Here is a 72,089-nt window from a genome sequence, read left to right as displayed (position 1 = left end):
GTCAGCGCTGATTTGCATATCGCCATTGTCTAACCCAGGGTGGTGTGGAGTGGAAAAACGATGGATTTGGGCCCAGATCTTTGGACTCGGGTGAATGTGTGACATTGATCCACATTCTGTCCATCATTGTTGTGTTTGCAGTTACCGCTCTAAGTGTACTGGGGATGCTCAGACGTGAGTCCCAGGCACTCCACACCACTGGAATCAAGCTAGCCGGGCTGAAGAGAGGTGTTACCTCGAAACCGGGCCGGTCCTCGGATGCTTGTTTCCGTTCTGGGAAGGACATGGCTTTTGTAGTTCGGACTGGACTGTTCCCATGGGGCACAGGGTCAGCGCTGATTTGCATATCGCCATTGTCTAACCCAGGGTGGTGTGGAGTGGAAAAACGATGGATTTGGGCCCAGATCTTTGGACTGGGGTGAATGTGTGACATTGATCCACATTCTGTCCATCATTGTTGTGTTTGCAGTTACCGCTCTAAGTGTACTGGGGATGCTCAGACGTGAGTCCCAGGCACTCCACACCACTGGAATCAAGCTAGCCGGGCTGAAGAGAGGTGTTACCTCGAAACCGGGCCGGTCCTCGGATGCTTGTTTCCGTTCTGGGAAGGACATGGCTTTTGTAGTTCGGACTGGACTGTTCCCATGGGGCACAGGGTCAGCGCTGATTTGCATATCGCCATTGTCTAACCCAGGGTGGTGTGGAGTGGAAAAACGATGGATTTGGGCCCAGATCTTTGGACTGGGGTGAATGTGTGACATTGATCCACATTCTGTCCATCATTGTTGTGTTTGCAGTTACCACTCTAAGTGTACTGGGGATGCTCAGACGTGAGTCCCAGGCACTCCACACCACTGGAATCAAGCTAGCCGGGCTGAAGAGAGGTGTTACCTCGAAACCGGGCCGGTCCTCGGATGCTTGTTTCCGTTCTGGGAAGGACATGGCTTTTGTAGTTCGGACTGGACTGTTCCCATGGGGCACAGGGTCAGCGCTGAGTTGCATATCGCCATTGCCTAACCCAGGGTGGTGTGGAGTGGAAAAACGATGGAGTTGGGCCCAGATCTTTGGACTGGGGTGAATGTGTGACATTGATCCACATTCTGTCCATCATTGTTGTGTTTGCAGTTACCGTCATTATTAAGGGCAGCCATACTTTACAGACCGTCTTTAAAAGTAAAATATATGCAAATACGACTTTGGAAATAAAAGTTCAAAGTGGTAATCTACCTTATTTTTACATATACGTCACCCCCAAGGTCGTCCCTAGGTGAACCAGGGTTTGAGCTCCATGTAGCTATAAGTAGGAACATTTTAAAAGATGTTTTAGATGCCCTGGTGAGGGAAAATTGCCAATTTTATTTTCCCCATTGTAGATAATTTGCTCCATAGGCTAACAGTGGAATATTTTATTTAAGTGTAAATATTGCTAGGAAGGGGCAAGAAAATGTCATTCACGCACTTAAAAGATTGTTAATGATACATCCAACAACTTGCCACTGTTGAGTTTATCATAACTAGTACAGAAAATAAGTTATATAACTTTCTTTTCAGTGAGCCAAAATCCAGCCTTCTTGCAGCCTCTCCTGGTTAGTTAGCCTTAACAGCCTTAGCCAAGCTGCTTTGCTGAGGTGATAAGTGGACTGCATGGACCAGAGGGTGATCAGATAGGGGTGCTCTGCAGCTGCAGAGAAGAGACCAGGTGGGGGTTGAGTAAATCAAACTGGGCTTCAAAGAGAGAAGAGCAGTAAGGAATGCTAGCCATGCCTGTCCCCTCTTCCTTTATCCCCAGCCAGATAGCAGGCCCAGGAGATTAATTTGCAGAAGGTCTGGAGGGGGATTATTAATGGAAATGAGCTACACCAGTAGGTTGGTTTGGCCAACTCTTACTCCAGAGGAGAAAAAATCTTCATCTTGAATTAAAAGTGCAGTGCTTTGTGGGGCAATAATATGCCGCACTTTGGAGGAAGCTGTCACACTTTTTGGGTGGCTCCCTGCACCTCATAGGACAGGGTTGTCCTCTTGCTTGTCATCCCAGAGTTTTCCTGCACCATCCCCCTCAAGAAGTCCCCAGACTGGAGTGCGTCCAGTAGACTTTTAAGGATTTGACCATGCGCATTGTGGGAAATGTAGTTCCAAACTTCCAAGGACCATCTCATAGATACTAGTCCCTTGGAATTGTGTTTTGAGATCTTTGAAACCTCAAGAGGAACTTCAGGAAGAAAGTGCCAGAAGTTTGGAGAAGTTTGGAACAACTTTTGGAAAAAGCTCCATAACTGGAATGACCCAACGTCAAGAGTCAAGCCGACTACCTTCAACCCCGACCCGGCCAGGCTACCATACCCAAGATACGCCAGATTAGATCTTTTATGTTTCTGGGAGCCCAAACCTGGAACCATCTTCCGGTGGCCCTCAGAGCCACGACCAAACTGGCTGTTTTCAGGAAACAACTCAAGACATGACTTTTTGCGCAACTAAGTGGCGTGGGGGAACGTGGGGTGCCTGTCAGGGTGCTCTGCTGAGTAGCCATGCGCTTTATTAATGCCTGTTCATTCATTTATTCATAATGATGAAGATTCTTAACATATCAAGTCCATCCACTGCATGGTGATATCTACCTCTGGCTTTAAGCAATCCCTGACATCGCTGTGTTAATTATTGGCGTAGAGTGGGTATCGGCTAATTCTGGCCTAGCCAAGATGGTTCCAATTCTTGACATACTTGTTGCATGGAAATAAAGGAGTGGGTGGTGAGTTATAAAAATATTTGACAAGTTGAGGAACAAAGACCTATTGCATAATAATGTGTAATTGGCAAACCTCTCTCCTATTTATCCATGAATCAATATACTTCAGTAATCACTCCATGCACTGACCTTTTCATCCATCCATGCACTTATTAATCGCAACATTTACGCACACATTGACTTATACATTCATGTTGCTAATCATCCATCTATTAATACAACTATTGGCTCCTTTCAGCATTCATTCATCCTCACAACCATTCACACAAACTCACCAATCAAAGAAGAAAACCTTCATTTAGAACCAGTATTGTCTTTGCCAGTGCTCATTATGCAAGTGTGAACACTTCCACGACGCATTTTTAAAGTTACAGCCATTGGCCAATGGGACACACGCATTGAATAAATCAGCCATACCAGACATCACCCAAAGGCTCTTAGTTCATGTAGATCTGATAATCCTCTCAGAGAATTACCTATGCACATTATGAATCCTCAGATTAAGTAATCAAAAAAGTTATGAGCACAGCATTTGTATTAATAAAACATGCTCTTAAAAATCCCCAAACTCTCATGTATTGCGCAATGATCTGTAAACTAATCTGGCTTCTAGGCAAATGGCTGACTAAGCATCGTACTAGAATTCTAGAGAAAGGTCAGTTCATCCCCGTGTGGGGCTAATAACCAATGTACACTCCTTTCCTGCTATTGGAAAGACGTTTTACAGTGTCCGTTTCCCTGTAATTTGTGTTTATGGGACAAGCACGTTTCTCTCTGGATCTTTCCGGACACTTCCTAGTTCTGAGACCCTTTTCTGTTCATGGAAGGTTAGAAAAACGTTTTCACGAGGTGACGTGGGAGGAGCAGACGGTGGTTTCTTGTGAATTGGTTTGGCCGCACAGAGTTGTTCACAGACAAGATCCAGACCCTTGCAAACAGGCGTGGAAGTGTTCTTGGTGCTGATACAGTTGGATAAGTGTTACTGCTGAAAGTATGATATTTAGATGCCGTAAAGCCCAGATACTAATAAAGAATCCGGTAGAAACCATTGCTGCCAGCGGTCCCTCTACAAGGACTGAACTAAAATCAGTTTCCACCTCTGGACTTTAGAAGATTTTTTTTTTTTTTATTCAAACCACATTTTCCATCTCCTTTTCTGGTTCTTATCTTCTCCCAAACAGGACTTCTTAGATTCACCCAGAATATCTAGTTACAATATATTTAGCCTGTGTGGTTCTCTTTTCTGGAACTCTCGACCACCTGGCATTTGGACCGACCATCACTTTAGGAATTCAAACCTGCACCTATTGAAAAATGGAAGCGATATTGCCTCACTCATTATACTGATAGAAATAATTATGTTTCACACCTGAATGATTATTTTAGATGTGTGCAAGTCTTCACCAAAACGAATTCTATAAATCCACTCCAAACATCTGACTAGGAGAAATGGCATTATTAAATACATGCCTCCAAAATAAAAAATGTCCAGTAGTTTAAAGCATTTGAAATTGCAGCTCTCTGGTGTCTGGCTCTCTGCGACTGCTATATTGATTTTAGCTCGCGTATTTCTAGTCCTTTGAAAGGTTTGTTCTGTGAAAGCGTGCTTGTCTGAAAGGATTTCAATATACGTTTGGGCACAGCAGAGATTAACACACATAAATGCAGTCATCGGAAATATATATTCATTGAAAGTGGTTTTCACTGTGAACAGGAAAAACAAGAGCTCAACCTTTACCAAAACACACATTTGAGAGCAAGCCCCTGCGCGGTTTCTCTTTCTTCTTCGCAGTCAGCGAGAGCTAGGTGAGAAGTGTATTTATAATGTCTGTAAATAAAATCTGCATGCGACTGAAATGATACGAGCTGCTGACGATGGCGAGGCAGGCTGACTGGCGCGTGGGAAACGGGAGCTCTGCAGAGAACCGCCACCCCTGTAGATGCCGCGCGCGCTCCGACGAGCGCGTGGACATGGTCCACAGCGTATCGTTAATTAGCAAATGCGTAGATCAGGGGGGCCTGGCATAGGTCCAGGAGAGCCGGACCTGTGCCATATATTCAGAATATCGACATATGATTTGCACACAGTGAATCTCAGTGGAACTCATTAACACTTTGGGGTTCTGTAAATCTTATTAAAAATGACCACTCACACACTTTAATGAGGAAAATAAGATAGTGTTTTAGGAATATTCATCTGCAATATGAAAATACCTGTACACAGCTGATATGCTCTGCTGAAAGAATTAATTGTACAGGGGCACGACTGCACCACGTCCTTCAAGGAAGTTTGTTCATAACACCCCTTTCTCCTTATGGACTCCTGAACAAATTCCTCATGCTTGTACCCACCAGTATTTGATGCCTGACAAGCCCTTTCCTTAACAGTAAGTAACCCACTTGTTCTTCAGGCCACTTTGTAGGCTCACCTCCCATAACACCTGCCATTAACCATTGCCTAAGTAATGGCGCCCATATTGGAAGGCCATTTTAAACTGCGGACACTTGAGGACTTTGGTTTCCATTCCAATTCTACCTCAGTCTAAAATACTCTTATTCCTGTCCGAGAACCTCAACTTTGCCATGCGGAAGACCAGAGAAAACAGTTTCCAACGGTCAAAATGCTATCTGTAGGCCATAAAAAATAGGATGACCACAAGACCGTATTATACTACTGGACAGTACCTAAATAATTCATCCAAAGACTGAAAATTCTTGGACATTACTCCCAGTGGCCCCCTGCAAGAACTGAACCAAAACCAGTTTCCACTTCTGGACCTTGAAAGATGTTTTTTTTTTATTCAAACCACATTTCCCTTTCCTGTTTTGATTCCTGTCTGCCCCCAAACAGGACTTCATATATTCACCCAGAATACCAAGTTACAGCCTTGACCTCCATTGGAACTCTCTACCACCAGGCATCCCCTCATGCTAGGAATTCAAAACTGCACTCAAGAGTCATCTATTGCAAACTGAAAGATGGAAGCGATATTTCCCCACTCCTCATACTGATGCAAATAATTATGTTACTCAATCATAATTAGAAATGCGATTATTTTAGATGTGTGTAAGACTTCACCAAAACAATAGATGCCAAACTTACTACGAACGACCACCACCTTAACTCAAACTTCTCGAATTTTATGTTAGCCATTTCACCCTCGCCATTCTCTGTAGTGCTCTCAATAGTTTTGAAAAATATGTATGATTTAAATATTATTGTTGCTAAATAAATACATCCTCGTGTGCTAAGGCACCTCTGATAGCACCTCTGATAGAAGCAACAACAGTTTTGCTTCTTAATAACGTTGCTTTTTTTTACCAATTTCCAACAATGGTCAAGCAGTGAGCGAGACAGGTTTGGTGAAGATCGCGCAAAGATAAAAGTGGCCCCAAACGTGTCACTTTCTAAATTACTCAGGTCTTGACTGTTTATATTTTCCCCACAAATTTTTCCCAAACCACTGAACTCCAAGTGCACCAACGTGTAATGGCATGGTGGCAATTTAATTAAAAGGTGCCTTTCCTGAGTTTGAGGAATTTTGATCCTGCCATTTTAAAGCTATAAGCAATAATGTGATTGTCCTGTGCACACGTCAGTGGTCTCTATATCCACAAGGTATCCCAGTGTCGCAAAAAAAAAACAGACAGTGCAACGTGAGCAATAACAAATTCAATTGCATGTACACCAATTAGGTGCATCCTCACTAGACACTGGCTGCTGGTCATAAACATTCAGAGGAAACAAAACAACAGCACAGTGGGGGAGCATAGAGAACAGGGAGAGATGTAAACGTGGAAAAAGTGGTCTACACCTGATCTAGGCTGGGATGGTGGATGGAGATGTAAACACTTTATCGCTCTCTTTTCTTTCTCCCTCCTCCAGCCCCCCGCTTTTCCCAGCAACAGAGAATGGTCCCTTCTTTACCAGTCAGTACTTTGGTCAAAAGTGGTGACAAAGGGTCAGATTTAGCAAGGGGACACAAATTGAGATTCCTATGTATTGAGCTTTCAACTGTAACTACAGCAGTAAGAGATACCTCTGTGGGTAAATTATTCTCAGGTCACCTGAACACAAGTAATTCAGAATCTTGCTTTCTAACATTCAAAAAGGACAAAATGAATACCTCTGAATTGGTTGTAGTAACATTTGGTTGTTACACAGGGTTATTTTGGAGCCGGAGCCCGCCGCAGGGGACGGACCAGGCATACTTGACGGGCTATCAAACCCGCAGCCCTTTGGTTGGGCCATGTCCCTTTGAGGTTTGCCCTTTCTGGGCGTGAAGGAGCAATCCATTGGGAACCAATAAATATTTTCTTCCTACATGAATCATTTTGAGATTATCGGGACAATCCAGTGAAATAATCCTGAAAAGCCCTGATGAAGTTCAAGTTTTAACTGAATGAAACCTGTTGGCTGGATGTTGTGTATGGATATAAAGAAACAGAACTGAAAATCGTTAACAGACAGCTAACCCGATACCTCAAAAAGAACAGAATCCTGAACCCTTCCCAGTCAGGGTTCTGCAGCAACCACAGCACCGAGACCGCCCTCATCGCCGCCACCGACGACATCAGGACCCTGCTAGACAACAGGAAGACTGCAGCACTCATCCTCCTAGACCTCTCCGCCGCCTTCGACACCGTCTGCCACCGCACACTACGCGCACGCCTCCATGCCTCAGGGATCCGAGACAAGGCTCTGGAATGGACCACCTCCTTCCTCTCCGGTAGAACCCAGAGCGTCCGCCTCCCCCCGTTCCGTTCCGAAGCCTCCGAGATCATCTGCGGCTTACCCCAAGGATCCTCCCTCAGCCCGAAACTGTTCAACATTTACATGGCCCCGCTTGCACACGTCGCCTGACAGCACAACTCGGCTCCAACCCGTCAGCCTGGGACGACTCCTGTTGGCCAACGGCACTGGGGGCAGCCCGACCCCCACTGACCATGCACGCAACCTGGGAATCAACCTCTCTCAATGACCAAGCAAGTCAACGCCGTCTCCTCCTTCTGCTTCAACACCCTCCGCATGCTCCGCAAGATCTACAGATGGATCCCGACAGATACAAGAAAGACAGTCACCCAGGCCCTCGTCAGCAGCAGACTCGACTAAGGAAACGCCCTCTGCGCGGGAGCCCCGACCAAGCTCATCAATCAACTACAATGCATCCAAAACGCCTCGGCACGACTGATCCTCGATGTACCATGACACGGCCACATCACCCCCCACCTGAGAAACCTGCACTGGCTCCCCGTCAACACGAGGATATCCTTCAAGCTCCTCATCCACGCACACAAGGCACTCCACAAGACCGACCCAGCCTACCTCAACAGACGGCTCTCCTGCTACACCCCCAACCGCCAGCTATGCTCCGCCGACCTCTCACTTGCCACCGTCCCGCGCATCCGAAGAACAACCACCGGTGGGAGATCCTTCTCCCACCTCGCCGCCAAGACATGGAACACCCTCCCACTGAGTCTGCGATGGACCCAAGACCTGCTGACCTTCAGGAGGACACCAAAGACCTGGCTGTTCGATCAGTAGCGGCCCCCACCCAGCGCCTTGAGACCCTCGCGGGTATGTAGTGCGCTTAACAAATGACTGATTGATTGCTTGAATAAAGAAAGAATAAAAAGGAATTCTTGTTCTCACGTCTACTCTTGATTGTTGTGGATAAGAAGCTTATTGATGCACCATTCCAAAACTCAAATTTGGTGCAGCAATGTTTAGCTGTCCTGCTAAATAAATCCTAGAAAATCAAAAAATAATACAGTGTTCACAAAATGGAAAAGCACTGGAAAAGCCAATAAGTCTTATGTTGGATATCAGCCTTTTTAGCTTAGTCAATATTTGTTTGATTTTGTCACATTTTTTGTAAAATGATAGTGCTGAGGATGTTACTGGGCTCTGGCTAAAATATATTTTTGGCTCCAAAAAGCACACACCTAACAACAGAGGGAACAACGTTTTGTGTGTGGATGTGCTTCCTGTGAAAGAGCAGCAGGCTATGACCCACAGTGAAGTTAACCAGTGGTTGGCGTTAATAAGCCATGCTGCTTCCGTGCTACAGAAGACTTTTCCAGGTGGGCAGCTGTAGACCAATGACAGCAGTCGAGGCCTTGAGCCGGCTGTCCACCAAGGCCCATTAGAGACTGTCCTGCACCTGCCATGCTCCCTTGATGTCACCATATGTATAGCCTCGCTGACGGCTGACTATGTTAGCATTGACCCCATGTAAATTGGCTTTACTCCAGTGTCTGCCACACTGCTATCCTCTGAAAAATTACAGAGGCAGTGGAAGGTGGACGGACAACTCCAGAACTAAGCCCAGCATTAGGCTGGTCTTAATTATGGTGCTGTTTAGTGGGTCAGTCTTCCATCCTCTTGCGGCTCGTTAAGGTGCACAAGAGTGCTGCTGTGCTCCACCCCCTCATGCCTCAGTAGCGAACATAGCAGCTGCCAAGAAGTAGCTGCCTGCAATCTAGGTGTGTGAGTACCACATGCACGCGCTATGGTATGATAGGAAAGTGGGCTTTATTGGCTGGTTCCAACACTGGCTTTGGCACAGAGAGCTTACTTCATATAATATTCCTCTATTTGGCTGTGTGCCCTGCTCAGGTATATACTACTGACGATAGCAGAAACATTGGCAGGCGAACACTCTAAATCACTCTATAAACGTGAATTGAAGCAGAATAACATTATATTATGTCAGAGGGCCGACATTCAGGTACAAACCTGGTGGCACACGGCAGTTACTGAAGTTTTCTTATTCATCTGAGACTGCAATCACACTGCTGTCACATCAGAGTAAGATAAGCATGTATCTTCTTGGGGTCCGATGTACCAAGCCATTGTGTGGTTCCAAACCTTGCGATTTGCAAACTCACAAGATTTGCGGCTGCAAAATAGCTTTTTGGGACTCCTTTCCCTTTGTGAATGATTTCAACTGACTCTTGGAAGTAGACAGACCACTCATTTTCTGCGTGGAGTGTATTCCGCTTGTACCCAACACGCACCCATTATTGCGCCTTCACAGATACTAAAATTTACAAATGCAAAATTCCAACATCGGACATTCGCCATATTTATCATACTTCTTGTAATTAATATGTGGTGCTGTTGGGTTATCCTGCCCAATAGAGCTGACAAAATCCAGTCCTTCAAAGAAAGCACTTACCCTCTGTTTTCATGTTTAGGATCCTGGGAAATGCTTGGATGAACATGGTGTGTTTTTCTGCAGGGTACCTTGTCGCCGAGGTCACTAATGAGCATTTCCAGAAAGCATCCTGCCCACTCAGCTGGTATCAGGTGGATCTGCCCAGCTATGGCAAGGTCATTCCAAGATGTGTCTTCAAAACCTTCCTACATTTCATGTGATAGAATATGCATAGGTGGTACCCAGCAAGAGGCCTGGGAAGGAATGCATCATATGATCAGCTACCCATAAACATGTCGGATTTTATAGGGGTGCTGTCTAATTGTTGTGATTCCATATGTTTAGAGCACCCATCGACAAGAAGGGGGTGACTTGGCATTTATTGGCATATAATAGATGGTCGTTGTTACCCGACCCATTTAGTACTTTGTTTACAACGCGGTGTTTCCAACACGGTGTTTACACCGTGCGTACTTTACTACGCAGCCAATACAACGCAAGTCGTTACTATGACTTGCGCTGGAGGGCGCTCTTGTTAAAGGAATAGTTTGACTTTCTATTCCAACACCTTCCCTACTGTTACGTGGGCTGGAGTTGGAATAGAAAATTAAACTAATCCACAATCCAAAGCAAGTCGTTGTAACGACTTGCGTTGTAATGGCTGCGTCGTAAAGTACCGCGATCGTTTTGATCGCGTTGTACTGACGTACATCCCTTTTTAAATACAATTGAGAAGAATGAAAAAAAGAGTGAGATTCAACCTTGTGACCAGATAGTCAAATGCAGACCCCTCAGCATAGTATATACATTTCATGAGTACAATAACATTGTACTCAAACACATACATATTTCAATACAAAGGTTTAATCAGGACCATTACAAGTATACGATTTTGTGATTTTATGGCAAGTATGTTTTCTGCACGATCACACCACAACCACACCAGTCACATACAGGGGTGTGGCTTGTACAGTGGCACTGGGGCCCAGATGTCTGAAGGGCCCACTGAACCCTGATTATTACTGTATTTTACACATTCAAACAGCAGCCAGGGGATCATTCCCTTCCTTGCCCATGACACAGTGGCTATCCCACTGAGCACATAATCCACCATTTGATGAACAATTTGAAGGTTCCAACAAAAATGTTTCCAGTCAAACGTTTCGACTGTTGCTATAATAAAGTGCCATGTGTAATGACATATATTTACAGAGCTTTTGAAAATGTTAACTGGTCATTGTTCAGCCACTGTCGCTGCTGAATTCCAATGTAACCATTTTATTAGGGGTGAAACATTTTCCCCAACAATATTAATGTGTGTTAAAATGAAAAATAAATGAATGCAGTCATAGCATGTGCCTTATTATGCAGGATAGTTTCCCATATTTGCTGCGTATTTTACCGAACTTTACCACGTAATTTGGCCCTCTATTGATGTATAAATCCAGTGGCTTTGACTTTAAACCACAGTCCATCAGCAAATGTTTACATAGTACATTATCAGTGTAAGAGCGTCTCTAATAGAAAAGTTCGGGTATCTCCCTGAACACCAAATAAATAAATAAAGCGCTGAAGTCAGGAAATGCAAGAAGAAATTCATAGGGCTGTTGTAATGGTTTTGGATCAGGGAAGGATCCTCTGTTTGAGCAGAGAAGCGTCGCCCCACAAGCCTCAGAGCTGAAAAAGACAACAGCAATCAAGTTCATTTATTACCATTTTATTTTTCAGCAACCCATCCTGAACTAAGGGGGTCATTAGGATGACGGGTGGACTTTGTCCGCCCGCCATCCTGTTGGAACACAGGACCGCCCGCCATAAGGGCGGGTGTCCCGTGGGGGTATTAGGATGTGCCCGCCACTGTGGCGGGCACATCCTGCATTTTTAGCATTGTGGCGGGCGGTGCTCTCTGCACCGCTCGCCACAATGCTAAAAATGCATTTCAGCATTTGCATTAACAAAGCGGCAGGCACCTAACAAAGCGGCAGGCACCGCGCGGTGCCTGTCGCTTTGTTAATGCAAATGAAGGGGGGTACCACAGGTACCCCCTGTGTGCACCCCCCACCTATACTTCACGGCATCGCCGCTGCGGAAAGGCACCTAAATACAACCATCATAATATGGCTGGCGGTGTCTGATAGACAACGCCACCATATTATTCCTTTTCCGCCCCGGCCGCAAGGCGACTGGGGCAGAAAAGCGGCGGACGGTCTTTCCGTCCGCCGAGGTCCCCCCCGCCATACTAATATGGCGGGGGGGAAAACGAGTGTGGATGTCGGGCGGACTGCTCCCGCCAGGCTGGCGGTGGCTACCGCCAGCCTGGCGGGGGCAATCCGCCCGACATCATAATGGGCCCCTAAGTGTCAGGACATGGCGGGGCCAGCACTGCTGAGTGGCAGCAGCAGAGAGCTATGCATAGTCCTGATTACAGAATGTGTATTGTATGTGTAGGCCTGATTACAGAAACATGTGCCATATCACAGAATTATGCCAAGTGGAAAAAAATCAGGAATCCATTTGCCCCATATTATATGGAAATGTTGCAAAATAATGATTCTCAGTCCGTGTCATAAACAGGCTTTTTCAAAAATTGTGAAAATGTATTGAGAAGCCATATACAACGTGTGTACTGTGGCTTTAAGTTAATAGTAGAGATTTGAACCACTCAATCATACTTTATAAATAACCCTTTTCAAGTGAGAAGTAAACAGATTCTGCATTATTTCTGATTGCTGTGTAAACCAAATGGAGGATGCTGATCTTACATCAAACACGGAGCAGCATTTCATACTTGAAAGTGAAGCAAATGTGATTGATTTTCCTCGAAATTTATTAACAACAAAAAAAGAAAAACGTGTTTGTTTCAGACTTTACCCTGATACAGATACCATGTCCTGCAATGCTCGTTATAATAGAGCATAAAAATAATTCAGTTATGTTTTCGCTGTTATTTTATTTTATTTCCGCTCTTGCATGCTCGCAGACTATACAGAGGCACGTAGACATTGATCAGAATAATAAAACAAGAATATCCAGCTGAGCCAAAAGAACATGTTCTACTCTGCTTTCTGCCATACTGGCAGATGCACTGAAGGCACAGAGATCCCCACCTGGCAGGCAAGAGTCTCTGTATTCACCCAACGATCTGTAAATGACCACGAACGAACACCTTACAAATACCATAACCGACCACTTAACTTCTAACAACTGCGCCTGCCTATGGCCCTGCACTGGAGACAGGAGACTGAGTCCAAAGGGAGAAGCAAGGCGTCAAGAAAACCCCACAGCTACTGTATCTCAGACTAAACCCTGAAGGGACCATGGCATGCTCCCGCTGAGCATAAAAGAGAGACACGCTTAGGGAAGCACAAGTTAATGCAACTGAAGAGCAGAATCTGCAGCTTTGGTTCTGCTTCAAGTGTGGTTGAGAGGGCATTACCTGAAGGCCCCACTGTAGCTACCCTCTGCTTGTGGCAGGAAATTTAAACCTACTACTAAGTGGAGTTGCAGAGTTAACAACAAAGGGCCATATTTAGGGTATGCTGCTGGGATACTCCAAAAGTGACGAATATCCTGTTCAGAGTCTTACAAGTGCCATAGGCAATAATGCACTTGTATTTGTATTTGACACATTTGTGATGGAGCATCCTGCAGCTAAACTCTAAATAAGGCCCTGCGACAGAAACAAATCAATGCCAATGATTCTTTTGAGCGTTGAAATCAAGTGGAGAGAACACCAAGACAAAAAATGTAGTAGTAGAAAGTGTCATGCTTTGTTTTTAAATTATTTAAGAGGAACACCTCCAGCAAAGCTTGCAAAACTCAACAGTCTAAGCAAAGAGGCTCAAAAAAGACTCCCTGCTTCCTTGCAGATGTTTGAAGAACATAGATCGTTTCCAGCTCCTCCTCGTTCTGAAAAAAGACCTCGAACGCCATAAATAGCGCAAAACTCTGATGCTGTTATTTAACATAGATGGTATTTCAGAGAGAAGTTTGCAAATGCATGATTTTACAAAATTCAGAGGGGTAGCAGAAGTGATACCACATTTCCTCTGACACCAACGACCTTACAAGAAGTGACCCCACATGGACTTTGGTCAGAAGGTAGAGCTTGCTTGGCCCATGTTGCTACGCTAGCGCTTTGCCAACTGTTTTAAAATTTGCACTAAATTGTTTTTAAAGCCACATTGAAATTGACTCTCACCTTTTCATGTCGCTCTATGCTTCCCGACTCCCAGGTCCACCACAGCTATCCCTGTGCTGGTTGAGTGGAGGGAGGAACCCAGCTCATCACTTCCTGGTTCGGACATTATTGGGCAGCCATCTTGGCAGGGTGACGCTCCAGTTTTTCTTTGATCCTGACTATTTAGGGCAGGAGGGCGCGGACGAGCAGCTGATAGAAGGTAGAGCTTGCTTGGCCCATGTTGCTACGCTAGCGCTTTGCCAACTGTTTTTGAAATTTGCACTAAATTGTTTTTAAAGCCACATTGAAATTGACTCTAACCTTTTCATGTCGCTCTATGCTCACCGACTACCCGGTCCACCACAGCTATCCCTATGCTGGTTGAGTGGAGGGAGGTACCAAGCTCATCACTTCCTGGTTGGGACATTATCGGGCAGCCATCTTGGCAGGGTGACGCTCCAGTTTTTCTTTGATCCTGACTATTTAGGGTGGGAGGGCGCTGACGAGCAGCTGATAGAAGGTAGAGCATGCTCGGCCCGTGTTGCTACGCTAGCGCTTTGCCAACTGTTCTTAAAATTTGCACTAAATTGTTTTTAAAGCCACATTGAAATTGACTCTCACCTTTTCGTGTCACTCTATGCTAGTTGACTCCACGGTCTACCACAGCTATCCCTATGCTGGTTGAGTGGAGGGAGTTACCAAACACATCACTTCCTGGTTGGGACATTATTGGGCGGCCATCTTGGCAGGGTGGCGCTCCAGTTTTTCTTTGATCCTGACTATTTAGGGTGGGAGGGCGCTGACGAGCAGCTGATAGAAGGTAGAGCTTGCTCGGCCCGTGTTGCGATGCTAGCTCTTTGCCAACTGTTTTTAAAATTTGCACTAAATTGTTTTTAAAGCCACATTGAAATTGACTCTCACCTTTTCGTGTCGCCCCATGCTCGCCGACTCCCCGGTCCACCACAGCTATCCCTATGCTGGTTGAGTGGAGGGAGGTACCGAGCTCATCACTTCCTGGTTGGGACATTATTGGGCAGCCATCTTGGCAGGATGAAGCTCCAGTTTTTCTTTGATCCTGACTATTTAGGGCGGGAGGGCGCTGACGAGCAGCTGATAAAAGGTAGAGCTTGCTCGGCCTGTGTTGCTACACTATCGCTTGGCCAACTGTTTTTAAAATGTGCACTAAATTGTTTTTAAAGCCACATTGAAATTGACTCTCACCTTTTCGTGTCGCTCTATGCTCACCGACTCCCCGGTCCACCACAGCTATCCCTATGCTGGTTGAGTGGAGGGAGGTACTGAGCTCATCACTACCTGGTTGGGACATTATTGGGCAGTCATCTTGGCAGGGTAACGCTCCAGTTTTTCTTTGATCCTGACTATTTAGGGCAGGAGGGCGCTGACGAGCAGCTGATAGAAGGTAGAGCTTGCTCGGCCCGTGTTGTTACACTAGCGCTTTGCCAACTGTTTTTAAAATTTGCACTAAATTGTTTTTAAAGCCACATTGAAATTGACTCTCACCTTTTCATGTCGCTCTATGCTCACTGACTCCCCGGTCCACCACAGCTATCCCTATGCTGGTTGAGTGGAGGGAGGTACCGAGCTCATCACTTCCTGTTTGGGACATTATTGGGCGGCCATCTTGGCAGGGTGACGCTCTAGTTTTTCTTTGATCCTGACTCTTTAGGGCGGGAGGGCGCTGACGAGCAGCTGATAGAAGGTAGAGCTTGCTCGGCCCGTGTTGCGACGCTTGCGCTTTACCAACTGTTTTTACATTTTGCTCTAATTTGTTTTTAAAGCCACATTGAAATTGACTCTCACCTTTTCGTGTCACACTATGCTCGCCGACTCCCTGGTCCACCACAGCTTTACCTATGCTGGGTGGAGGGAGGTACCGAGCTCATCACTTCCTGGGCGGCCATCTTGGCAGGGTGACGCTCCAGTTTTTTTTTAATCCATCCAATCTATTTTAGGGCGGAATGGCGCTAACGCGCAGGGGACACACGCAGCAGGCGCGCCGCTGTCGCGCCACTGGCACACCAAAGGCAAGCCCGTCTGCGCCCGTCCACGGCCAACCGGGCCCAGGGGCCACAACCCCTGGCAATTTCCCCAAAAATTGTATAACCTACAGTTCTTACTCCCTGCTCGAGCTGAGAGGGGTTACTAATTCCAACTGTTTACACTCTATGAATATTGCTAATATACCCTCCCACTGCTCACACTGTAACTTTGTGTTAAGGCCCCACAAACACTATAGGCTTCATACTAGCACACCCATAAGGATGTTTCCTTTAATTTGCAGATTGCTTCCTAAGCATTCTGTGGAATTAGCGTTGCTAATAGATTAGCTTGATCCAGATGCTCTTTTTCTAACAGAAACCTGGCTCCAGATTGAAATGGACCCTGCTATTACTCAAACCCTCCCCCAAGGTTACTCAATACTTAGAGTCGATCGCATGTCTGGCAGAGGTGGAGGCCTTGCTATTATATTCAAAGACACTCTTAATTGTCGTACCACACTGACCTCCCTATCAGACTGCGAGAGCATGGCCTTCTCCCTAGAGTTCTCGCCTACGAGCACCTTCTCCGGTCTGCTGATCTACCGCCCCCGGGAGCCTTCGGGCAATTTCTCCCTAATCTCTCCACCTTAGTTGCCAACATAGCACTGGTTCCAGCCAATTTTACGGTACTCAGTGACTTTAATATTCATCTAGATGACCCCTCCAACCATATAGCCAGTAAACTATTATCTAGCCTCCTGGCGATCCAACTCAAACAAAAAGGATTTGGTCCACACATGTTAAGGGTCACCTTCTTGACCATGTATTTAGCAATTTGTACAACCTTGTTGTAGGCACTCCTACCCCACTCCCCTGGATGGATAATTTTTTGATCCCCCTAAGTTGAAAGTGGTCGAGGCACTCCCCCAATTGTTGGACCATAGCTCTTGATAACTCACGACCGCTGAGAGATCCTAATCCTAATCTGGCCAGTAGTAACTTCAATGCTTGGATCCAAAGCTCCCTTGACCTAGTCCTCCCTAAGGAGCCCATTTACAAGAAAACAGCCCCATGGTTTTCCCCCAAATTCAGGGACTTAAAGCAATCATGTCGGAGACTGGAAAGAAGTTGGAGACAGAATTTCTCAGAGACTAGAAAAGTGGAATACAGGAAAGCAATCAGGCTATATAAATCAGAAATCAAAATCGCCCAAACCACATTTTATGAAGAAAAAATAAGTACAGCTGCAAACTCACCCAAGGTGATTTTTTGCATTGCTAAATCACTTATCACCCTACCCCAAAAACAATTAGTAACGGAAGGAGCACTTACACGGTGTAATAATTTGGCAATCTTTTTTCACCAAAAGATCCAAAATATCTATATGTCCTTTCCTAACACAACACCTGAGACCATAGTGACTGCTACAAGTAGCTCTAACGTCATTTCCAAATGCTCGTTAAAGCAATTTCCCCGTCCTGATGGGGGTTTACTGGATTTGATCATCACAAGAATAACCTCAGGCTCTCCATTGTACCCTTCTCCCCCACAACACCTCACTTCAGTCATTAATGCCATTCGCCCAGTTATCCTTGATACTCTGAATTCCTCCATCACCCCCGGTATGGTACCCACAGCTTGGAAATGCGCGATGGTTAGGGCCCTTCTGAAGAAACCCAGTTTGGACCAATCCAATCTGGCCAACTATCGCCCAATTTCCCTCCTCTTTTGGCTGAGTAAGCTGGTTGAGAAGCACAGCAACACCATATTCGTTGACTATTTGGAATCCAATGGGCTGTTGCATAACTCTCAAACAGGCTTTTGTCCTCAGCATGGGACAGAAACAGCCTTATTAGTAGCAACAGAGGAGGCAAGAAGGTTACTGGACCAAGGATGAACAGCTGCAATCATCCTCCTGGATCTCAGTGCCGCGTTTGACACTGTTAACCATAACATCTTAGCCCATTGACTTAAAAGCATGGGAGTGTCAGGCACGGCACTGACTTGGTTCCAGTCCTTCCTCAGCAACCACTTCTTCCAAGTCTTTGAAGGAGATGTGGTGTCCTCCCGGTTGCCCCTCAGCTGTGGGGTTCCACAGGGCTCTGCCCTGAGCCCCACGCTTTTTAACATCTACATGAGTCCCCTAGCGGAGATTGTCCATTCATTTGGTGTTAAGAACATCATCTATGCAGACGACACTCAATTAGTGGTAGCATTGAATCACTCTGAGGGGTCGTCTAGCACCCTAGGTCCTTGCCTAGAGGTGGTGGCCGAGTGGATGGAACTCTCCTGCCTCAAGCTCAATGGGAACAAAACAGAGATTATGTTCCTGGGCAACCCTCCGTCCTCCATCCCATGGCCGGTATGCCTGGGCCCTGCTCCACCTCCAAAGGCACAAATGAAAAGCCTTGGCATGTGGTGTTATGGACTGATGAGAATGTTGCGGAAAATCATTCCCCTTCTCCCCTTCCAGGCGAGAAGAATTACAGGCCCTTATTCTCTCTCGCCTTGATTATGGGAACGCCCTATATCTCGGTGCGCCTAAATTCACCATTCACAAAGTGCAAGTAACTCAGCATTGAGGAGTCTCCACTGGCTCCCTATTGCGGCTAGGATACAGTTTAAAGCTATGTGCCTAGTTCATAGAGCCATCCGGAAGACTGGTCCTGCTATTATCTACTCCTTGGTCACCCCCTATTTTCCTCACAGAACCCTGCGATCCAGCTCCTTATGCCTTGCCCGCCCCCAAGAAAATTCGAAGATCCAGATGGGGTGGACACTCCTTTTCTTTTAATGCTGCAAAGATCTGGAACACTCTTCCTCTCACTTCATGAAAGGACAACAACCTATTGGCCTTCCGGAAGCTCTTAAAAACCCACCTCTTTAAGACATTCCCTTAACATCGCAGCTTCTGCTTTCCTGTACTCTTGTATCAAACAGCGCTGGGAGGCCTCTGGGTAGCCATGCGCTATATAAGTACAATTTCATTCATTGATTCATTCTTTTGCTAGTCACTCGTCATTCAACACTCAGGGCTGCTGCATATTAAACAATTATTGATTTGAGGGACAAAATCAGTCGACCACCATGGAGGCGACCAGTGCAACCCAAGGCCGGACTGCCTACCGGGCGTTTTGGTGTGTGGCCAAGCTGGGGGCTGATTTCGTTGATGAAGACCTGCTTGTTCTTAAAACCATTTGTTTTGCTTTATTTATTAAGAAGCACACGCAAGTCCCCATCAACGAAATCAGCCCCCACCGCAGGTAATCAGCCCCCTGCTTGTCAGCACACCAAAACGCCCAGTAGCCCATTAGCCAGTCCGGCCCTAGTGCCACCCTTGACTAACCTTAGCCCCCCCGCCCCCCACCCACCCCCCAAGAACACATGCTAGAGACTCATTTAATATTATGGAATGACTTCTTAGGCTCACACGTGGCAACTGCAAGAGTCAAATGAGTATCGGCACCCCTGATTCTTCCACATTGACTGTACATCTGAACTTGCCATCATTGAGATTCAAAAACCATGCGGTGCATGTTTCAAAAACATCCCACAGATTAGCACAGCACTCCATAATAGCATAACTGTCAGTCACTGCATGAGCATGAAATGAGAAGAAAAAAGGATGCTAGAAGATTAGATTCCACCAGAGGAAGCATCCAAATGTCAACGACCCCTGCTGCTTCTTATTTGACAGGAAAGCCAGTGATTGGCTACATGATATAAGGTCATGTATTGTGAGTGTTCTGTATGTTGCTTGCTTATAACCTTTGTCCCATTCATAAAGAAAACACATATTGTTTAATATTTAAAAAAGGATCACAATAAACGATGTCAGGACTGATATCCTGACTTCAAACCCATTCTTCAGCAGCATCCATATTTCAAGTCTGTGGTACAAACAGTCTACTATGTGTACTGCATGGTGTGATTTTTCTGTGGCACTCACAATCTTTTCCTGGACAACATCCCCTGTCTTGCTTTCCAGAGCCCCGTCTGTTTGTAAAAATCAAATAATTATGCATGAGATGAAAGGTTTTGGGCAATCTAGTAAATCACAAAAACCAGTACTTTTTAAAATAAATAATAAATAATGTGTGTTTGTGTGTAGCCGACCCCTTCAATAACTGACACCACACTTCAGAAGGAAGGTATGTTTGCTTTGCTGCCTTTTTTAACCTCTGGTGATTTCAAGTGCCTTGGGTGGTGTGCATGCATTGCAGCACCTTGTGGCTTACCATTCAACTCAGAGTGATTCAATGATTTTTGGGGCACAGAGATGGACAGTCAATTCAGCAGTTCCCAAAAACGATGGTCAAACTTCTTGTTAACAAGAATGTGATGTGGGGAGCTCCCTTTAGAATTGTGGCAGATTTTCGGTTCCTTTGGCTGTATCAGGGGTAACCGAAAAACAGAAGTCTTGTAGCGCGCAACTCTGCAAATTTTCTTTACTAAGAAAAGCTACGCAAAACTCATAGCTATGAGAAATTTGAAAATAAACAGTGGCAATATTAATAGCTCTTTACAGTAGAGAGGTGTTGTTCCCAAACCCCCAAGAGCCGCTCAAGGCAGTAGGGGGCGGGGGGATCTTATGCCCAGCAGCCATCCATCCATTGGTTTTTTGCCCTCCGATTAGTAGTTATCCATATTTATTGTATATTTTGTGAAAAATATGTTGTAACTAGTGTATTTACATATTCGTGTAACTGATGAATGTGCACTCTTGCTTTAACCCTTCAGGTTTAGCACTATAAGCATCCTAATATATTATAACAAAACATTCATATAAAAATATATCACTACAGTATCAACCCTAGTACATATCTGCAGTACATTTAGGAAATCTCCCTTCTTTTTCACTCCCTGTGCTATTGATCTGCACAGATATTGTCCTGAAAGTCTTAAATGAGAGCAAGGAAGGTCAGTCAAAACAAGCTCAGTGTCCTGTTTTTTCAGCTTTTAAAATAAATAGAGAGAAGAAACTCATAGTTGTCTGTGTGTATTATACAAAGACTTGTTATGGCATGGACAAAGTGGGAAACTGCCCAGGGCCTCCACATTCTAAAGCGCCCCCTGACATAGTGACATTTCTTTCTTTGGCCTCTGTCAATTCTATTTATCTTTCTAAACATCTCTCCCTCTCTGCCTACCTCTATCTCTGACTCTGTCTTTCAACCTCGTTACACCGTAAGGATTTTACGGGGTCCCAGATAATATATATTTCAACTCTTTTGTGTGGCCCTCTTAAATGATCACATATAATTTAGTATTAATTGACATCATGCTGGCATGAGTTAGCAGTTAGCAGGAAATGGGTAATGACATTGGAATTTGTTTCATACTGTTTTACTCAGGGCCCCCCAAACATTTACGATAGCACTGTATTTATATGTAGAAATCTGTAGAAACGAAAAACTGGGAGCCTACGATGATTTTTTGGAGGATGTGTGTAGCAATACTTGAGGCTATAGGGCCACTTTTGAAGCTGTGCATAAGGTGCAATTTCTGGCTGTATGCCAGACTGGGTGAGATTCTGTTCTGGAGCCTTTGTGTTTTTGCTTCTTAGTCCCTGTCTATAGGAAAAAGAACAGAAATTAAACTTTTAGGGTCCTTCTCGTTTTGGACACCCTTCAGTCATTTTCACTGAAATTTCCATAAATAGTTTTAGCTTACTTAACATACTTTTCGGTAAATTTGGCAGAGAAAGGTAACGAGGGCCCTCTATTAGGGTGTGCCAAAGGATGCCTTTAGAAAGCATGTGACCAGTGCTATTTCTATTGGTTTTTCATTCATATTTATATATATGCATAAGGATGATAATGTCACTGGGCTACTTGCCAGACAGAAGTCGGGTGACGTGGTAAAGGTATTAGGTATTATACCCTAGCAGCCTCAAGGCTCAAGATGTGCTGCTGGGGCATACAGCAAACTAAATGCATAGCTTTAATAAGAAATGCATTGACCAATGTGCATTTAAAAAACAGCTGGATGATAATCAGAGAAAACCACCAAAACTTGTGCATGAAGAAAATGATCCAGGAAGGAACTTAGTCAGCCAATTGGAATTTAGGAGTTGCATCCTAGAAGGCAGGCCTATTTTATCTAGGGGTGAGTAAAATATTCAGTTCCATGCAACAATTGGTGGCGTTTGCGGCGTTCGATCGGATTCCACCAATTGCTGCATGACAATCTTTTTCATGTGTGCAGCTTCAGAAACAGTAAGTTGGCATGTACAAGCGAGATTTGGCACCCCCTAGTGTGAATTTTGGACACTAGGAGGACATCTGGTAAGATTTTTCTAACACGGGTGGTCGCAGGCCCTTTATACTGTTTGAGGACAGCAGGCTGCCACTCAAGTAGAAAATGTACATGAATGGTAGAAAAATTAACTCGAGTAGGTGCACCCTCTGGCATGCCTTGTGGTGCAGTTTGAATAAAACATCAAAAAAGGTTCCCCCTAAAAGTGCTTTAAGGTCCAAGAGTAAGGGGGGAAAAACAATAATACTCTTGTCAGACCTATATCCTTTTGCTGGTGGCCAGCAATAGGCTGTTCCACAACAATAAGGCTTTCTATTCAAAGTGATCAAAAAATAATACAATTTTATTTAAAATTATGTTTCATTTTGTGTATATTCAACATTTTCTCATATTTTAGTACAATTTTATAATTTTTGTTCAAGATATCAATCAGTGCAAACATGTACAATTGTTTTCAAGTATCAATGTGTGGAAATACATTCAAATTAATAGACAACATTTCATAATTCACATAAACAAAGACATATAATTTACAGGTGAAATACACAGAAAGACATAGAAAATCATTCTATAATGAAATCCCAAAACAAACCATCAAACAATCAGTCTCACCAAACAAAACGCTCTCTCACAGGAAACCCATTCACACTCAGACAACAATCCTGGGTCTACTTCTGTCGATTTATGTGACATACACTCAATCTGAACATTTTCCACTATTTTGTTGTCTTTAGGAGGTTTCCCAAAAATGGTCAACGTACGTTTCGGTGGCTGTACATTACTACCACCTTCATCAGGGCCACTCTTAGTAGTTAACGTGCAGGTGAGTGGACGGGGGTTCTCTGTGAATAAATGAAAACAATTCTATTGTTCCCAAACAAATAATGGGAACTAACCGAGATAAACTAAATTAAAAAGGTTGTGATTTAGAGATGTAATTACATCCTTTAGTGCAAAAACATTGCATGCAATCTCGACTGTAGTCCAGAGAGTAGTTATCACCATACTGTGAATTTATATCTGTGTTGATCATGAAAACCCTTCAGAGGTGCTAAACACTGTTATTCCATGCCACCAGCCTGAGAAGAAGAGAAGAAAAGGAAGGAAAAGGAAAAATAAGGTGGGCAGAGAGGAAGAAATGTGGAAAAAAGAAGATGGAAAAGAAGAAGAAAAAATGTTGGAAAAAGAAAAAAGAGAAAAGAAAGAGGAGATATCTCCCATGTGGCACCTTATTATTCAGAGATGGGAGTCTTAGATCCTCACTCTTATGGGTACATGGCTATGGCTCGTAGATCGCAGGCTGATGTGGTAACACTTTTTTTGAGTGTCGTACGTTACGGGTCAAGTAGCTCCTTATTAGTCTGAAGTGGAGTTTAATTTGTGATACAACAGTATCCAACTCTGTAGGATAACATGAGTAAAATAAAGATGTGTAAGTTTTGTTCTGGTTTTCAAGGAGATATCTAGTTTTTATGTATTGTCTCCTAAACTCTTACCTAAATGATATGCAGGAGTACTACTCCATCTGGTCAGTGTGGTTATATTTGTCCAGTCTAACTGACTTAGTTGCTTCACATTACGATAATTTATTTGTTCTGAAAAAGAGGACAGTCGGAAATCTGGCATTAGAATTGCCCTAAGCTACCATGTTCTGGACTTGCTTTTCTCGTCTTCTGTAATTACGCTGTGGTGCGGTACCTAAATGAGTTCTGCTATATAAGCTATATCTCAAGTTATCTATGTCTACATCTGCGTCTTCCGTTCACCTCTTATACTCGACTATGTGTCGCAATGTGATCTTAAAATGGAGGTCGTTGAAACACCTCTCTCATAATTCTCTTTATATAGACAGAGAAATGGGGGTGCAGCCAATATCACAAAACATGTACAGATGCTCTGTCAATCTAACATTACCTTTCAAACCCCGTACCTGCAAAGATTGTCTCTAGTCAATGCCCATTAGGTGGACCTATAATTGGATCTTGCTTATTAGCTAGGTATATAATAGTGGTATGCAGCCTTTACAACGAAACTTTTACAACGAACTACCATTACAACGCAACTTTTACAACGCAAACCATTACAACGCATAGCCCTTGAGGGCGCTCTAGGATAGGGAATAGGTTTAATCTACTATCGAACACCTTCCCTACTATCCACGGGGACTGGAGTTGGAATAGTAAAATAAACTATTCACTATCCAGCGCCCAAAAGCATTATGCGTTGTAATGGTATGCGTTGTAAAACTTGCGATGTAAAGGTAGGCGTTGTAAAAGTATGCGTTGTAACGTCATACATCCTATAATAGTGCATCATCTATGTGACAGTTGCGGCCACGGGGACCTCTAATGGTCCTGATTGTCTGGCTCTGCACTTAATTCTATCTAACCCGACTGGATGGGTCAGTAAAACGGCTCTTGAATAATGCAGCGCAAAAGGCCAGGAGGTGATCCTCCTAAAAAAGTTAACGATGATACCACCTGCGGTACCACCGAAGATTCAGCGATGTTGGAGCCAAAATAAAAGTAAGAAAGGTATCTGCTGGTGCATGTTGCGCTGATTTTTCAACACAGAATGCACTCCAGGTACTAAATCACAGCGCGAGCAGTGCGAGGTGCCTATTTCCTCCCACTGGCGGAGCTCTGTGAAATCTCATGGAGTTTTTATGTAGATCCATGGAATTCCACAGTCAAATTCCATGAGTTTCTCCCACTCTTGATTGTATCATTGCAGCCCATTACTCTGCCAGGGGACCTAAGCTGCAACTCAATGAAAAGGTCCAACAGTGGCAAACTAGCCTGAGTTTGTTTGTGTAGCATATGTTCAGACGGGACATGACCAAGATGTTTAAGCTAGATTATTTCTTTAGGGATAAGACCAAAACTGATTTGTATATGGTTTGTCCTTGTGATAGTGGCTTAAAGAAGATGAAACCGGCTTGAATGGAAAATGTTAGTGGCTGAGATTTACACCTAGATTCATGATCGGCATGTTTTGCGAGTCTGTAATAGCGATTATTAAGGAATCGCTATTACAGACTCGCAAAACGGGATTCAAGTAGAAATCGCAATATTTATTGCGATTCCTACAGCTTCCTTATTTGCGATTAGCTAATTGCTAATCGCAAATAAGGAATAACTCCCCATTCATTCCTATGGGCCTAAAGGCACATAGGAATGAATGGGAAGACATATCAATGTGCGATTGGCTATTAGCGAATCGCATGTTGATTTTGCGATTTCAAGGGTGCAGGGGTGTCCAAAGGACACCCGGTTACACCCCTGAAATGATATTGGATGCTGGTGTTACGCACACACATGTCCCAAGGACATGTGTGTGTGTAACATACAACTTAGAAAAATGCACTTAAGAGCATTTTTCTAAGTGTCCGCTATTTACCACGAGGTTTGACTTTGCGGTAAATAGCGGCCCTAAATAGCGAATTCGCTATTTTCAAATGTTTCATGAATTGCATTTAAGGAATCTCAAATAGAGATTCCTTAAATGCTATTCCGCGCAAATTTGCGAATTCTATCATTGCGATTTTTGCATTTGGGATGATGAATCCCAAATGCAAAAATTGCGCTCGCAAAGGGCCAGATTCTGAGAATCTGGCCCTTTGCGAGCCGATTTCGGTTTCATGAATCTACCTGTAAGTCAATCATTCTTGCCGTCTACTTTTGTGCTGCCATTACTGGCATCGAAAGTGGAAAAGGGTGAAGAAAAAAAAATCTTGTATATTTATGAGTATTTTTTGCAAAGAAACGCTTACACTGCTGTCAAGTTGTGAAGTTTGTTGATAAAGTATTGCCTTTTTTTACCATTACAACAATTGCGAAATTCAAATATCTGTTCAGTAAACTTACTTAGAAGATGCAGATGAAATTGCAACTTTCTTTTGCCGAATTCCATGAGAATATGGCCATATGGTTTATGGTTTATGAACTCCAACATGTCCAACACAAAATCAGTAAGCATTTTTGTGCCTCATTATGGGATAATGTTTAGATATGGGTCTTGCCAGCGTGGCTGTTAAACAGATCCTTTACTTCCAAAACATATTGAGTGGGTTTATTGTCGTTCTCTTTCAACCTTTGGCTTCCTTTGAGCAGCCACTGTCTTGACACTTTGTCAATCATATCAGGGTTCAACCGAGTGGAATATTCTCTCGCCTGATGCAAAAGGCCTTGAGGATGTATCCTCTGCCTCCACTTGAGTGCTTTCTTTGAACTGCACAAATGAATACTTTGAGAAATAAGCTGTCTTTATTTCAAATACAAACAAAAAGAGAGTATAGAAGGCAAGGAAGCCCTCAGTAGAGCCCCCTTGTATGTCTTGTATGGCTTTAATTTGAGTACACTGCATGCGTTAGCACTTCAAATCTAGACGTATTGGCTTTTACGATGCTTGTTTTAGAACTTTTTAACTTAATATTCTCCCTATACTTGCATATGTAAAGTGCAAGACACTTAAAAAACGGGTGTTTACAGGTAGAGAATCGTGTAGTAATATGCCTAGAGCGCTGCAAACAATTCTGCATTTGGCAAGCAGTGACCCCAAATCGGATGATGTGCTCGAAGTCCAAAGCGTCTATACTTACACGCTGTGCACATTAATGGCCTCTGTTGTACACATGAGGGTTCCTTGTGTTGTTGGAGGGGACAGAATAAAAGGGAAGGGGCTTGGCTGGGTAAAGCAGCAGTCTACGATGAAGACTTCTCGAAGGGCAGGTCTGTGGGCGACGACCGTGATAGGTGGCTTTCCTTTCCCTGTCACTGGTCAATGAATAGTACAATCATATCTGACAGTCCTTTTCTTTTCAAGCGGGACTAGAATGTCCTTCTAGTCTCATTTTTCTCACTGGGATAAGGCAACGAGATCGATAGCCACATTGGTAATGACTGATCGCCTGTTCTGCCTTGCAAATGGCTGCAAACTGTGCTTAGCAAAGGTTAAGTCGTCCTTATTAATCTTCTTATGTTTGGAAAGTTGCAAGGATTTCGATTTCAGTGCTTGCAGAAAAATTTCCAACAAATTTATTATATTCGCCCACTAACCACAGTCTCTTCCTGTCTTAAAATAATGGAGGAGTCATATTTCTAGCATTTGGGAAATGTTCATATTCAGGACAAGCCTGCCAGTGACAGAAACACCCTTCTAAATGATGCTTCCTATAACCAGTTCTATCTAAGGAGTAGAATAGATAGGGTTCATTTTAGTTGTAAATGCAAGTGGTTGAGAGGTAACTCAAGGTTTAAAGAATCATAAAAATAAGTGATAGATTCACAGATTTTCACTCTTATGTCAAAGAGCTACAGTAGAATGCCACTCATGAATAAATAAATAAATAAATACAGTACCTCTGTACACTCCTATAAATTACACTTTTAACAGAGAATAGGGCTCGATTTTGGAGTAAAGTCCGCAGTCTACAATATTGTTGAACTGCAGTCATGGTCTTATGTCGTATATCAGTTACCCAACCACCAGGGGGTGGGGCCTCGACATCGGCCACAAGAACACCTTTGCCTCACCACCCAGCAAAACTTTCCCCTCCACCAAACACCTACTCTTCCAGGTCCATTCCAGCCCCAATCCATTCCCTGCGGAACCCATGTCTACATACCACCCGGCTCCCAGGCCCCCTTCGCTGCCACCATCACTGACCTCATCGCACCCCACACTATCGCCTCCATGAACTACATACTCATCAGAGACCTGAACTTCCACCTTGACAACCCCATCAAACCCAACTCCACCACCCTTCGTGACAACCTCACCAACATCGGACTTAAACAACTTGTCACCACACCTACCCACAGGGCAGGGCACACCCTCAACCCCATCTTCGCTGTAGGTTTCAGTGTTCACTTCAGCCACACAACGCAGCCCGCATGGACAGACCACCACTGCGTACACTTCACCGTCAACAAACCCAACGCACCCAAACCAAACCCACGCCCACCACAAAAGACCTGGAGCAGGGTCAGCAACGAGCAACTCAACTCCACCCTCACCCGAGACAACCACATCTCAGCATCAGATGCCAACGACTCAGCCAGAGAACTCCACACTTGGATCTCCAACTGCGCTGACGAGCTTGCCCCGCTACACAACCCCGACAAACAGCACCCCAGGAAGGCCGCCTGGTTCACCACTGATCTCCAAGAAGCTAGACGCACCTGCAGATGCCTAGAGAAGAACTGGAGAAACACCAAGGCACCCGAAAACTACACCACCTACAAGCACACGATGAAGGACTACCACTACTGAATCAGGACCACCAAAAGGACTTTCATCCACAACAAGATCCTCGCCAACTCCACAAACTCCAAGCATATCTTCAGTGTCTTCCAGGAATTCACCAACCTCCACAGCGATACCACCGACATCACCCCATCCGAGGACCTCTGTGATAAGCTTGAAACCTACTTCCACCTCAAGATCAAAAACCTCTACGACAACTTCGTCGACCATCCACCAGACGCCACTGCTGGCCCGCCCACCAGAAACACCAGCCAGCCCACCATCTCCTCCTGGACGCCGATCACAGCCGTGGACAGCGCCTCGACCATGAAAGGCATCCACTCAGGGGACCCCACTGACCCCGACCCCCACACATCTACCAAGGAGCCACCACCACCATAGCCCCCATCTTCAATGCATCATCAACACCACCCTCGAAACAGGCACCTTCCCAGATGACTGTAAAAACACAGAAGGCAGGCCCCTGTGCAAGAAACCCTTGGCTGACCCACCGACCTCAAAAACTACCTGCCCATCTCGCTCTTCCCTTTCGCAGCCAAAGTCGCATACAAAACAGTCAACAGGGAACTGACATGAATAATCGAAGACAACGCCATCCTTGACCTGTCCCAATCTGAATTCCGCAGCAACCACAGCACTGAGACCTCCCTACTCGCCGCCACAGATGACATCCGCACCCTCCTGGGCCAAAGCCACTCTGTAGCCCTCATCCTACTCATCCTATCAGCAGCCTTTGACACCATCTCTCACCCCCACTCTTCGCCTGACTACACGACGCCGACATACAAGTAACAGCCCTAGACTGGATCTGATCATTCCTCTCCGGTAGAAGCCAAATAATCAGACTGCCACCCTTCCTCTCCGATCCCACAAAAATGACCTGGGGATTCCCACTGGGTCATCACTGAGCCCAACCCTCTTCAACATCTACATGACCCCCCTCGCTGCCATCGTCCGACAACTTGGCCTCAACATCGTATCCTACACTGACGACACCCAGCTCATCCTCTCCCTCACCAAAGACCCCACCACCGCCAGACTCAACTTCCAGAAAGGAATGCAGGATGTCGCAGTCTGGATGACCGACAGCTGCCTAAACCTCAACGCAGAGAATACAGAAGTCCTCGTCCGTGGAACCACCTGTTCAGCAAGGGACAACACCTGGTTTCTGACCACCCTCAGAAGCCCACTGACCCCCTCGGACCACGCCAAAAACCTCGGCATTGTACTCAACTCGTCCCTCACCCATGAACTGACAGGTCAATGTCGTCAACTTCAGCTGCTCCAACACCCTCCGCACCCTTCTTAAGACTTTCAAATGGATCCCCCCTGAGTCAAGGAGGACAATCACCTACGCACTCATCACCAGCAGACTGGACTATGGAAACGCACTCTACGCTGGCATAAACAAGTCCCTACTCCACAAACTCCAGACGATACAGAACACCGCCGCCAGACTGGTCCTGGGCATCCCCTGGCACAAACACATTAGCCAACACCTATGAAGTCTCCACTGGCTCCCCGTGGCGAAAAGAGTCACCTTCAAAATCCTCACCCACACCTACAAATGCCTACACAACACCGGACCCAAATACCTCAACGAAAGAATCTACTTCCACGTACTCAAAAGAGACCTCCGATCTTCCAACCTCGCACTGGCCGAAACCCCGCACATCCACAGAGCAGGCAGAAGATCCTTCTCTCACATTGCGGCCAAGACCTGGAACGAGTTCCCGGCAGACATCAGACACGCCCCTTCCCTGAAAACCTTCAGGAAGACTCTCAAGACCTGGCTCTTTGGCTAAACAGATCCGCGGACCCCCCTCCTCAGCGCCTTGAGACCCTCATGGGTGAGTAGTGCTCTTACAATTACCCTGATTGATTTATTGATTGATTGATTGATTGAGTTATAACAGAAATTGATATGAGGACATTATAATGGAAACAGAAAAATCATGCCTGGTAATATCATTTAATATGTTAAAGAACAGCTTCCCAAACCTTTTAGAACAACAACTCAATTTATCAGGTGCGATGAATATCGCCCATAATACAGAGCTATTCCTAATGAGAGCCTTAGTAGTGTATGTTATGGTGAAGGCTCAGGTTCCCTCCACCATTTCAACCTGTGACCGATCTCTGGAAAGGTTTAATGGGCTGGGTATGTTTGCAACAGCCAAGGAAGCCGAAGCTGGAGGCTTTATTTTTCAAGGTTCAGACGATTTGTCCTCTTTCTTTAGATTTCTTTTGATAATTGGACATTATCTGTGCTCTGCCCTCAAAGATGAGCTCATTCACGGCCACAAACAGGCTTCTAATTCACTTAAATTCCCTGCATGTCTCTTTTATGTATTGCATTTTCCCTTCCGTTTGAAGGCGCCCTGGCCATAATGCACTTCTTGTTTGTCAACAGAGTGATGTGGAGGGTTTGAAAATAACACAATTAACTCAGACACACGATGTGCAGATGCAAAGAAGATTTGATCACAGTAATTTAATCAATGCTGCTATCTTACATTCAAGTTACTGGTGTTTGATTTATAAAGCGCACATGTCACCTAGGGCAATTCATAGTGCTGAATACAGAAGCTCAGAGGGTCAGTGGGACTCTTCAAGCATAAAAAGATAACCTCAATTCAATCAATCAATCAATCAGGAATTTGTAGAGCGCACTACTCACCCGTGAGGGCTCAAGGCACGGGGGGGGGGGTGCTGCTACTTAGGACTTAGGTCGGGAGATAATTGTTTCTTGGTTGAAAGGACCTGGGCCTAGTTCCTTGGAGATCGGGTGAAAGAGAGGCGATCTGTGTGCTGATCAGCAGTTAGAAAAAGACTTACCAGAACAAGGTAAATTGTAACAACCTACTTAGAGACACAATAAATTAATTTAGAGCCTGATTTAGACATGGTGGATGAACACTCTATCACAAACATTATGTATATCTTGTTCACTTAATTACATGTGCATTAGGATAACCATCTGCCAAACTCTAAATCAAGCACTCGTGCTCAGTGTCCAGGTGGTTTTTCCTCAATGTTTCTTCCAGCAACATGAAATGAGTAGTAAAGTGACAGTTGGCTGATCAGTTTTGTGGCCCAATATATAATGGATTTCCAATCTTCTGAGGCATTCAAGCCTGTTTCCACTAGTGGTCTTGTAGGTAGTTTTATGGAAGTCATTCTTTTTGCTCTGATTACCCCCATTTTTTGACTGATGCTGGTGGTTACTGACTCTGGAACTGTCCTGGGTTCTGCTAAACAGGTCCAGGGCCAGTGCTCTGTCCTCTAAAGGTATATGGTAATTGATATAATTGCAATGGACCACCTGTAAGTCCCTGTATATGGTCGGGCATGTGGGTTTTGAGACCCTAGTGGACATAATGCACTTAAGTGTGCACTGCTGTAATGTTTGGTGTCATTTTAAAAAGCAGGCCTGCCTTGTAGGCCCAAATTCAAACTTGGAATTAAAAGTACTTCCAAAGTCCAAAACTACCTTTTACCTACTTATTAGTCACCCATAATGTCTGCCTTAGTTGCCCCAAGGTTAGGGTGCATAGTTATAAAAAGCAGGGCAATCTAAAATATGGTTTATGTGCCCTAATAAGTAAAAACAGCCAAAGTATTTTTTTACTATTGGTTGCTGCTATCCCAAAAGGCTAACATGGGGAAGGCTTTATTATACTTAAGAGAGTCTACCTTTGCTTTGGAGCTAGCTAGCAATATCATTCAAAGTATCAAATTAATGGTCACATTAAATCCAACAACTTGCCATGGTTAAACTATTACAGGAAAGTTGTTTTAGAATCTGCTACCATGAAGTTACCTAAAGAAGCCCTGTATCAGCCTCTTCTGATTGGACAGTCTTTGACAGCCTGAGCCAAGCAGCTCCCTGAGTAGGTGTGAAGATGCCTGGAGCTGAAACAATGCAGCCATTTGCTGGAAGGAGATTTGCTTCCTGGAGAAGCCAGGAGAGGAAGGGGACTGGGGAGATAAGCTAGACTTCAAAGGCAGGAGAACAGATGTCATAGGACCTAGGGCAGTACCCACTTCCTTGATCCTCAGCCAGATGAGAGCTCCCCTAATTAGATTAGGAGAGGGGCTGGAAGTGGGGTGTAGTCAGTTGTTAGCCACACCTTTGGGTTGGTTTACACAGACACACACACAGCAAGGAGATATTTTCTCCATTTTGACTTTTGGAGAATAGTGCATTCATTGTCAAAATATGCCATACTTCACAGGAAGTGGTCATAGCAGAATAGCAGAGGAAGGTAAATTTTGGTTGACCAGCCCAGAATGGAGGATAAATATAGGAGAGCTCAAGGAGCTCCTCAGAACACTTCCTGGAACATCAGAAGAAGAAGGATAGCTGTGCTGGACCTTTGGACTCCACCACAGAAGGCTTGCTCTCAGAAAGTCTGAACCTGCTGAACTCATAAGGCCCTCACAAAGAAAGTATTGAGCCTGACTCAAAGGAAAATGAATGATCATCAGTAGGTAAAACAGAGCTGGAAGAAATCACCTACAAGGCCAAAGAGAGGATCACTCCAGCTGACCAGTTGAAACTGGATTTTTCCTGAACGGTGCAGGTGCATTGTGGGAAATTGCGCCCTAGCCACCAAGAGGCAATCCAGAATCTCTGAACCCTTATTTGCCCGCAAATAAACTCCAAATCAGCCAAATCTCAAAGTTTGGAAACTTTCTGCAAAGGTTTGCAGAAAAGCTCCAGGTCAACACTCGATGTCAATAGTGAAGCAGAAACTGCAGTCAACTCCCGAATCAACCTGACTGCACTGGTTTGTCCCACTGAATGCTCCAGATCTCTTCAATGTAGAGGAAAAAAAATTCCAGAGGCTCACAAAGGCATTGTGCTGCAGCAGGCCACCATTGTTGATCAATATCCGAGAACCCCAGGGACCAGCCGATTAGCCCATCAATGAGAGAAAATCTCTAAGAAAAAGATCAAAGGTCTGATTTAGATCTTGGCGGACAGGTTATTCTGTCACAACAGTGATGGATATCTCATCCGCTGAAATATAAATCCCATTATATCCTTATTTTGGCAGAGGGGATATCAGTCACCGTTGTGACAGCGTAACCTGTCCGCCAAGATTTAAATCAGGCCCTAAGTCCAAAGGTAAACTTTTGACCTGGACCTAGCCCTCAACTTATCCGACCTGTCCTTCATCGTGGTCGGCCTAAAACTTTGACTTTGTCCCTGTCCAGCAGGACCAGGTAGCCGTGAGTGGCGCTTTAAGTTTTTTGGCGCTAGAATGAACAATTTTTTATTTGATGTTTAAAAATTATTATCTGGTTCTCTACTTGGAATTTTGTTGTTATGGTGTTGTTTTAAAGATACAAATATTAAATATTCTCTATTGTTATAAATTGATGTTAGATTTTTATTGTGTGGTGTCATTTACTATTTTGGTGTTATTATATGCTTTACACATACCTGTCTCCTAAATTAAGCCTGACCGCTCGGTTGCTAAACTATGACGGGTTGAGCAAGGGTTAATTTACTGGAACTTGAATGGACCTATTAGTGATTGTGGTGTTATTACTACTGAAGGTGAATACTGCCACCTACTAATAACCCACTTTGTTACAGTAGTGCACAGTTTTAAATACAGTAATTTGCTCAATTGCGAGCCAATGGAGCTCTTTCTGGAATGAAGGGATGTTATCTGATCTTCAAGGTTAAATGTAGCCTGGCTGTCTGGCTCTAGGTGCTGATTCTGATTATATGAGTAATTCTGTACCCATTATATCCAAAACAAAGGTAAGAACTTCGTGCCTGTTTTAGAGCTGGCAGACAGTTACTCTGTCATAACTGCATCAGATATTCTGTCTGCCTTATTATAAGTGTCATAGTCTGGCAACCTCTAAAGCAAGCCCTTAGTATTTGAAATGATACACTTTTAAAACCTCATATACTGTCACAAGACTGCACAACAAATAGTAATAACTTCAGATTTAAGGTACAATACTTCAAAACTCAAACAAGCTTCATTTAATTTCTGTTACAGACTTCTACCTGGCATAGGTTCAGCCTGATAGCTTCCAGTTACTACTATTTTTTTCGCATGACCACAAATGAAAACTGGGGCCAATTTACAATGGTATTGACTTAGAAATGTAATGTAGAGAATGTGGAAATCATGTTTGCACATGTCTAGACCTTATGAGTTGTCTATTTGTGTACATTGCCTCGTGGATCGTATGTTATGCACGTATACTTGTTTACCTATATTTACGGCATTTATATGCAACTGAAACAAATGCCTATTTTTTTCACTCTCCGCAGGAGAAATGTATCCAGTGTATTTCATTAGTTTTTTGCTGATACGTAATAGTTTATGCAGTTTATCATCAAATCTGCAAACTAATATGACATATATTAGCATTTTGCAAGCTTAAAAATATAAAATGCTAATTTCTTGCGCCATTCTAAGTCAGCCCTCTATCAATATCTTGTTTAAAATATTCTGAAACGTCCACTGCGCTACAATTGTAGAACCTATCGATAAAGGTTGATAGCTAATAAGCCCTTTCATCGGAAATCACACCACAGTCGATGAAAATTTGCTCAAGAGGCTCTTAACGAGAATGACAACATGGTTGAGCAGATGGTAACTTACCAATGACCCCAGTATATCCTTTAAGGACAACTGGTCAAGTCAAAGCAGCAGGAATATTAGCAAGGGGTTCAATAACGTGGCACGCGACGCTCAGGAAGATGGAATCGATTAGCCATTGAGTGAGATTTCGTGGTTTGAGAAAGTCAGTATCATATATCCAGCCCATTGCAGAAAATATTTCTTAATCACAACTTTGAGGAGGGTTTTAGATAGTATTACGCACACAAAGGCTTAAAAATATACAAGTTTGTTAAAGAGTATTGTTTCTGCTGTCCTCGAAATAATTGTATACACATGTTATACACATTCTAAAATAACCTTTCTGATTGGTGCACTCTCTCAAACCTTCTCAACAACATGTGCCAGAATTAATGGGTCATAGTTTAAGTATTTAACAAGTATAAGCGTAGTAAGTGCATTCGTAGATGTTTGTAAATGCAAGTGTGAATCAAATATGACTATTACCTTCCCTAAGTCTAAACGAGGCTAGAAAAATTAAATCGTATTGGCCCTTAATTGTGAAACTCCTACGGATTATAATTGCTGCATGATAAATTGAAGGACAACTACTCATCCACCTCCATTCTCTACATGGTCGCTATTTTAAGACCTCTTTGACCCTTGTATTGTTTTTAACACTTTATATTGTTACATATTGTATTTATGTATTTGTGTAGGAGGCACAACACAGAGCAGGATATACCTGCCGTGTAAAGTGTTTTTTTAATTTTGGACCAAATGTAAAACGAGAAAAAAACAGTGAGCGAAATTTGGAGCCGTGACTCACCTCAAGCAACAGATTATGTATTATCTATGATCTATAATCAATAAATTAGATATATCTCATTTGAAGTTCCTAAAAGAGTATGGCACGTGTTGCTCTAGTGTGTCTACTTGAAACACACATGCCAAAAGAAAGTGCGTGGAGGCAGGGCCAGCATTAGCACTGGCGGCACCCCGTGCAACAATTTATTTTGCCGCCCCCCAATGACCACCTCTGCCACGGATTCCCTCCCTACCACCCTTTAACAATCTCTATAACCTCTCTCTTAGATGCATTTAATTAATTTTATAGCGTCACTCATAAAAGTGAAGGGGAAGTGGAAGAGGTGTGGCGCAGAGGCCAGGGCTCCTGATCAAGGGGTTCACGGTTCCATTGCCGGTGGCAGGTTAGTCCAGCACCATGTGACTCTGGGCAATAGTTTGCTTAATATTGCCGATGGCCTCCAGCGCCTTGACACCCTCGGGTAATTGTGCGCTTTACAAATAATGGATTTAATTTCAAGTGTGTCAGAGCACCTTACATAACACACACATTACATAGAGACAATCAATCATAGGTGTGTAAATCAGTGTATAGTAAATGTTACATAAGCTAGAGGACAACAAGAGGTGGATTCACATGTCATCCATACAGGTAGGCAGTATATTTGAAGAGTACTTGGTCTGGAGAAGCACAAACTCTGAATTTAAAATGTTACACAATGGATTGGGGCTCCCTTTAATAACAAGAACTGGTTTGTACCCAAATGAACCCTTTTTACAACATTAGAATATTCAAAGTCTGGGGAAAAATACATACCCTCTAATCTATACCTTGAAGTCTGCTCGCAGTTCTTTGATGACAATTAATAGTTCACTGTAAACTGCAACTAACAAAAGGAAGTCTCTGACAAAAGCAGTAACCCACTGACCTGTTTACATTATATTCACTTTGTGATCTGCATGGTACATGTTCTTTGCAGCAGGCATATTAACACTCTGCGCTACCTTACCATGAATTAAAACTTCCACGAGCCAACATTACTACAGCCAAAATTTTTACTAGACAAAACTCTGATCTTGCCAAGAAGAACATTAATCACCGAAGTTTTCTTGACATTTTAATGGTTGACTGAAAATTGCTGGAGGAGAGGAATGTTGCAGCAGGTGCTTTTAAGCACAATATAAACTAGCAGGTGCTTTTAAGCACAATAAGGTGCTTTTAAGCACTATATAAACTAGCAAACAGGTGCCCCCACAGTCGCACCACCCTAGAGCCGGCCCTGTGTGGAGGCCACACCTGCTCTAGCAGAGTGTGCACAGTGCACTTTAGCTGCAGGCTTGTGTGCTGAGACCACGTGTGAACAAGGTGAGTGCTTAGAGTGCAAATGACTAGAAGTGCAGTTTATAGTGACCTTCGAGAACTATGAAGCGCGTGTGACGCCATGAGCTTGGGGTTTCCACTGGCAGGTGCTAGGAGAATGGCTGCTGAGCTCCACTATGTGTACAGCAGATCATGACATTTTGCAACAATAACTTTGTGTGTGAAGGCGCAAGTGATGTCACTATTGCTGACACATGAGATTCTTCACTAAGGTCACCGATGTTTGGTCAGCACTAGTGTAATGGGCAGAGTTAGGAGTTTTTTGACATAATTTCAGCAATATTTATTTCCTGGTATTCGGCAATCGCCGAGTGGGGGTGCCTGGCTCCATTAATCGAAGGCAGCGAGGCTGCTCATTGGTTTTAATGTTTTGCATTACTATTTCCTCCCTTTTTCTTTGCCTTACTGTTTGTGTTGCCAGTACTCTCTCCTGGAAGGAAAGCATTCCAGTAGGTAGGGGAGTTGCTCCGCTCCAGTTTCTCTTAGGTTTCCCACCCAACCCTGTTTTTACGTGTTTGTCATGCCCATAGCCACTCCCCTTTCATTAGGTGGGCAATGTTAAGATGACAAGTGTGCGCCCGCACATCGATGGTGCTCCAAAGGCAAGCTCGTCTGCATCCGTCCACACCCGGATAGCGCCAGGGGCCAGAACCCTTGGCGTTTTCAAATCAGATTTCAACCGCTACAGCGGGCAAGGACTTCTAGCTTTTCGTGACACTCTGGCACTATTTAAACGCTCTCTGGACCCCAGTATCAATGAGATAGGTTGCAAATATTGCATCTTTTTAGACTACTTTCTTCTCCCAGGCTCAGTTGAGGTAAGTCAGCTACAACCATCGTATACGGTTGCTAAGCTGTTATTTTTTAACAGGGTTTACATTGCTCCTTTTTTAGCTGGCTGTGAGCATATTTTTTCTCTCTGGCACTTACCAAAAAATGTATATTGTCAGGGGCTTTGATCTATAGCCAGACCCACTGGAATTATGCAGCAGGGGAGGGCCAAATCATAATGCAGTGTTGAGTAAATTATGTGCCAAGAAAAAGCTAATTATGCAGTGTGATGCAGCACATTTTGTGATAGTATTACTCAATTTGTTATCATTTTTAAACGTATCGCTGTTTGGGTATCGGTTGCACCTCATTAGTACAATTTTAACACCCAAATATGGCAATAAACAACTGAAAGGTGATCAGTCCCGCTTTGCAAAAGCCCTTCCACTCTGCAGCAACACACGTTGCTCTGCTTTTAGTAACTTTTGAACCGTAGAAACAATTTTTTCCCAAAATCTGCAGATTATGCAGCAGATGATGGATTATGTGGCAAATGTGGCTAATCTATGGTAATGTGAAAAACGTTGAGGCCGCGCAATCACATAATTTGAGGGACCCTGTCTATAGCCCTCCGGGTGCACTGTCTAATTCTGTTACCTCTTTAGTCAACACTGTATCTCCCTTACTACCACAATACTCAAATTTTTTATTAGTATGTGATTTTAATTTGCATTTTGATAACACCAACTGGTCAGTGGTTAAAACTCTGATGGGGAACCTGGACAGCCTGCAACTTATTCAACAAGCGCAATACTCTCAATCCAGTATTTTCAAATTGAGATAATCTCGAGATCAATGACCCACTTCCTCTGATTTGGTCTGATCATGTTGCTTCTCCTATCTTGATAACGGTCAGACGGGTTCTGACTGGCTCTGTCCTCATGCCAATTTGGTCGTGTCAGTGGGCTAAATTTACCCCTGCGCGATTTTGTCGATTGTTTGATTACAGCAAACCCATTTTAGTAGGAATGTGAACAAGGCCAATAAAGAAACTGATGGCTGGATTAGTGGGGCCTTAGACTAAATTGGCCCTTTTATGAAGCAGGTATCACGCAGACAGGGACCTTGAGCCTGTTGGTTTAAGAAGGATTTACTTGCGATGAAGCAAAAATGTAAACTCCTTCAGTGTATTTGGTGTAAATCTTATGAACCATATTAAAGTCGATTAGCTAGCAGCTTTAAAAGTCTATTAACTTTCAATTAGGCAAATGTACAGACAATTTTATGCAACTACAATCCAGTCAGGCACCAATACCTCTAAAGAAATTTTCTCTATAGTTAAGTTGCGAATTTCACTTTACATATATGTCTTGTTTCCAGCTGATGCAAGAGGCTCCCATGTTTGAGTATTTAGTTCAGCACATCTGACGATACCTCTTGGCTTCTGAAAGTTGATGCTATTGAGCTGGCTGATATGGCTTCTTTAGGCTTCTCTGTTTAATCTGGTTCCCCTGGACCCTGTGTCTCCGTCTATCTTGGAGCAGGGTTCCGTGGTGATCTATGCAATTGTTTGCGATCTTTTGCATTGTTCTTTAGCCATGATCTATGTTCCCCAAAGTTGGAAACATGCAATGGTTGTCCCACTATTAAAGAAACCTCTGCTTGATCCTTTGAAACCAGAGAAATAGTGACCAATCTCCCTGGTACATTTATTCTCCAAGATAGCAGAGAAATATGTAAATAAGCACATTTCCAACTTTTAAGAAGGCAGTAACTCAGTCATGCTTTTGCCCATCTTACGGCACTGAATCTGCTCTGCTAATGTCGACTGAATTGTGCGGGATGTCTTTCTGTGACTCTGTGCCAATTATAATGTTAAATCTCAGTGATGCTTTTGACTCTGAATCTCATAACATCCCGTTAAAGAGATTATGGTAATGCACTATCAGCAGCTAGGTTTTGCTTTGGCTTGTCTCTTATTTGAAATGTAGTACATTTCAGGTTTCCCAAAAACTGTTCCCCTCAAAGACACCTGAGCTGCGCCAAAGTGTGCCTCAAGGATCATCCCTGAGTCCGACCATTTTTATTTTCCGCGTCTGCCTCTTGGCCGATATCATTGACCGTTTTGGCTATACTATTATTTTGTATGTAGATGATACACAGTTAGTTATCACTCTGTCTCAAAAAAGTAATAATGCCGCTTCCCAGTTGCAATTGTGCCTTCTGGAAGTAGCTAACTGGATGGACAATAATAGCTTAAAGCTTAATGGTTAGAGGACCAAGGTACTGGTCCTGGGCAATCAGCCTGATATTTGGTCCATCGCTTGGTGGCCTGTCCGTCTGGGTCTTTTACAATCACCAAAACAAAAAGTAAAAAATCTTCTTATCTGATCATAAGTTATCGTTTGACATCCAAGTCAATTCTCTAGCTGGAAAAGGGTTTTGGATTTTGAAAATCCTTAAGACGATCCAGAGATTCGCCTTTAAAGCTCTTTGTTATTATTATAAGGCACTGTCTAATACTGGACCGTGGTGCCTTCAGTCTTTGATTAAACCTTATGTCCCAGTTAGGAATTTAAGCTCATCTGATACTAGGTTAGCTCTGGTTCCAAAAAGTTAGACTTGGGGGCAACTCTTTTAGTTATCTGGCTCCTAAGATCTGGAACACTCTGCCTCTAAAAATTCGGCTGGCGCCATCTGTAGATTCCTTCAGAAAACAGTTAAAAACTTGTTTTTTTACATCATGTCATTAACCCCCTACATGTGCAGTCCTTGTTGGAGCGGAGTCTTAGAGATGGGATACTTCTATGAAGTAGTCATGTGCTCTATAAATCTGCTTTTACTATTATTAAGTTAGTACCACCGTCATTTACGCACTGTTACTTCACAAAGGGTTCCACTGATGAAATATTAAAAGGGAGCCCACCTGATTCTTCTTTGCCGCTTATAGTGCCCATATTTATAGTCGCTATGCCCCCAGACCTGTGAGTTCCCAATTGGAGCCTTCTGTATTTATGTGTCACATAAATTATAATATGTGACTAAAGAGAGCTGATATGTAGTATCCAATTTAAAGAAGGTAGTACTGTTGGGTAGCATAATTGAAAGGTGGAAGGCACTGAGATGTGACCTAGTAAGCAGCCCAGTATAAAAGTTGAATTGTTATATATTTTAAGACAGAAAGAAGGGAATTACACTTAATATACCTTTTAGAATCGAATACAATTAAACAACAATGTCCCTCATGCACCAGAAGAAAGACAGCATCAGCCTGCTCACATGCACAAAAACAAACCAGAGCATCTGATCACCCAATGGGACCCCCTCACAACTCAAGCCACTATCTCCATCATGAACTCCGTGCACCCAGGGACCCTGTCTTCCCCATATCTTCAAAGTCAGGAGCAAGACAATTGTCGATGAGCTCAAGAAAGACCTGAACACCTCCATCACTGCTGCCTCCTTCCCGGAAGACTAGAAGCACGCTGAAGTGAGGTTCCTCCTGAAGAATCCTTCGGCCAACCCAACAGAATTCAAGAACTACGGACCCATCTCCCTACTCCCCTTCCAGCAAAGGTGCTAGAGAAGGCAATCAACCAGCAACTCACTGAACACCTAGAACACAACAACGTCCTGGACTCATCTCAATCCGGATTCCACTTTTTCTAGACCCTTATTAAGAACACAAAGTGACTGTTGATACAAAGGAGGTTCACTAAAAGCACATCCAACCAGTACAGAATTCTAATCACTACATTCAACAGTGAAAGCACAGAAAAAGTTTGTTGAGAAAACTGTCCCTCTAGGAAGCCACTAATGCCTGTTTATCTTTGCAGAATATGGACAACATAGGTGTCTTTTTTATAGAACAGGGCTATTAAGAAGTATAAAGTCCCTGTGTGCCGAGGTGGCTAGCTGGTACGAGGGGCCTTGGCTACTACCGAGTAAATATACGTGTCTGGGTGCAAGGAAACATAGGTTGAATGTAGTGATTAGAATTCTGTACTGGCTGGATGTGCTTTTAATGAACCTCCTTTGTTTCAACAGTCACTGTGTGTTCTTAATAAGGGTCCAGAAAAGGTGGACAAACTCCTCGAGCCCGGAAAAAAATGAACAAGGTGACTGTTGACTCTTAGGTTTGTTTTTTTAATAATAAGACATATGGCAATTATGAGTAGGGACAATACCTATAAAAAGTGAAGGGTTGTGCTGAGGAAGAAAATAAACTTCCATTCCCACTCATGAAGTAAATAACATTTTTGTCTGAGCAGATTAGGTCTAACTGCTGTTGTTTATGATTTTGAGTGGAGGGCGACCTAATCTGGTTGTTCCCTCTGTAGCTCCTTACTGTATAGAAGGCTTTAAGTCAACACCAAAAAAATTGTGCAGGACCTCATCACCAGCAGGATTGATTACAGGACCGCATTCTACGTTGGAATCACCACACACCTCCTGAAGAAACTACAGACAATACAAAACACAGTAGCTAGGCTCCTCCTTGACCTCCCCAGATGAACCCACATTACACCCTAACTCAAGAAGCTACACTGGCTCCCAATTCAGAAGAGATGCTTGTTCAACATGTTGACCCTCACATACAAAGCCCTGCACAATGAAGGACCAGCCTACACAAACAAATACTTGACCTTCCACCATCCAGCCAGACACCTATGATCTACCTCCCTTTTCCTCGCAGAGCCCCCCCCCCCGATCCGCCAAAGCAATAGTGGAGGACGCTCCTTTCTACAGGTGGCAGTTTAATTATGGAACGCCATTCACCTGCACTTTAGTACCTCCCTCTCTCACCTCAGCTTTTCAAGAAAAAGATCAAGACCTGGCAGTTCGAATGAACAGCTCATCACGGGTGATTTGGCTTGCTTTACAAATCCTTGATTCAAAAGTCCAGGCATCTTCAATACAAGTAATACTGGATTCCTTAAGATATTAATAACAACAACAAGCAACAACATTCAGTGTAATAATAGTTATTATTATTATTATTAACATAATAATAACCTATTTACAAAAAAGAGTAATGCAATAATGACTATAGTCAGATAATAATGAGTATGATCAAACATCATGTTCACCTTTTGATTCATATTAACAATACAATTAAATAAGAAAAGGTGCAATACAAATAAGAAAATCGTAGCTGTGGCTTTATTTAGATGGCTTTGAAAGAATAGCTGTTTGCTGTGATTAGAGTTGTTCATATGACAATACTTATATTTAGACATGAACGTAATGCACTGATATTAACAATAAAAGAAACCACTGGGAGTCCCTCTGCACTAACCCGATGTCCTTCCTGTGGCATGGCCCCTAGACTGGAACGTATTAGCCTTTCTCTCCGAGAAGTTGCTGTAATCTGTGGGACACCAGGGCAAGAAATGATGGACGCGACCACATTGCTCGGACATAGTCCGGTTATTTTTATTTAAGAAGGTTGCTTAATGAATTTAGACAGAATGAGCTCGCATCAGCATTGCCTTAACAGTGAAAGTATGCCTCGCTGAGATTTGATCATAAGAGACAAAAAGAACTGCTTCATGAAAGTGTAGGCCTTTCTGAAAGGACCCATCTGAAAAAATAAGGGTCATATTTATATCGGAGTTGCTTTGCCCCTGTGTCACGCTACGGGTTTCAAGAGCGGCGCAACTTGTGAGTTTGATTTATCTAGCCATGCAAGACCACATTGCATGGCCTTGCATTGCTTGTTAAATACAGAGTAACTCAAACGCAGCACAAATCGATACGTGTATTACTCTGCCACATGGAGGCGTTCCATGGATGGTGCATAGGTGATCCCACACAGTCCCCCATGGATTTTGCACATTCTCAGATCTACCATCAGTGGTAAACCTGGGAATGCGTCAAAGTGCTTCGCCTCCCAGGTGAGGCATAACTAGGAGAAAAATCTTTATTTCTCCTCGTTACTTCCTCGTTCAATGTGTGCTGCATTCTGCAGCACACATAGAAAGAGGAAAATGCCTCAGGAGATTGTTTTTGTGCAGGAAGGTGGCCTTGACATTCACAACAAAATCCGACACCCCAGTTTTCAGAATTTACTGGAGTGATAAATAGCCCCTATTCCAAGTATTTTCCGTTTAATGGGAGCTAACGTGCAGATTAGGATGCATACCAGACAAAAATCAGCATGTATCAGTAAATACCGGGTCTTTTTCCCTAGTTACATTCTGTAGGTTTGGCCATCTGAAATTTGACATAGGGTGCAAACTTTATCATAACTGCTGCTTATCGGGGTGTTAAAATCCTCACACCACATATCATTGCAGTCTATGAACAAAAAGGTGTTTGAAGGCTCGCCATTTACCAGGGCACTTGTAATCGGGCCAAATGTCTTTATAGGGATACAATCTCCAAGGAACTAGGGGTGACTTGAGAAAACTCTTATTGAAGGAAGGATGCTCCCAAGGATCCATGTACAGTGCTGCAAAGAATATGCGACTGTTAGACATGTTTACTCCACATGACACACTCTGCATCGAAAACCAGGCTACTGATACATTTCCAGATCAGGGCTATCTCTTTGACATGGCTGGGTCTTAGAATTTGAAGAATAATTTTCAAAGATTTTGTGAACAAATGTTACATACGAATGACTTAGGTATAGCTTAATCCAGAATTTCCAGAAGTAAGCCAGACCTAGTCATGGACAAACATGAGGCCATTACAAGGGCAAGCCAGCTCTCGTAATGCCGGGAATGCCTAGATATCCTAACCATGCCCGGTCATTTGAAAAACTGCTACTAAAGAGCTTTGGGTCAAAGATGCTATATTTTTAAGGATCCACAGGACGATGCCCAACTCTGACAGACAAGATGCAGAAGGTTTGTCTTCCCAGGCTCCAGCATATGTAGAGCAGCATCAGAAGATGGGAGCAATGCCCTCATCAGCCTGCTTAGAGTCCAAACCGCTATGTACTTCATCTAGTACAGCAGATCTAAGAGTGGGGAGGTAGAAGGCTTTGTCTGAGCTCCTCTAAATTGGACAATAAAGGCCCGTTCCAAAACAGTGACTTTTGCCATGAGCATGGGTGAAAACACAATAGGTTTGGGGGTGGGGGCTACAGGTTAGAGTGGTTTCTACCGAACTAACGGAAAACTCAAAATCTCTGTCTTTCTGCTCTGAGCTCAGGAAGCTACAACAACACACCAGGTCAGAATCATCCAGCACCACAAGCACTGGGAGAGGCATGACAAACTGTATCGGGTAATAAGACTTTAGGGAGAGACACACGGTGACCCAACATAGGGATTAGTTGACTTAGACCTCAAATTCTATGGACCCGGCAGCAGGGGAGAGGGTGGGGGGCGTTGGGGGGTGAAGGGGCTGGGGGGTTAGGGTAGGTGAATTTCTTACAGTTGCGTTATGTTTAAGCGAAAATAAAGCTGCAAATATGGTGGACAAAGGAATCTCCACAATCATAACCATCGCTATAAGACTTGTCTTGCATTGTTGCTGATTTACAAACCACCTCAGCAGAGGCGGATAAGCTGTATGTTTGTACCTTGCTTGTTTTACTGATCTGGAGATATAAACCTAATAAAGAAATATTTAAAAAAACAAAAAGACTTTGGGGACTACACAAAATAAGCAAGCTCGGGAACAGAAAACAATGCCCTTACAATGCCCACAAAAACACATAAAACAAATGGTGATGAGAGGTATTCTAATAGTGTCAAGAAAAATAAAAGTGCCTTGCTAAGTAATGGGGTGGATGAGCTTCTGAACAGGTCCTTTCATCTTCAGCAGTTCTTGATTGCATGTAGCTCAAAATGGACCCCCTTTACTTGTTGACTAACACCTGTATGACCCCCCAATAGCACTTCGGGAAGATTGGCTATCAATTCTGATTGCTTCTCTCTGGTAAAGAGGAAAGTAAGTGATGCAGCGTGGGGTAGGCCTTATGAAGGGCAGTGAGTCCGTGCTCCCAAGATTGAATTTCAGTCAGTATATTGCCTCATTAGTCATTATTTGCCTTGTGTTGCACAGCATTGCATTGTTTAAGTTAGACAGCACTGCGGTATTTTAAGTCATTAAGGGCCACAGGACCCAGTCGATTGAAAACTGTTTATTGATGATTTTTAAATGCGATTTTAACTGTGACTCGAAACAGACTTCTTCTTACAGCCACATTTGTGGACTGGGAGTGAAATGGTACTTCTTTTGCTCCTACATAACTTTGGGATGAGTTAATTATCATTCAGTCCTAAAGGCTCTACAAGGCCAGAAGTGAAATGGTTTGATATTGTGAGGATATGTGAGTATGATGGGAGCATGCCCTTGCAAGGTGCTCCTGCCAGAGAAATGTTGACAACACACCAAAAGTAAGCCCATCTGCACCTGGCAGCATCCTCACAAAGAAAAGACTAGTGTCTGCCCACAGCCCACCTCCACCAATGCACTTAAATATGCAGGAGAGTACCATATCTCATGCACAATATTTCATGGTAATAGCTTATCTACTACAGCGTAAGGAAAATATGTAATTATTATTCTCAATTTCATTTATACGTAGGCCCTATGGTAATTAAAGGTAGCGTTAACAATAGGAATTGTATACTTAATCTATTATGCAGTGCTAGGTCAGCAATACAAATACTCTGTAGGTCGATATTGTTGACTTCGATATAGTTACACGCAGTACTCTTTAAAGCCAAGCGGGTCTTTTCAACAGCTGTTTATCTGAACCTCCCAAAATCGATGATCATGAGATTGCAATTACTTGACCCCACTGAGGGCATGATTGCTCAAATATTTTTCTGTGACTTTCTCTTGCAGTACTTCTGTCTTAATCATGAAATGTAAGAGTGTGTCATGGGTACTACAAGAGTAAGTCACACATACTCATAAAAACAGTTTGTGAATGGGTTCTCTGATCATTTTGATTCTGTGTTGTGAAAACTATCTCAGTCCAGCTCTTAGCACCCTCTGCTGGATGTTTCTTTTGAGTCAATCAATCATAATCATGAACTGGGGTGGTGAGTGAGCTAAAGAATGGTGATGAATTAAATCCAGATCAGTTGACTGGGGGTGAGTGTTTGATTTGCTCAAACGCTCCATCCATCATCCCCTTTGGTATCGCTTTGTTCGCCGTGAGTTGGCAGGGTAGGCCCAGGCGTGGGTCCCTTGCTCACTTTGCCACTGGATTCAAGATAGCCTGGCTGATAAGGGTTATGAACCCGAAACCGGTCCCAGGATGCTTTTTTCCGGTCCAGGAAAGACATGGCTTAGCAGTTTGGGCTGGACTGTTCCCATGAGGCACAGGGTCAGACTGATTTGCATATGGCCTTGTCTGAACTGGGGTGGTGGAATGAGCTAAAGAATGGTGATGGAGTAAACCGAGATCAGTTGACTGGGGATGAGTGTTTGATTTGCTCAAACACTCCGTCCATCATCCCCTTTGGTATCGCTTAGATCATATCGTTAGCACCTGTTGAGGTCTTTTAGGGAATTCCAGATACACTGGGCGCACACCTTGGTAACCGCAAATGGTGACAGGCAAAAGTAAAAATGGTGTAGGCAATAGGGCGAGTGGTAATACCTCACAACCACTCTGAAAGACCAGAAACCTGGTCTACAATAATAAGAACAACTGTGCCCCTGCACTTACACAATAGTGTACAATTTCAAAATTCGTATATGATTGTATGCATGCAATAGTGACATATAGCACATCAATCTAAACAATTGGTGGAGATCCGTAGTTCAGTGACAATTCATCTATTGAGACGGGTAAGTCAATCAAAAGTCTGTATTTGGAGTGTCCATTTTCTGTTTATTGTTCCATTTCCAAAAAAGCCAACACGTGTTTCATCGCAAGGAACAAATGCGAATCTTCAGGGCTGGAGAATGACTTTCAGGCCAGGATGTGCTGGTTATAAGTGGACATAAGAAAGGGCGCGAAAGGACCGGTCAGGGCGTGGACAAGCTAGCCAAAATTTTGTGTCTATTTGGCTTAACCGCACTGAGGGTGTCTGCCCCGGTAGCGGCAGAAGAACCCAGTATCGCGTTATTTGACAATGGTAACTGCTGTGTGGATAAACACAACTTGGTATTAGGTGGGTAGAGTAGAAACCGGGAGGAGAGAGGTCTTTGTGGTTTCAGGGCGGGTGCGCTCACGACCCACAAAGAGCCTTGTCCTGGCGGACGAAATTCCCCCTCTTGAAGTTTCCCGGCGCCGTGTTTCGTAAACGGTCCGAAACACGGCGCCGGGAAACTTCAAGAGGGGGAATTTCGTCCGCCAGGACAAGGCTCTTTGTGGGTCGTGAGCGCACCCGCCCTGAAACCACAAAGACCTCTCTCCTCCCGGTTTCTACTCTACCCACCTAATACCAAGTTGTGTTTATCCACACAGCAGTTACCATTGTCAAATAACGCGATACTGGGTTCTTCTGCCGCTACCGGGGCAGACACCCTCAGTGCGGTTAAGCCAAATAGACACAAAATTTTGGCTAGCTTGTCCACGCCCTGACCGGTCCTTTCGCGCCCTTTCTTATGTCCACTTATAACCAGCACATCCTGGCCTGAAAGTCATTCTCCAGCCCTGAAGATTCGCATTTGTTCCTTGCGATGAAACACGTGTTGGCTTTTTTGGAAATGGAACAATAAACAGAAAATGGACACTCCAAATACAGACTTTTGATTGACTTACCCGTCTCAATAGATGAATTGTCACTGAACTACGGATCTCCACCAATTGTTTAGATTGATGTGCTATATGTCACTATTGCATGCATACAATCATATACGAATTTTGAAATTGTACACTATTGTGTAAGTGCAGGGGCACAGTTGTTCTTATCGCTTAGATCATATGGCCAGCCAACCATCCCTTAGAGTCACTCTAGGTTTTGGGTTCAAGAGAAAGGCAGTAGTTCCGTCAGAGCAGCAGTCCAACAGAGTAGCATCAAAGCAGTCCTTCTTCTAGGCAGCATATCCACAGATCCAGAAGTGTACTGAAGTGTTGGTGTCTGAGGTCCAGTATTTTTACACAGTTTGAAGTGAGGAGAATCTTCTAGAGGCTTGCCTTTGGAGTGCACAGGGGCCCTGCCTTACTGACTATGGCTCCAGACTAACTACAGGGAGTATTCAGCCATTTGTGTGGGGACAGGACACATCCTATTCTACTGTGAGGGGGGCTGGGCCCAGCACATCCCTCCCATCCTGCCAGTGATGGCCCATCCAGTCACACCTAAGCGCCCCATTGTGTGTAACTGTCTAGGAGGAATACACAAAGTCCAACTGTGACCCACAACCAGTCATGTAACAGGCTGCAGGCACAATATGGCTGAAGCAAGAAAATGCCAACTTTCTATAAGTTACATTTTCAGATGTGCAACTTAACATCTGACTTCACTATAAGTTAGGGTTTGAAATTACAATCCCAGAGACACCAAACATGAAGGGGATACATGTTCCCATTTGGAAATTATACTTATAAGATGCAATAATGTAAGCCCAGGTTTATCCTATGGAAAAGGCAGGCCTTGCCGTAGTGAAAAAGAATGTAAGAATTTTTCACTACCAGGACATGTATAATTTAAAAGTGTATATCCTACCTTTTAAATACATTGCACCCTGCTCTTTGGGATGTCCAGGGCCCACCCTAGGTGTGACTTATATGATTTAAAAAGGAAGATTTGGACCTGGCAAAATTTGCCAGGTCAAAATGACAGTTTGAAACTGAACACACACAGACTGCAATGGCAGGCCTGAGACATGTTTAAAGTGTTACTTAAGTGGGTGGTACAATCAGTGCTGCAGGCCCTCTAGTAGTATTTAATTTACAGGCCCTGGGCACAAGTAGTGCCATTTTACTAGGGACTTACAAGTAAATTAAATATGCCAATTGAGGATTAGCCAATTCTACGATGTTCTAAGGAGATATCACACGCACTTTGTGCACAGAGTCCTCAGGCCAACAAAAGTGAATTCATAAAAAATAGGAGGAGGAATGCAAAACGTCTGGGGATGACCCCGCATAAAAGGACTAAGTTCACTTCCTCTCAATGTCATGGGTCGTGTCGCCCTTTTACAAATGATGGTTCACCCAAAACTACTGTATGTTCTGCAAAATGTTTCCTTGCTCGTGCCTCGGACATGGTTTGACGCTATCAGGGCCATGGGACGCTGATTCATTTGGGCAGATGGCCCTAGCCAAGTTACTTGGGGGAAATGCACCCGGGTATCGTACAGCGGGGGATTAGCCATGGCTGATGTTAAACTCTATTACCGGGCTACTCAACTTCTCCCACTGAGCGATTGGTTGCATGGGGGGGGGTGGGACGACCCTGCATACAGAGGTGATGTTAAACTCTATTACCGGGCTACTCAACTTCTCCCACTGAGCGATTGGTTGCATGGGGGGGTGGGACGACCCTGCATACAGAGGTGAGCTGGCCCTGCTGGGGCTTGACAGAATAATGGGTATCCTATACGATGCCCCTATCCCCCCACAGTTACCTGAAATCACCCGGTACTGTTTCATACTTGGAGGGCAGCACCCAGCTGGAGTAGAGGGGACCGTAGGCTCACTCTGGAGACTCCGTTGTGGGATGGCACATTGCTAGCGCAGATGACCTCCCTTAGGGGATTCAGAGGATGGGACAATAAAAGGATTTCGAGACTTGGAGAAGTTTGTAAGGGTGGGATGTTGAAGTCCTTTCAGGAGCTGACGTCACAATTTAATGTGCCATCCTCCCAATTCTTTTCACTATCTTCAGCTCTGCCATGCCTTTCCCAGTATCAGGACACTCTGACTGATATGCCTGAACTGAGCCCCCTTAGTGTGTAAGCTTCTTATGGGTCACTTAGGCAAGGGAAGAGTGTCACAAATGTATAAATCGCTAGTAATATATTCACCCAAGACATTAGATACCCTGATAACCAATTGGGAGATTTGGATTGGAGAACTGGACGAGGCCGATTGGTGCTGTGTGCGCATGGCTCCTCAGACTCTGGAGATCTCAGCTCGGCTTCGACTGAAACAATGTTACTACTTACACCAAGCAGCAATTACACCTTTGCAGATATGGAGAGCTGGACTCCGCAGCTACCCCGCATGCCCCGATGCCAATACTCTCCTAGGGATTCATTCCATGCAATCTAGGCATGTCCGGTCAGTCAATCTTACTGGCAGACCCTCTTTTCTATCCTCTCTGCTGTGATCGGAGATAATATTGAGCCGCAGCACCGGATAGCTATTTTTGGAATTATGGATGATATGGGTGGACTCAGAGGGGACTGAATGCTGGTGGGTCTCGGCACCATGATAGCCAAGAGAGACATTGTTGCCCGTCACTGGACTGCTGCTTTAGCACCACCTGTCGAGGCATGGAGGAAGGGCATGGACTGATGAGGCAAACTTGAGGAAACGATACATGTGGCAAGGAAATGTCCTAGGAAATGCACCAAAGTGTGGCAGAAATGGTGGGATTATTATGGTCTATAAGGCTCATTTCTGTTCGGCTGTTCTGCGAGCAATGTTTTGGAGGCTGTCGAGGTGCTTCTAGTTTGGGGTCGTTTTTGGGTTTGTTCTAATTTATTTTGGCTGCGACGAAGTGTAATGCAAACCACCTTTATGTATTGCGGTTCACATTTAAATCAATTTTAAAAATTTAGTTTTTTAAAAAGGACCAAGTTCAGCAGGGATTACGCCATTCCCTTGCTGGATCAAATCTCTAGCCACATTTAGTTTTAGAAAGGGTTAGAGAAGAGTTGTGAATGTCCAAAAACGTATGAGTTGTTGGGTGTTTACAAACACTCAAATGCAAATCACACCACGCTTCTCCGATTTCGTCGGGTTCACAATTGTGTAATTGAACGCACTCATGCCCTATAATTATGCAGATGCAAGTGCACTTTTGCCTGCTAGGTCTAATTTTGAGGATAGCTGCCAGGTGTATATGGAGCCATTTCCAGCTATAAGAGTAGGTTTAGGCTGAAAGTGGCTTTGTGAGTTTGCCTCAGTTCATACTGGAGCACATCGGGCTTTTTTTTGCAATCTTTCTGAATATCACGAATGCAATGGCCGGGAAGGTAGAATATAAAATACCTTTTCCGCTTCAGCAAACACTGACGTTCAGTCATTTATCTTGGAACCCTCCCTTTTCCTAGAATAATATTGCCACTCCATCTACAGAGACATCCCCCAGACAGGCGTCTTATAAATCAAGGGAAAGGCTGCACGTTATATTTAGCTCACACTGTTGCCAGAATAGCTTTTCAATTATTTTTGCCCTGGCTGCTATATCAAGCTCACAATCTTACAGGAACTTACATCCTCTGTTATTAGCATAGTTACGTTGTATTTGCATATTGCTTTAGATCTTTTATCTTGTCAGAATATCTTAAATGTTTAATATTGCCCGATCCTCACTATTCACTGTGAAAAACGAACTTTAACACACCATTCTAGAAATCATTTATTAAAAATGTCATTTCAGACTGTGCATTGGGTGGTTTCACAATAGCAGAAGCTGCTGTAACTGGATTAAATGAAAGGCAGCTATACCCTTGTATTCAAATACTACAAGAGGTATCTGAGGGAAATTGGCTGCACCAAAGCAGTGGGCAAGAAGGATGACGACACAGACGTAAATACTACCATATTTGGGATTGGGGATAAGTGGAGTTTGAATATGTAACAAACGATAAAAACAAAAAATATCTCTAATTTGACTTTGATGTTGTAGGAGAGGGGACGCAAGATGTGTTCTGGTGGAATGTGGACAACAGGAGATGATCATAATGAATTGTTAGAGCTGCTGTCCTACGCAAGGTTGAGGGAGACTCTGACCATGAACGGGATGCTAAAATGTGCCTTGACAATGCCTCAGTACTACTGATGGATGTCATTTAATAAATGATTAGGTGCAAAGCAAGCAGAGCCTACTACCATACTAAGTCCTACCTGAAGATTATCACTGATTGAATAAATGGCTAGGAATGAATAAGTTTGGTTGTGTTTTCCTGCTTTGTTTCATTAACTTTGAACCAAATGCAAGCCTTATCTGGATGTCTAAAAAGGTTGTGTTCAAGTCACTTTTGTGACCCCCGTACACTTATGGTAAGGGAGCTCTAGGGTTGGCTCGCTTGCATTGGTCCCGGAAGGTTTCACTAACACCATTGCATTGGAAATTCAAGTTCTATTCAACATCCATCACTTGTGATTCCCCAGAAATTCGTAGTTTCATAACTACGTGCCTGAGGGCTCCTCTGAGATCAAAGAGGCAAGTAATATCTTGAGTTTCTCATTGTGCACTGCTCTGGCCTTCTCGCCTAAGCTTATTTAAACCCTTTGATGGGACACTCACGACTATTTCTTTTTTTCCTTTCTCTCTCTCTCTCTCTCTCTCTCTCTCTCTCTCTCTCTCTCTCTCTCTCCTTATCTCTCCCCCTCCACCTTCCCTTCCCTACCCCATCTGCCATTTCCCTCTTCCTTCCCCATTTCTCTTTCTCTCCCTCCCTCTCCCCCTCTTCCTCTCTCTCTCTCTCCTTCTCCCTCTCATTATCCCCATTCCCCTCCCCATTCCCTCTCCCATTTCTCTCTCTCACTCTCTCTCTCTCTCCTCCCCCTAAATATGTAATGTACCAGGTATCCCCTTCAGGGACATAGCATGATCAGTGACATTCGGGGAGGAGGGTTGGGGGGCTAATCTCAACGTTTTAAACTAAAAAGCAGGAGGGTGGAGAGGTGAGATGACCAAGGTCCACAATGGACTGTTACCATGAGAAACAGAGTCAGTACTGATTTGCATTAGGTAGGCCTCTTTCTACTGTGACACAGTGGGCAAAAAACTATTAGTTGGAATGCTACCCAAACGATTCTACAGGTTAGACTATTTGCAAGCATTCATCCCAATACCTTTCGGGTGTTTGAGTGCACGTAGCATGCCTGGAAAGCTGAGAACGGTGCAGCTTTCCAAAGCTACATCTGCCAGTGTTGGAGAATTCCAAAAAGTAGTATATTTGCCCACATTCAAGAAGTATTTCTAGGCGTACATAATTACTACTTTTTGATAAACCAGTCACTATATATGTTCACGATTACACTCCTAAAAATAACAAGTTAAAAGGTATTAGTGAAATGAGAACAAAGAGAAAAATCAACACAGGCACAGCAGACCCAAATTCAGGCCCCCAGACGCAACTAGCAGGCCAAGAATGCATTTCATCCCAGTCTATCCCATCTGGGCCTGGTAGTTCTACTTGGGGATTCATGACTACCATCAAATACAACACCACAACCTGGAGTCCCTGTCCTGGTCTCACTCATTTTAAATGCATTTTCATAGCATGCACTCTTTTTCCTTTCTGCTACGAGAAGCCTTGATGGTAGAGTTGTAAAACCAGTGCATATAGTCATTGCTCCATGGATCCAATCCTCATCATTTAAAAATCATTTTATCAAGTGGCAGACAACTGATGTTCTAAGCCCAATTGGAAATACAGGTGAGCGTGCCAGTAAATTAATAGGATAAGCTGAGCCAGAGCTGAGCTAAGGGTCTTGCTTGACTCTAAGAGACCATGCAAGAGACAAGCCATGAAAACATCTGGCATGACTATTGTTTGCAACAACTATGATGTAAAAAAGTAGTACAATCGCTTCAAAATTAAAATAAGTATATTTCCTTAACATAAGGAAGCATTTCACCATACGATATCAGATTATATCACTGCATAGCCGAACATTATTTAATAGTGATAGATTTTAAACATGAACTTAGAAACATTAATGCCTTAACATCCCCAGTGACAATGCCATTAGAGAGCTAAGAGGCAAGTCAGTATTCATGTAAACCCTAAATGTGGCTTTGACTTCTATTATAGATGAAGCATAATTATAGTCTAGTAAATTACAAGTAAGAGGTGCTTGTACACCGCACATCCTGAACTCAAGTATTTAAAGTGTTCTCTTATGTGATAGTAAAGAAAAAGGAAGTTCTGTGAAACAAAAATGTTTGCCTACCATCACACAATCTGGACAGACAGGGCAGCAGGTATTGATTCCAGGCTATCTGGTTTCTCATTCTGAAATTCAGTCACCAGTGTGTATCCTCTCTCTCATGTTTTGCATCGAAGGTCACTGTTTTGTCTCTTATTCTTGGTGCATGACGAGAAGAGCAGACACAGGTATAACAAACCCAACACAGAACCCCAACTTCCAAGCCAAGGATGCATTAATTTGGAGGTGGGGCACACCACAAACACCCTCCCTGTGAAGCTACGCCCATGCTCTCCTAAAAACACCCATCAATTATTGCATTGTTTAAGACTAGCCTGGCTGCAGGGTTTCAATCAGTTTGTGGTAGTTCAGTAGGTTTGTTTCTGTATGCACAAACCTGTCTCCAGCCTAAAATAATTTATTCTCTATGTAGTCTGGCACTCTTTTGGTGGTTTGTGTGTCCAAAAAGGGCATCTATTACTGGTACAGCCAATGACTTTCTACCTGATACCTGTTTGTTGAATATTGCAGGAGAACTTGGCCTTGCCTCGTTGGATAAACTGCAGACCGAGGGCCACAAAGCGGTTAAGGCATGAGATATTAGTCAATCAATGGATGAGTATGCATGTAGATTCAACAGAAAAAGGGACGTTTTTGAATCTATTCACATGGTTTGAATTATTATTTTGATGTCTGTATTTTTGTGATGATTGTCTCCAAAAGTGTTTCCAGCAACTGGTATTCACTTGAAGAATCCTCTCCCCCAATAGCTGACTATGGGGACTCAGATCAAATCAAATCAAATCAAAAATCAGCTTTATTTGGTTTTTGGACTATGGGGAGTCGGCATATAAGCATCATCCAAGTTCATGTGGATGATGGCGAGGATGACGGAAATAGGAACAAGCCACAAGGTGGTAAGTGTTTGGGGTTCTGTAACCAATAAAGGTATATGTGTAGTTCTAGAATCATAAGTGGGTGCGTTTCGTACTGACATATTGAAAGACCTTATGCCCTTAACAAAATCACTGAGAGTGGGTTTTGGGTCAACCCCTGCAGTCATTAACTGTTTTGAGTCAGCCCAATTCAGACATTCTTTTGTTTGAAGGGTCCTTTGTGTTTTGGGTCATTCTCCCACATTATAATAATATTAAAGACATTTGTAGAGCGCCTGGTTACGCCATCCCGACGTGTCCCCGCGCTGTGGACAAGAAACTAGCCCGGCGGGCAAGAAGAGCCATGTCCCCGCTGATCATAGCCACTAGTTGGCGAACAGGTGTGTTTTGAGCAGACTCCTAAACTTGATCTCCGACTTCTCCCTCCTCAAATAGGCAGGGAGTTTATTCCAATTCTGAGCGGCCAAGAGGCGGAATGAGCGTCCACCCATTCTCGCTTTCTTAATCCTGGGGATGACAAGCTGCCCAGTCCCTTCCGACCTCAGAGCTCTGCCCGGGACATACATGGTGATCAGATCTCCCAGGTAGGCAGGGGCCTTGTGCCCGAGGATACGATGGCAAAAAAGAAGGGATTTAAACAGCACCCTCTTCTTGACAGGAAGCCAATGGAGAGAGTCCAATGCTGCCTTTGACGCCGCCCGTCTAGGAAGTCTCAAAATAAGGTGTGCCGCCGCATTTTGCAGGACTTGTAGGCGATTGAGATTCTTGTCCGGGGCACCCAAGTACAAGACATTCCCATAATCCAGGCGGGAGGTAATGAGGGCGTGTCTCATAGTCTTTCTAGCATCTAGCGGGAGCAGGTCCAAAGTCTTGTGTAGTGTTTTTAACACCCCAAAACATTTCCCCACTAGCCGGAAGATATGACCTTCATAGGAGAGGGTCGAATCTACCCCCACCCCTAGATTCTTGGCCTCCGAACAGGGTACAGGAGTCGGGCCTAGACATTGAGGCCACCAATCTGTAGTCCAGCAGGATTTATCTCTACCCACCACCATTACCTCGGTCTTGGCTCCATTTAACTTTAAGCAGTTTTTATTCATCCAGGAGGCAAGCTCCTGCATGCACGTCCTAAAGTTGGTGGCCTCGGCCGAGGGTGCCTGGGAAAGGGAGATCAGCAGATGAGTGTCATCTGCGTATGTGACTAATTCCACCCCAAACCTCTGTACCACCTCAGCCAGGGGAGCCAGGTACAGGTTGAATAGAGCGGGGCTCAGGGCAGAGCCCTGAGGCACCCCCTGCTCCAGAGCAACCTCATTGGAATGAAAAGCCCCTCGACGGACCTGAAAGCTACACCCTGTCAGGAAGGACTTCAGCCAGCCTAGCGCCAGCCCCAGGACACCACCTCTGTTCAGACACTGCAGCAAGATGTAATGTGCTACAGTGTCGAACACCGCACTGAGGTCTAACATTATCAGTGCCATGGTGTGCCCTGTGTCCACCCCTTGCCTAATGGATTCCGTGGCTCTTAACAGAGCGGTTTCTGTGGAATAACTCGGCCGAAACCCTGACTGAGAAGGGTGCAGAAGATTAGCTGCCTCCAAATGCGCCATGAGTTGAATGTTAGCCACCTTCTACGCTACCTTTGCCACATAAGGCAGCAGCGAGATGGGTCTTAGGTTCTCAAGAATATCATGGCTGAGAGTGGGTTTTTTTCTGATTGGCAGAACCACCGCCCTTTTCCAAGTCGCTGGCAATGTTTGAGATGCAAAGGAGACCTCCAAGACATGCCTGATGTATGGCTCCAACGTCTCCACACTCCCTACTAGCACCTTAGCGGGGGTAGGATCTCTAGGGGAGCCCGATTTAATACTGCGACAGATACTCCTTAAGGTTTCAGGGGGGGTACCGTGAAGCGTTCCAACTTCCGTTCCGCTACATTTTCTCCTAGCACTTCCTCAAAATCATGTCCACTTACTGGCTTACTGGTAAATGAGAAGTATATCGTCCTCACCTTCAGCGAGAAGTAGTTGGCTACTTTATTACATTTCTCCACCGAGTCGTTATTGGGGGCGTTCGAGCCAGCCACACTGGAAATCTCCTTATAGATTCTGAAGAGCTCCTTTGAGGAATTTTCAGCCTCCCCTATTCTGGTTTGATAATGGGCGGCCTTCGCCCCTCTAAGCAGGACTTGGCATTAAGTGGGTAGTTACATTTCCGGGTACCTATGCAGGCAGAAAGGTTTGTTTTTCAATATTTACATTTTGTATTGGTAATGGGACAATAAAGTTGTCCAAGGCAGCCTCTCATCACTGCTGCTGGGCACTGAAGTCAAAATCAGAGTACAGGGAGGACCCTGCTGCCCCTGCCAGGCGTTAATGTGAACTTCAGAGCACCTTGTGTCCCTTCTTCTGCTCCTGCCAGACACTTGTGAAATTACAAGTAATTTACTTGTCACTACCACACCCAAAACGGCACTTCTACCACGATGCGGTGTCTCTGTTGGCCTTATCAAAATTGCCATATCTGAGTGTAGAGATCTGGGTTCTTCCTATAAAAATCCCCTGAGTTATCATTTGTTACCTCTAGATTTTGCTCCTGCTGACGTATGAGATGCCCTAAGAGGTCTAGAAAACTCTAATGCTTTGTCAAAATGTTGTCCAGCCACAGCACCCAGACACCACCTTTTAAAATAAGGTATGGTAATGCGGTGGCTAGATGGGATAAACGTCTCTGCGTAGATTGTGCACACACGAAGGCTTAGCGGGCATGACTATTCTCTTACTCAGCCTGGCATCTGCACATAGGCAGTTTAATGTAAGATGGGCTCCAGTTTACATTATTATCATTTAACTGGGCTGCCTCATTCCTTTTGGGTAAATTGCATAGTGCATGATGGGTTTTCAACTTTGTTTACTATGTGCTTCAACTATAACTGTAGCATTTTTCTCTGAGCCAGCCCTTAACAAAATTCCCCCTTTGAGCTGCTTGGTTTTGTGAATTTAATTACTGTGCTCCATCACCTTGCAGATCAAAGGTCCCTGTGGACTATAGGCCTATTAAAGAGATATTAGAAATGTCCTGGTGGAAAACGGGTTGTGGTTATAATCTCAATAGCTGAACAATATCAGTTACTCTGTAAAATAGGATATGGGAAGTTCTAGCTTTGAAGAAGGGTAGACCTATGTTTCCGTTGCCACCTTGGAAGATTTTTTGAAGGGAGGATGCCAGGCTGAGTGGTCAGAGGAACATTGAGAGAGAGAGATACATTGTTTGTGAAGTGGACTGCAATTTTGTAATTATCTCAAAATGCTATACAGGAGTGGCAAAGGTAGTGGATTGATACCTTTGGTGACAGTTTTGGAGGGATGATAAGGCATCCCTGGTTTAAGTGGGTGCCACAGCAGTCACAGAGATATACACCTTGCTTTGTACGCCTCTGTGCACCCAGGGAGAGCTGGTAAGGACCCTGTAAACTAAACAGGAAACACCACAGACATATGACCAATGTCTAGATCATTGAATTTGCATCCACTCTTGATTTGCATTTCCAGACTCTTGGGACCATCGTCAGGGCTGAAATGAGAGCATCAGCTCCTGATTTCTTTCCTGGTCTAGTGAAGAGTGGACCTGCTAATTATCCTGAAGGATTGGTCTTTTTGGACTTCTGTTGACTGGCTATGGTGTAGTGCCTGGCGAAATGGGCACTCCTCCTTTCATGGCGGCCCTGTGGTTGTTACTGAGGAAGAGTCCAAGGTTAGGTGCAATGGTGTTCAAAGCGTTAAATGCCCATTGGGGCAGTGGTAATTGTTTCATAAATAGACGAGCATCTTTGGGTTCTCTGAGTCCTTACTGTAAGGCATCTGGGGATATACGCATAAGCTTACGGGCAGGAGGCAACAAGCCATAATGTAAAACTAAAGTCTTGCTACTGTTCAAAGAGGTGTCCCTAGGGAAAAAAAGTCATGTTTACATTTTACATGTTTGGAGATTTGGCTAAATTAAATGCTTATGTCTCGTGTTATTGTTTATATTTTAGGCCTGCTTAAATATTGATTGTTCTCTCCAGACAGAGCCACATGTATACGCTAAACCTAATCAGGTTGATTTCCCAAATGTGCTATCAAGGGCAGCAGGCTTTTATTTTGAATTGTGAACAGTTTTGCAAAGCCTGTGAGCTTATTACATTGTGGAACGTCACATATTAGTGCTGCAGGCCTATGAGGGTATTGTTGGTCTTCTGGGTTAGGGTTCACAGTCATGTAAATGATCACATGGTGCCTCACAGCTAATGGGGGCAGACAGGGGTTTTGTGTGCAGTACTTAGAATTGTTTTTCATTGCTGAGTTCTAGGCTTCTAGCCTGCAGGAACTCAATGAGCGAGCCTTGGAATGCTCTGCCTCACTATCTTGAAAGTCAAGTGAAAAAAGGGTGCTTACACCCTAATTTGAGGGTCCAAGGTATGGAGGTATCAGGACATTACAGGTGAAATGTCCTCCTTGATATGATTGAGGCCAGTAACTAAATACTGTCTTCGAAGGCCATCTACCGTGCAACAAGATCAGCATATTGATGGCACCCACCATTGGCTTACAGCGGGTGCCTTTCTCCCAGTGCGTTGGCCCCATTTATCATATCACTATCCCAGCCATTATGTCAACACCACCTGCTCCATCAGTGCTGCCCACCAAGGACTTACCACCATTGTTTTTCTCCATGCCTGCTGGCCTCGCCTCCCAAGAGGGAAAATTAATTATTTATTTAATTCCCCCCACCACCACCACCACCCGGCCCCACCACTCTGATCTGCCGCAGCTGCGACTGTTGGCTACTCACTATCCATCATGGGTTCACTGCTGATGTTCTTTATTTTTTTTTAGAAAGTGTACTTTATGCTACCGTGAAACAACATTCGGCATGCCAAAGTCTGCATAATAATTGTCTAATTTCATCGTTGATAGAATACCTAAACGTTTGACTTACTTCTTTGATAGAAATGGCATGAACAGCTTTTTACTTTGCCACATCCAAAAATGCTCATGCTTTTCTTCTAAGTTGTTTACTTTTTAAACATGTTTGCATACAACTAACACAAATGAGAGAATTGCCTTGAATTGTTTTGACTTTGATAAATGACTTGATTTAGGCCTCATAATATTTTAGTGGAACTTATTTCCTATCATTACCGTGTTTAATTATGCCTAATTTACTGCAACAGAATGTCAGCCTTTGGGCTGTCTGCTCTCCTTGCATTGCTCTGCATTCTAGGGGGCTTTAATTGGGGGGTGGGGATCAAAATTAGTATCAAAGGCACTAAATATTTCAGAGCCATTGCACTGCTTTCAATTCCAACAATGTTTAGGCAACTGATTAGGTCAGATGAGAGTTCAATGGTAGAACTTAACCCTGGTAGCAATGACCTAAGCAGCATAGTATATGTGCTAACTCCAAGCAGTACCAGACAACATTATAATTAATAACGCAGCACAATAAAATTCCTAAACTAAATTAGATAAATCAAGACAACCTCAATGGACAAAAACATAGAAGACTGATGAAAATCAGATTAGTGGAAGTAGAGATATGCACTTTTACATTTTTACGCCAAAAAGGCATAAAAAAACACAAAGTGCTAATGTAAGTCAATTATTGCAGTAGACCTTGAAATAGATGCCATTTCAGGCTTACCGCAGAGGTCAGGTGCACCTAGCAGGTCACATCAGTCTAGGTTTTTACCTTTCCCACTCTAACATTTGGGAGCTTGACTCTAAAGAGGCGACAGCAAACTCACTTGGCCTCGCACCCAGGAAAAAAATGCACTTTGCACTTAGCATGTAGTGAGAAGTTTTCTGCCCAGCCAAAGTCAACATTTCCGTGGTCATCCAAAAGGAATTCTTGTTTTGTGTGGGGAGCTATGCTCAGCATATGGCTGGCAAAGTGCGGATGCAAGGAAGAGTGGAAGGATGTCAAACACGTGGTTCTTCTTCTCAAATTGGCCAATTCTGGCAAACTACCATTCTAGGATCAATTCCTTGCCTTACCCTGATCCCTTGTCCTTCGTTCAGACTTAGTTACTTTTTTGGTTTTATAAGTCAGCAAGGAATGAGACTGTATGCAAAGAAGGCTCCGCATGTCATGTACACTTTTGTGGTGTCCTGTTGTAGTATTGAATGCTGGCTGAAAAAACTCCAAGTGGAACAAATTAGCTATTTGTAGCCACCATGGTCATACCTTCGTCTGGGAATTTTGGGGCATCATCCCAGTCCACCAGAGAGCAGAAACGTGTCTATGTCCCAAAAGTTTCTTGATGCTAGGAAAGTCAAAACTGATCTCTCCTACTGCTCCCTGGTCATCTTTATCTTCACAAAGGGTGGCACCCTTTGTCCCTTGGTGTCCCTGCAGCAGTGAACATAAGGTCAGCAAGATAAGCCTTAGAAAGCTGCTCTAGTCTCTGGGTGCCAGTGGATATTAGTTGGGCAGAAACTTCTTCTTCAGTCAGTTGTTCATCAGAGTCAACATCAGAGGCAGTAGTTGTAAGGTACAGTTCTCAGCTTGTTCACCAGTCAGGGATCAGAGAATTCTTGACAGCCACTTCAGCCAACATTCCTACAAACCCCATCTCCTTTTTCAGCACTTCCTCTATCAACATATTGTAAACATCCCAGAGCCCATACTTCAAGATGGTTCCCGCTTTCTACCCCTTTCAGCAGCCCAGTGTCCCGGCTCCGGGCCCATGCCTATGAAAATGGGGGATAGTACCTCACCCTGTTCTTGGAACAGTCTTCCCTCCTGCTGAGAACAGAGACAATGTACCTGATTTAGAGTTCGGCAGGCAGGCTACTCCATCACAAATTTGACGGATGTTCCAACAGTCATATAACATTTCAATTATATTTAATGGAACTTGTAATCCGGCAGACGGGACATCCACAAAGACTTCACCAACAGCTTCCTTGAACTCCACTGCTAGGAGTTCCGACCTGCAAGGTGGTGCCAATTCCAGTTCTGGGCCCCTGGAGGTTATTTCTGCCACTGTAAGAAGTGAAAGTCTAAAATGTGATGCTTCGCTCTGCTAGCTGCTGTATGTCAACGCAGCACCGCCATGTGGGAGACATTTTCTCATGGACAGCCTTGTGCGGACAAAGAAATTGACACAGTGCCTGCCTGCAGCCAGAAAAACTGCAGCGCGAGGAGTCCTTTTGCCAACTATCTAACATTCTCCCTCCTAACTAAGGTACTCTGATGATCTGAAAATTCCCTGACAACATACACCTTCTTCGCTTTCTCCATTAAAAGTATACTTACAGAGTTTTTCTTTGGGATAAATGCCTGCTAATTATTAAACACTCTACTAGGATGATCAATTGCTTTTCCCCTCCTGTGTTTATGACAGAAATATTTTATTAGAACAGACTGTTTTAAGTAAAATATTGAGGTGACATAACCAGCTGCCCCAGGGTAAAGTAGGACAATGTTTGGAGAGCGTGCACAAGTAATTTAATAGTATTTACTTCTTTGTGGAATGTCTGTGAATAGAAAACTGTGTTCCACACCCTGTCCTCTTTAATGGAGATTGCCAGTGTCTACATCAGGTCTACATTTTTATTACTGCTGTTTGTTAGCAGAGACTTGATGAAAAAGGCATAAGTTTGCGAAGAGTTCCAGCGAGAAAAAGAGATATCCTCAGATCTGGGCATTACAAGAACAAATGACACAACTTAAAGAATACTTTACTGGGCTGCAATCATGTGTAGCTACCAAATAAACCATGGTGCATAACAGAAGTCCTATGTGACTTTGAATCTTTATCTGTTCATAAGTCCTGCCTTACTGGGAAAACTGTGACTCTAATGTATCATGGTGGAGCAGGGAACTTTACAACATTCTACGTCCATATTTAACCAATTCTCTCTAGTTTTACATGTTGTTGATTAGCTAGCAGCATTGTGTGGCATACCTGCCAACTTGAAGAACACATTCACAGTGTGAGGAGGGGTGGGGCCTTACAGGGGGTGGGCCTCGTGGCAAGAAGTATCTATGAGGCACTTTTGAACCCCACCCCGCCCCCAAGCCCCCTCTTCCCAAAAACAGAAAGCTTGCTGTGGCTGGTGTCGATGTCCCGAGGGGGTTTCACACCCCTTAGTGGATGTCAGCAGTTCAAAGTCTCGCAAACAAGCTGGAAAAACACTATTTAGAATGGTTTTCAGCTCAATTTCTCTGCCACAGTGTGATATGGGCTCCTCACCGGGAGACCGTGTGATGGGAGCCGATATTGTGTGTCACACTGTTGCACCCTGTGAGTTGGCAGGTATGGTGTGGCATTAACATGCAGTGATGATGAAATACTCTGACATCACTTGAGCACACTTTATGAACTGAATAAGAGCCACAGTAGGCGTCACCACAAATGCACTATTGCACTTTCTAAGCACGGGCACATTAACCTTTTGCGTCATTGCACTACTATGGACAAATGTTGAAACAGACTGATGGTATAGGAATCCACTCTTTGAACTAACAATTATCTGGTGTGGCAGTCATTACCAGCTTTACTATTGCATTTCTTAAGACCATCATCTTAACTTTCTACATAGCTTGAAGAAGATTAAGTGTGGCTTGCCAGGAATCAGACGGCACAAATAGCACATATTTTTAAATATGGTTTTTAAAGGAACCTTTGTACATGTTTTTAACAACAAGGAGCAGAAGAGGGAAAATGTACGCCAGATCACCCTGAAATCATCAAATATTCAAATACAAAAGATTTGGCATTGTTGGGCAACACCCATGTATTCTAAGTAAGACTGGTGTAGGGGGTTTCTACCTCAACCCAACCGCTGCTACTCAGCTTGGTTGAGATACCGCGTGACGGTCATCGGGTAGCGATGAATCTATAAGCAACGGCTGTGCTGTTTTTGAGGGATTAAAGTGTAAGAGATACACACCATCCTGACTTTGTGGGAGCTGACATGCGGGCCCGTGGCTCCCACTAGTCACTTGTGACTCAATGTCAGATGTCCAGGGAGGTGATTGCTTTCCAAAGCCCTGACGAATTTGCCGCAAAGATATATAGGCAATTAAACATGTTGGCCTTCCTTGAAGTGGTTTACAACATGCTGGGTTTTTAATGTTGAGCAAGCTCACACTTCGGATTAAAAAGGGTATAACCACATACGCGAGTAGAGCTCAATTTTATTGTTAGTTGAGACATTCTGTCTCGTGTTTTTCACGGGGTCTTCATTTTCTTTTTCTGTTTCCTTGAATGATATGTTGATCACACTATACACCTCTTGACGCCTTTCTTACTGGACACAAACTTCTTTTTTATATGAGAAAGTCACCGATGATGATAAAAACGTGGGCAAACTGGTGAAAACCTGCCAGTAGCTCCTCTGGTGGTACGCATGTGAGGTGCTTTCTCATTTTTCCACACATTTTTCTTTGTGGTTCACATACACTTAATTGCTGAGGGTATGTTGTTTTACGAGTGATTTGACTTACATTTTTCCTCTTTTTTAATGCAATTATTAGAGAGGTGAGCACAAAGGACTGGATCAGACTGTATAACTAAGTAGCAGTGGTTGGGTTGAGGTAGAAACCACCTACACCAGTCTTACTTAAAATACATGGGTGTTTCCCGACAATGCCAGATCTTTTGTGTTTGAACCTTTGGACATGTACCTGTTTTCTATTTGTGTTCTTCTTTGCTATTTGTATTCTATTATTATATCAATGTTTTATTTAACTGTATCATGATCAATAAAATTCATTCATTCATTAACATTCAGTGAGATTGTTTTCCTATATCGGGCCCTGGGTGCACTGCAGAAAATGATACACTCCAATAAATTGCATTGTGGTACAACGTTAATGAATGGGCCTGGTCAACCATGGCAAACAGTCCAACAACGAATAATAATATACCAGCCAGTTTACCACGAAGCTCTTTCGAGCTCCTGAGACATGGTACAGGAGCGACAGGGAGAGAGCCTGGTTTAACCAGTGTGTGACAGCTTCAGTCTTCTGACCTCTCTCCTGATGCTGTTAGCAGAATTAGAAAGCACTGGAGTAAAAATACCGAGAAATTGGTTTCACATGGTCTATTTTTAATATAAAACGTGCCTCTTCTCTCTTCTTGCAGTTATGCTGGTGTGCTTTAACGCTATGTTTGATTTAATTCTGTTTAGTGCTTCATAGATATATACGTTTTAATATTAAAATATGTTATAGTTAATGTAAATCTAATTAAAGACGGACTGGTTGGTGGCTCTCATTGATTTAAAAGTGCCAATGGTTGCAAGTGATCTCTAAGGTTTGGGTCTCTAGGAGAACAGAGGTATGAGAAATTGTGCATCAACATCCTTCTATGGGCACCAGCAAGGGGTTGATTGCCCTCTATGAGTGACCCCTGCATTGGCGTTGTGCGAAGGCTGCTACCAACCTGGACATACAGTGCTGACTGCTCAACATGTTCCCTGTCTCCCTGCTCTACCCGCCCAAAGCTGGAGGTGAGAAAAAGGGAAGGCGTTGTTACCACCTCCTGTCCAACAATTCCTGGTGAGGCTTCTGCTCCTGTGCTTAGGAGGTTAAGTGAGAGCTGATGCGGTCCAAGCAACCAGAGCCTTTGTCATAGGTGAATACGAATTTCCTCAATCGACCCCTGATTAATGCCACACATAAATAACAATATTGCCTTCTCTCAGTCTGCCTGGTGTCAGACACTGCCCGTTACAGCAGCTAAGGAGAGGATGGTCGCCATTTTCAGTCTGAGCCATTGTTGTATTTAGATGATTGTGTAGTAAGGGTGGGTGGAGGCACTGTCAGTTGAGGAATGCTCTTTCATGTCTGAACCACAAATAAATAATGCACACCATGTGTTTTTTGTGATAGGAGACTTTCTACAATGCATTTCTTTTCCTATAATCCCCACCCTACTCCCCACCCGACTCACTCAGTCTACACCAGCAAGCAGTAAAAACTTCATCTACCTGCTTCGCCATATTGAAATGGCTCAAAAAGATCTGCTGGATGTTACCTGAAAACACCAAGAAAACAGTTGTTAACGCCCTAATCACATCCAGATTAGACTATGGCAATGCTCTGTACCTGGGAGCAAATAAAGCTACTGCCCGCAGGTTACAGTCAGTACAGAACGCAGCAGCCAGACTACTCTGGAAAATCCCCATCACCACTCCTACTACCAAATACATTAGGAAACTACACTGGTTAAAAATTGAAAATCGGGTCAAATTCAAATCCCTATGTTTCATGCACAGGATTTCCACCAATACCGCCCCAAAATACCTACAAAGCCTGATGCGCCCCTACCGTCCCTCCAGATCTCTTCGGTCCTCTACGGCAAATTATTTTGAAATTCCAAAGATCAAGCTGTCACGCATGGGTGGCAAGTCCTTTTCTTTTCTAGGACCCACACTTTGGAATTCAATGCCACACACATTGCGGTCTGAACCAAGTTACATCAAATTCAGGAAAGCCCTAAAAACATGGCTATTCAACATCTAATTCCTGTAACCGCATTGACACTGGGATCTGTCGCGCCGGGAAACCCTTTGTTGGGTAGCTGTGCGCCATATAAATTCAAACAAATAAAAAAAAAAAAAAAAAACCTTACTCGTGCACTTTCTCCCTACCACCACGACTATGATGAGATTTTGCAAGAAATGATCTGCATTTCTAGTACTGATCACTCCTCGAATTATTATCAGATCTTTGTATATCATGCCAGGTCCTCTCAACCACCTCTATGATACTGCTGAGATGACATTCTGTGATGTGAAGTGACAATACAGATTGTGACGTCACTCCAGGGAAACAGACGTCCAGATGCCCATTTCATGTGCAACATACAGAATTATATATGGGTAACAGTAAATAACAGGATGTTTTCACCAAGGGTTTCTGAGTGACATCAATTGATGATCAAAAGCAAAGCTCGAGGTATCTATTATGTCACTTGGTACCTTGATGTGAAGAACATCTCTTTTATGCAGTTTTTACTAATTTATAAAGTTATGATATGCATGGCGCCCAAAATAATCTGCCCTGCTTTCAACTGCTCCCAAGGGGCTGTGGAGTAATGGTGAAGCTAAACATAACATGGTGTCTCCTCCCTGTCCCAAATATGAAAAAAATATCCGGGCTGCCTGCTGCCCACCCCAATCATCCTTTTCCATTGCTTTCCTTTGTGTTGCAATCCCTAATCTATATTCTCTGCTATCTGGTGCTGCACTCATTGTCTCCCAGAGAGCCGGGCAGCACAGCCTTGAAATCCTTTATAGCGTCGCAGCAGCAGGAAACAACTTTTGTTACCCAGTGTTGCTATGTCATAGCAATGAATAACCAGATTATTTATAAATATTAATATCAATGAACAAAACACAAATGGGTGGGCTGTTCATCTAATGTAGACAGACACTAAAGATTTGCAAGGAGATTAAATTAAATGTATAGAAAGTGAACTATTGTCAGAAGGGAAGAGGGGCTGTTCATGATCTATAGATACCACTCTAAAAGGATTTTCAGTAAGAAGGAGTGTTGGGGGCTGAGGAAGAAATACGAATAAATGCAGAAATTCTGGGCTGCAGATTAATAGAAAAACGAGAATGCTTTCCCAGCTCATATCATATGGTGTTGCAATTTTATTTCAATGGCACTTCATACTGATGGAGCAAGGACTTGTATAAAAGAGACTTGCTCGGACGCAATCCTCTCATATAAACCCGTAACGAAATAATAAATCTGTATTGTTGTACTAATATGCACTACATTTCACATATTTAGCAAAGAGGGAAAGCTTGCATTTGTGTTTTACTAACAAGTAACCCGAATGTGATTAAAGATGGCTGCTAACGTGCGAAATTGTATTACGCATGCGTCAACTGCATCTACGTAGTATGACGTCTTAACGCTCGGAGGGAAAAGTTTGTATCTGTGCAGTAGCATCTAAAATGGCCGCTTGGAAACCCATGTGCGAAGCGTCTGCTTGCCGAAAACTAAAATTGAGTTATGTACTAAGTGCTAATGCATAAAAAGATTTTATAAGTAAGTGGGAAGTGGGATTAAGTAGAGATTGGTTGTATACAGTGACTTCATTTATTTTTGATTCTACTACTTTGTCTTTTGACCTCTCTATTAGTTCGTATTTGGACCCCATAGAGATGGTAAGGTCTGTCACTCACATGCGCATGAGAGACAACTCCGAAGTAGTGAGCTCCAGTCTTGGGACCTAGCCAAGGACATTCTCCACTCAAGACTTGGGAACCAGCTGAACATCCTGAAGATTCAATGGGCAACTGTGAAAATTGTATACAATGTTGTCAATAACATTTGCTAATATGGGTGGGAAATAAAGCATGTGAGAACAAATTAATGGGCAGGAACTTAAAACAATAAACTATAAGAAATTATTGCAAATTTAGCATGGTGTGATGATCATCAACTTAGTTTGTCCAATCAGAAACGGGAGTTTCATAAAGCTGAAAAATGTTGGGGTGGTACATGCCATTAAGAAATTATAACGGGGGTAGTTTAGTAAGAATAGGGTGGGTGTTGCATCCTAAAGGCTGAGAGACTGAGATGCTGTCCGAATGCTGATCGAATACCCGAAGAAGCAGTCTTAGAATTTCATTAGCACATAGAATTAGAAGAAGATCGCGGAAGAATCGAGGAGGTATCAGAATTAGAAGAAGATCGCGGAAGAACCGAGGAGGAAATAGTGTCAGAGAGGGGTGAGACGCAGGCGTCGAATCCAGAAGAGGTCATCTATCCTGTCCTGTCCTGTAGTACCTGTCAACAGAACTTGAAGGGGCACATAGACACTTAATCAGAGGGGTCTGATTCTTGCACCATCTAGGTAAATATAATCTATGTTGTGTCAATGTGCTTCTCTTTCTCTCTATCCTCTCTTTACTGGGTACTTGTCATTGTGAATTCTCAATTAATAAGATTACTGAAAATTTAATATAATGATCTGGCTTCCTCCGGATATGATGGAGTTGACACTGTAATTTGTTTTGCTCATATGATTAATTAGATAAACAAATTTAAACTTTCTCGAGTCTGCTATTATTTAGGAATCTATACGGTAAGTGAAGTTTAGATCTTATCATCAATTACTCTTCAACTAAAATAAAGATCCATTGGTTATGAGAGGGGTTTGTATCAATAAAAGAATAGGGATCAGATAAAGCCCTTGAATAAAGTTGAACCCACACCTTGTTCCCCTCCCCACCAGCGGTGTTGACCAGCCTATTTGAGTGAGTTTGTTTTGTGATCCCAAAGGAATGTATTGGTGTTAGGTTTCTGAAGGTTGGTAACTCCCGCTGGATCAGTACACAGCTGCCAAGTTTACCAGGCCCATGTGTGAAGCTCCAGTCCAGGTGATTTTCTTTGAATTCTGAGACTTGTAGTTTTGGTTTTATAGTGAAGAGTCACATTATTCAAAGAAAAAAACATGTACTGTAGCTACTCTGCACTCATGGACCTGGGAATCTTACAGGGCTGTTCATTCTCTTGGCGAGGCACTGGAGCTCATTTGAGGATGTGTAGATCACTCCGCTGTGCATGTGCTATGGATGGAAGAGGGTGCATCTGTGGTGTGACCTCCATGGGAAGTGTTTTTATGTTCTGTATGAGGACTAGAGTTGTGCTTTCATCATATATTGTTGCTGTGCATAAGTGTGAGTTTGAAGTGAAAAGGAGTGAGGGAAAGAACACAAGTATTGGATGCTGTTATTTGGCTGGAAAGAAGTGTGCATGTAGTGTGATCTGTGTGAGAAGCATTTTGGTCACAGGCATGTATGGCAGAGACTACTTGGAAGCAATGTGTCAGTTGCCTTTAAGGCACCCCCACCACAAAATCTCAGGATGATGACCATGAATCTTGACCTTCCTGATTACTCACCTTGAGGCTGTCCCAGTATGGAAAGAAAACTGAGATGTGCCACTATTTTTTTATAAGGATGTCTATTTATATAACCCACGCAACGAAGCAGTGACCAGGTCTTAAAAATGGGCGCTATGACTACCCATGTCAACATCATTCATGCTACAACCATAGAAGAATGAAAGGCCGTGTGGTTCTATCCTGTGGCCCTCACACCTATGAGTGTGTGCTCAACCCTTGAGCATCCTAATGGGAAACGTCAGATGCGCCACAGTGGCCTCTTGAAAACCGTTAGCATGTTTTCTGTCATAACATTTCACAATAAACTGACATAACAAAATTGCATTTCCTGATGAAAATGTGCAGCATTTAAGGTCATTGTGGGTACTTTGCATTTTTCTGTTAAAATCCAGAGGAAGACAGTGAAAGTGGGTGTGTCTGGTCACCAACAAGAGCCATTATACGTCCGAGTAACTGAGAACTATATAAAGTGAAAAAAAACAGTGGATCTATTTTAGGATGCCCAATATTAGACACTATATTTTTATACTGGTCACCAGGGAATCGGCGCCCAAGAGATTTGCAGAATTCCTGCTTCGATAGACTGGAATACCTCCAGGCTGCACAGCTGCCATGCATGATTTTCTTTAATATATTTCTCATTATGTGAATGGAGCATGACAAAATAACTGCGCGTGCCCCCGGGGCATCTGCTCATCAGTGCAGACCACCTAACCCAGAGATCCCTTGAATGTCACGAGCCTCCTCTGCGCACAATTCTCCACTGAAAGACCGAGGAATATTGGTGTTCTCGCGAGTCCACAGACTTCGAACTGTAAACAGACGTGCACTTCGAGGATATTTTATATAAATCACTAAAAGGGGTGTTTCTCTCGGAATCTATATGGCTCTCTGGCTGTTCGCCCCACTATATTCCAAGACACTCGTTTCACTAATGTGTATGAACAGCTGCGCGCTAGAAAGTGACGAGCGACTAAAAGACTTAACATTAATATTGGAAGAAAGACAGCAGGGGCTGGACACGTTAAAAGACACATTAGAAGAAACCCTGCTGACTGGGGAGTGAACGTCGGGAGGTGGGTGGGCCGAGGAGCTTTCGGCTAGATTTGCTGCTGCAGAGAAACAATGCTCC

The sequence above is a fragment of the Lissotriton helveticus genome, chromosome 1_1 (assembly GCF_964261635.1).
Source record: "Lissotriton helveticus chromosome 1_1, aLisHel1.1, whole genome shotgun sequence".
NCBI classification, from domain to species: Eukaryota; Metazoa; Chordata; class Amphibia; order Caudata; family Salamandridae; genus Lissotriton; species Lissotriton helveticus.
Note: the sequence above shows the minus strand (reverse complement) of the source record.